The sequence below is a fragment of the Dasypus novemcinctus genome, chromosome 9 (genome assembly GCF_030445035.2).
Source record: "Dasypus novemcinctus isolate mDasNov1 chromosome 9, mDasNov1.1.hap2, whole genome shotgun sequence".
Taxonomy (NCBI): domain Eukaryota; kingdom Metazoa; phylum Chordata; class Mammalia; order Cingulata; family Dasypodidae; genus Dasypus; species Dasypus novemcinctus.
Genome location: NC_080681.1, coordinates 60,718,897 through 60,790,985, shown reverse-complemented (window position 1 = coordinate 60,790,985; position 72,089 = coordinate 60,718,897).

Here is a 72,089-nt window from a genome sequence, read left to right as displayed (position 1 = left end):
TTGGTTTTTTCCTGGTTCTTAAAGTTAGTGATCAGCTCTTTTTTTTTGCTCTTTAAGTATAAGCATATAAGGCCACAAATTTCTTTGTAATGCATTATTTATAATACACAAGCTTTGTTATATCTTATCTTCATTTTTGTTCAATTCTTATATATTTAATTTTCCATTACAGTTTCTCCTTTAATTTTTCACTTGTTTGAAAGTATTTTGTTTTTGTTTGTTTGTTTGTCTTTTTAGGGTATGCATGGGAGTAAAGAGTTTATTAAGAAATAAGAAAATGAGGAAAATACACAGTCTGAGGCATGGACTGTGGGCCTACTGCAGAGTGAGTTGCACACAAAAGTGTTTTTAAATTCTATTATAGAATTAAGTTTGAAATTAATATACTTTTTGCTGTGTCATCAGGTTATTGTATGATATTAATTATTTAATTCATGTCTGTTGTTATGCTCTTCAACTCCAGTATTTCTGTTTGGTTCCTTTTCAAAATTTCTGTCTCTTTATTGAGATTTGTATATTGCTCATTCATTGTTTTCCTGATATGCTATAGTTTTTTTCTTTTTGTTTTTATCTTTTTTTTTTTTAAGCATCTTTGTCCATTATATTCAAAGCCTGTTCTTCATTGATGGACTCTTGATTTTCATCTTGTTCTTTTAGGTAGACCCTAATTTTTCCTTCACTTGTCTTATAATCTTTAGTTGCGCACTGTTCCTTTTAATGTTTTGATGTGTTAATTCTCAAATTTAGTCTCTGAGCTGTCTGTTGCTGAAATTTGTATTCAGCTAGTGATGTGACAGTGATTTTCCTGAGTGCCAGAAACAAACAAAAACAAACAAACAAATGCAAAACAAAAACACCTTTCATAGTCGTTGCAAATTGGCTTTGCCTTGACTAGTGCTGTCTTTCAGAGTTTAGCCCTTCTAACAAGATCAGCCTGAGGTGAAAGTGAAGGTTAGGATCTTTTCTGCCGTTTCTGTGTATCTGTCTTTTCCTGAGCTTATGCTTGCTCATGCTTTTATGAATCCCCCTGCTTATTGGGACTGAAATGCTCCCTTCCCTCCCTGTGAAATATACATCCTCCCTCTCCTGGGTTGTCTATTCTATGTCTTAAAGGAGATAATTCTTTGCTGCTTTCAGCTTCGAGCTAAATATTCCTTACACTGCTTTAGCTCTTTGCAAGCTGATTCTGTCTGCATGGCATGTTTTGTGAAGGCAAACCAAACATTCATTTACTCCTTCAGTCTTTCAGGCTGGACGCTAACAGGATGGCACTAACATACAGGGAACCCATTATCCACATAAGGGTTACTCTGCTTCCTCCACGATAGGTCCAAGAACCCACAATCGGAGTTCAGATGGCTCCATCCACACCGGGGAGGGGTTGGAAAAGGGTCTTGCAATGGTAGCACAAGCTTCTCCTGCCAAGGGTCTTGCAAGGGTAGCACAAGCTTCTCCTGCCATTTTCAGAAGCTGGGTTTCCTTGATTCAGCCTTCTCTCAGTTACTGCAACCCTTTATCTATTTTCTGGACTTCTGAGGAAGATGGGTCTGCCAGTCTTTGCTAGTTGTTCAGAGTCTTTGGGAATGGCACCCTGGAGTGTCTTATGCTGTAGTATTGCTGGACCCCTGTTTGTTTTCCCTATCCATCCATTTAAAATTTTTTCAATTACTATATTTTTCTTCTCTAAAATTTCTAGTTATTTCTTAAATCTACCTAATTATTTATTATAATCTTTTAATTTTTTAATTATTGTGATTCCACCCCTTATTTCTTTAAATATTTCTTACATTTTTAAATATTATGTATCTGTTTCAGATTTAATTTATTGATAGCTGTTTTATTAGTCACTCTTTTAATGTTATCGCCATGTGTGTTTCATGATCTTTGATTTTGAGTCTATTACCTGATCTTAATCTGTGATGAATATGGGGGCTAAAATTGATTATTACCTCATTCAGAGGTTTGGTGTTTGTTTCATCCAATGACAGGGACCTTTGGTGTCCCTGTATGTTTGAAACTGTTTGTTCCCCAGAAAAACATATTCTTAAATCTAGTTCATTCCTGTGGTGTGTGAACCCTGCATGAGTAGGAAATTTTCATGAGGTCACTTCATTTGAGAAGATGTGGATCATCTCAATCAGGATGGCTCTTAATTCTGTTATTGTAATCTTTTATAAACATAATGAAATGCAGACAAGAGAAAGAGAAAGCAAAAAGGGAGGCAGCCACAAGCTAAAATCAATAGAACCCAGAAGAGAATAGAGAGACCAGGACACACCACCATGTGCCTTGCCATGTGACAAACCAAGGATCAAAGATCATTGACAGCCAGCCCCAGAATGCAAGTCTCCTGGAAGAAAGCAGCACTTTGATGATTCCTTAAACTTTCTTTCAGCCCCAAAACTTTAATAAATTCCCATTTCATGGTATTTTCTTGATCAGCCTAGGAAACTAAAACAAGTCCTTTCCTTTAAGTTCTTCACTTCTTTCCATTATCCTCATGATTCAGCCAACTGCCTCAAGTTGCAACTGTCTCAAAGCTTAGTCTCCCAATATATGGCAGTTGTCTTCATGACCACTAAATATTTTGCATACGTTTACTACTCAGTCCTGTAGTAATTTATAAATTTATACAGTATTTATGCTTATTTATAGCCTATATTTGATAGTTCCAATTTAGAACTTTAGGGCTGATTTTATTTTCATTTTTACTGCTAGTTATTGCTCATGGTGTGTTATTTCTTCTAAATTTTATGATTTAGACTATAATCCCATATTTCTTATAACTTAATCCTTGGAAATTCTTTGATGTCTATGATGGTAGTTGTTTCCTCAAAGAAGAATTGTGTTTACTTATTTTAGGCACCTGGAGACACTACAAATGTGGAACTATTTATAATTAGATTCTCAACTTGAAGTTTTTCAGATGATTCATAAAATTAACACAGCTTTTGACAGGGAAAGACAAATTTCAGATATCAAATTATCAAGAAAGATTTTTAGCCCCTATTCAATAGGGTTAAAGTTCAAGAAAAGCAGATTTCCTTGTAATACCCTCAGTGATAAGGAGATTAACTTCTAGTTTTCCTTCACAAAGATCCCCAGCTTGTCTCAGGATCCCTGGTTTGTAAAGGGGTGCTCTCTATTGGGCTTCACAGTATGGTCTGTCTTTAGGACTTTGTCTTTTATGTTTATGAAAATCAAAGCTCAGATACACTTGCTCAGCCTGTTTTCACTTTGTTACTTCTGAGTAATTCTTACTTGCTAACTCATTGATGCATTAAGTTTTAAATTTCTTTCACCCAGCATTTTTACTACTATACAGAAAGAGGGTCCATTAGTGTATTAGTCAGCCAGAGTGGTGCTGATGCAAAGTACCAGAAATGTATTGGTTTTTATAAAGGATATTTATTTGTGATAAAAGCTTACAGTTACAAGTCCCTAAAGAGTCCAGCTCAAGGCTACTTTCTCAGCAAAGTCAGTTGCCACGTGTTAAAGCAAGATAGTGGGTGAACTCTGCCTGGTCTCTCCTTCCTTCTTCTTAATGTTCTATAGGCCCAGCTTCTTCTGATCTCAGCTGTAGGGTTTCATAGGGCTGGTCTCTCAGGGCTTCCTGTATCATTCTGTCCTAGGACTCATTTCTTTTCCAGGCCTTAGCTGCTCAGCTGCTCTGTTCTCTTCAGTTGCAAACTATCTGGAAAATGGTTCATTTCTCCCTGGGGCTCCAGAATCAAAACTGACAAAGTCTGATCCTTGTTTGTGTATTCCTGTCTCTTCTTGTGTGTCTATTTCTCTCAGCACACCAAGGGAGTGGGGACTCAACCCTGAGTCACACCCTATTGACATGGTAGAATCAAAGCCCTAATCTTAACAGGTAATTTAATCCAGACATGTCAGTTGAATCTAATGCATTCAAAGGATATCACACCCAGAGGAAGAGATCACTTTACCAACATAATCTTTCTCAACTTTCTGGAGATTCATATATAATATCAAACTGCCACAATCAGGGTATCTATTTGCCAAACCTTGGAAACAGAATTCAACCTATTCATTTGGGAAACCGGAATTTTCCCCCAACAGATTACATTGGTCTATTTAATAGAATTTGCTTGTTTTAATTTAAAGGAATTAAAAAAAAACCCACTATAGCTATCCAGTTAGTTTTCAACTGACAAAAGTCCATGGAGTGCTACTAAATCAGTTTATCTGTCTGTCTGTCTGTCTATCTATCTATCTACCAACCAATAATTCATTCCTTAGACTCTGTTTTGACAACTGCCTTAGTTTGCCAAAGGCTGCCAATGCAAGAATACCAGAAATGGGTTGACTTTTATAAAGGGATTTGTTGGGGTAAAAGCTTATAGTTCCAAGACTGTGAAAGGTCGGCTGCTAGCAGATCCTGGAGTCCTGTCATGTGGCAAGGCAAAATGGCAGATCTGTCAGTCTCTTTCTACTTTCTTCTGGAGCTCAGTTGTGGGTGATTAGGCATCTTGCCCTGGGCCTCATGTCCTTGAACCACTCAGGGCTTCTCTGTCTTTCTGTATTTGTAGGTGAACCTGGAGTCCTCTCTCTCAGGTCAAAATGGTAGAACTCCCGGTTCTCTATGTCTTTTGTGTGTTTTCAGTTTATTTAAGACCAAGAAAGAGGGTGGAGACCCAACCTGAGTTACTTCTCACCGACATAGTCTGATCAAAAGCAATCCAAAGTGATCTAATCAAGGTCCCTTTACTGAGTCTAATGCAATCAAAGGACAACAATCTCAAGACAATGTACAGATATCACTGTGTGTGACAACATCTGCTTAGCAAAGCTTATTTATAAAGTAAAAAGGATTTGATATGAGTGGTGAGCTTAAAGAGTCAACTAGGTCATTAAAATATGAAGACAAACATAAAAGGCTATGCAATTTTTTTCTTTAAACTTTTTGTTACACTTAGACTTGATATTTAACATTCATACAGCAGTTTGTGACATTGTTTTTTACTGGAGTAGTGCGAAGAATGAGATCAATAAATATATACAGAGATTCAGTGTGTGTATGTATAATAAAGTTTATATAATGTCTGTACTATTTTATAATTCATTGATTTCCTACTGTGTGGAAGTCATTGTACTTAGCAATATGAGGGAGGATCCAAAGTGGTCCTGCTCCTGAGAAATTGATAAGTATTTTTTTTTAAGGAATATAAGATCTGTACTCTGCAGTATCCTTACCCATATACCCAACCACAGATGAATTGTCTTTGCTCTAACCTAAAGCTGATATCTATACCTTCTGTCTATTCAATCTCTCTCTCCCTAGCTGGTATCTATACCTTCTGTCTACTCAATCTCTCTCTACCTATTTAAGGATATTGGCATATCAATTCTCCCCTCTTACTCCTGCATCAGATTCTCCCTTCTATTGGTTTATTCTAATTAGTTTTTTGTTTTGTTTTTATCTTGGTCTCTATTTTTTTCTCTAGCTACAACCCCATTTTGCAAGTCTCCATTCACAGCAAAACTTCTTGAAAAATTCTATTGTCTGTGTACAAATCTTCTCTTCCCACTCACTCAGAAACTCATTTCATTTTTGCCCCCACCATTAGCAAAATTACTCTCTTAAGGTCAAACATAATTTCCAAGTTGTTAAAAAACAATAATCAGTTTTCAGTCTTCATCTTTTTTGAATTGTCTGAAGCAATTGACACAGTAGTTCATTCCCTTTACCTTTAAACATTTTATCCAATTTGTTTCTAGTGCAAAGCACTTCCCTTTTCCTTCAACCTTATTTGCTACTTCCATTCGCTCTACTTTGCAGGGTCCTCCTTGCAGTGATCCAAGGTTTAGTCCCTCCTTGCTTTATACTTTCACTTCCTTGAGAAGCTCATTGAGTACCATCTCTTTAAGTAACATCTATATGCTGATAACTCTCAAATTCAAAGCTCTAGTCAGGTTCTGTCCTCTCAACTCCAGACTCCCTTTTCTAAGAGTCTCTGCAGCATCTCCACTGGATGTTTATTAGTCCTCTCAAATTTTCCATGTCCAAAACTGATCTTCTTTCCTAAACTCTTTCCAACTAAGTATTCTCCAACTCAGTAAATTGCAATTCTATTCTTCAAATGGCAAGCCAGTCTTTCAGTTGATTCAAAAAAACATACCTTGACATCATTATTAACTTTGTTCTTTCTCTAACAAACCACATCTTATCTGTCAGGATATCATATTTGAAAATATATTCAGTTTTTACCATTCCTTCTTCTGCTATCCAGAGCCAAACCACCATCAGTTTTTCACCTGCATTATTACAGTAGCTTTTAACTGTTTTTTTTTTTTTGCCTCTACTTGCAATCCACTTTTAAAATGAGGCAAATGATTTTTTTTTAGTTAGATCACGTCATTTCTCTCCAATGGTTCTCCATTTCACTTAGGAAAAAAGAAAAATAAATCCTTACAGTGGAATTCAAGGCTTTTCATTATCTAGGTCCCATTATGGTATAATTTGGCCTTGAAAATTCTATGAACAGCCCAAAGTGTAGGTACTATTATTTTCCTCATTTCATAACTGAAGTTAATTAAGACTAGAGACATAAATTAATTTGTTTCTTTGTGAAGTAAGTGGGGAGATGGACTTCAAACCTGGGTCTGTCTATTTAGAATCAATATTGCAACAGCTGCATTATAATTTCCATTGTGGCAAGGGTCACAGGTATGAGGAAGATGGTTTGATGGACATTTATTCAATGAATGAATGAATGAATGAATGATTCAGTATGTAGAGGTTTGGAGGAAGGACATAATTGTTCATTGAGTAATTTTATAAGATGTTTTTAATATGCTTTCATTAAATGAGCATAAACCTTAAAAACAAAAGCAAGAGCAAAAGGCTCTGAAACATGTAAAGCATGTTTGGCAATCATTCCATAATATCTGTATCAAGACCCAACCCTGGCTTGCCATAGGACCTTCCAGAATTCATTTTCACTGGAACAAAACTATGGATTCTGATGTTTTCATGGTTTTTGCCCTCAAGACAGCAATATTTTTTCAGACCCCAAAATAAACCCCACTTATTTTTTGGGAAAAGAGGCTGAAGAAAGAAATTGCACCCACAATATTGAGGAAAAAGCACTGTAGATAATCAACTTCCAGGTCTTTGTTAGTGTTTATCCATCATCATCATTAATGGATATGAACCACAGAAGAGATGTTGCTGGAATGAAGACACCTGCCCTGCCCAGAAATGATAAAAACAGCCACAGGGCTCAAACTATCTAACAGCTGGGGTTTGTGCACACCGACTTACTGACTTTCCTTTTTAAAACATTTTTTTATTTTTACTTTGCCTAATTAACTTGGTACTTTGAGCAAACTTAACCCAGAGATACCAGTGACACAGCCATCAGTGCAGAGTTGCCAGTAAGACCAGTCTTCCTAGGGAGACTGCCAGGAAAGAAAAGAGTTCAGAATGCCTACGTTGTAGTTGGGAAACAAACAAAAACAGAAACAGAAACAAAGCAATGAATACATTCTCTTTACCTTCCACCAATGTGCCTTTTAAAAAACTTAGTTCTTATTCTTGAAAAAGGAGATTTATGACACCATCTCTATGAAGAACAAGCAATGTGTTCACCTTTGGAAAGCCCCTTACCTTGCCAGTCTGACTAATTGGTCACACCCGTCTTCTTCTTAATTCTTTCTGTAGCCACAGAGAGGAAAGACTATGTTTGTGGAGAAGCACAGTACTAGACAAGTAGCAGTGTGATTTAAATCTGCATGGTTTTGCAAACCCCAGGGAGCAGGCCTTCGCTGCTGTGAATCTGGCAGCCAGCCTTGATTTTTTTTTTTTTTTAACCAAACCATCTGGCAGCTTCAGAGCCCAGTTCTCTGGTAATAATTGTGCTACTTATTCCATCTGTACTTATAAGATAACTAGTTGTCTTTGCAAATTAAACCAGCCCCATCTGTTTCCCTACCTTATAAATGAGTACAAGGGCTTCACGCCCCTTCTGGAATTTGGACAACATGAAGCTTGGAGATTCATGGGAGGGGCAGGGGGTGTCTCTTTTTGCTGCAAGGGTGAAAAGTCCTGGGTTCTGAATGTTCAACATTTTCTATCCTAAGTGTGCAAGGGAGTGAGTGCTCTGTCCTACTTGTATCTAGGCTACTAGACTTAATGTGTAGTTCCTCTCACTGATTGGCTATGGATAGGGTCTGTGGAAGCAGACAGAACTCAAGACAGAAGGCAGAGAAAAATGCTGATCCAGTGACCATTCTGATTTCTGTAAATGCTGTTTAGAATTGATTTTAAAAAAGGAGAGAGGTTAAGAGAGAACACCAATGGGACCTCATCAAATCACTGTTCTGATTCTCTTGCTGTTTCCTTGCTGGACCCATGGAACAAAGGCCTACATTTGTTCCACAACATCCTAGGACTTATAGGAATCAATATAGTTGTCAAAGTGTCTAACAGAGAGCACTTTACACATTTGGAGAATCAAACTCAATATTTGATATAGCACATTGTTTTCCTACTACCAAAATTCAGACTGGAGACTCTTGAGGGAGATTTTCCTGTGTTCTTAGGAGGGTGTGAGTGCTAGTTGAAATCTCCCGTGTCAAAGGATAATTTCTAAAATTAAAAAAAAAGAGAGATAAAATAATGATTTCCCCACAAATACAAAATGAACAGATGTCAATCATTTTATTGAACTTATTAATTAATGAGGGAACCAATAAGATGTTACAACAGGTTCAAAGGAGAATTCAAAGAGCAGGACTATTTAGAGACAATAGGGGTACATAAATAAATTCCTCTAATAGATGCAAACTGGCTTATTCCACAGTGGGGAGGAAAATCTATGCATTTACACCAGTCAAGTTCACTTTTTAATAAATTAAAGTAAATTTAATTACAGAACATATAAAGGCAAATAATATAAATATGATAATATGATATAATTTATATATTACTAAGTGATATACAAATTAACAAAAGCCTAAACAATGTCATAAAGAACATTATTCTGAAAAGAGAATAGTAAATTTATTCTTTTTTTTTTGCCAAAAGCTATAAAATAGACTACAATACTTTTAAAAATAATATGTATATATATATTTTATTTTTTAAAAGCTGTTTAGATTACATAAATGTTACACAGAAAATATAGGGATTCCCATATGCCCCACTCCCCACACTTCCCACCTCCTCTCACATAAACAATATCCTTCATTAGTGTGGCACATTCATTACAATTGATAAGTGCATCCAGGGTCATTGCCACTGAGCATAGAATGGTTTTCTTTCTAAAATGATTTTCTTTTTTAAATTCACAGATGGAATCACATAAAAATGCTAAGGAAAACTTTATACCAACTGTCAAAATTTATTTCTGCAAAGAAAAACAAAAGAAAGATACATGAGTGTATTTAGTAAAACTCAACAAATTTAATTTTCATTGACGTATTTGTGTTTTGATAAGCCAAATATTTAAAATAAACTTTACATGTGGAAAGCAGGGATTTTTTTTTGAAGGAAAATAAGAGTGATTATACTTGGGTAAAGAAAATGTACAATTAATCCTTTGTCGTGTTTCTTTCTGGAGTTTAGTTTGTGAGTTTCTCTAAACTACCAGTTGATTTTATAGATTCCCGTTCTTGGTTGTTGATTGATATTGAATGCTGGATTTTGAGAATTTGAAGACCAATCTCCATCCTCTGCCACCTATTTTACAGACAGGTAACTAAAGCCTTGGCTGCTTCAGTAGTAACATTTCGAAAAGATAAATATCCTTTAATTGCTCAGGATCTGTAGATCTTTCATCATCCTCATGAAAAATATTTATGCACTGTGGTAGCAAGGTATTTCCCTTTCTTTACCCTGCTCAGAAGGAAAACCATAGATATTCTTTGTGGCATCTGCTTGTTTTCTTTAGGAGGCATCAGGATGTGAACCCTGGACCTCCCATGGGGTTGGCGGGTACCCAACTGGTTGAGCCATATCCACCTCCCTGTCTCATTTCTTTTTAATATTGATTACCCAGTTTAGCCTTGTTAATTGTATAACTATAAGTCCCTTGTGCTCTTTTTTTCCAATTGTGAGTTTGATTCTAGAAATGTGTAGGTAGTACCACAGTTGAACTTTTTAGGGACATTCTGATCATTCTAGAGACTTTTCAAAGCCTCATTCATTTCAACCTAAATGTTTTGAGCCTAAATACTCTCTTCTCTGCAGTGTAGTATGTGTTGTGCTCATGAAGCTAGTTTATTGGGAGGACAGTTTAGAAAATACATGGCTAGAGGTGGGCATTTCATTTCAAACTGAATAATTCAAAAGGATTTATTTCTAAATTAGTGTTAAGACTTTTGTGGCATTTACATGGATTTTAGGAAAACTTCTTCAGCTACTTTTGAATTCCTGGATCTAGTGGAAAACCTTGATTTTCCCCTAAATCATATCAATGTAGTCTAAGCTGGGTGATAAACTACTGCAAAGAGGATCATTTGGCTACTTCCAGACTATTACTACATATTGAATGGTTTCTATATAGTTCTAGAAGTGAAGTATACTCAGTTTACAGAAAGAATGGCTGCTGAACCTGAACATCTGTGTGTATGAACATGCTTAAAAACCCAGAGCAGTATTCTGGACTGAGAGACCATCCATCACATCAACATTTGCTCTGAACCCTCACAAGGCCTTCTGGGTGAGTTTCTGTAAATTTTCCATCTCCACGAAATCTCTAATAGCATAGATTTTCCTGTCTTGCCCATGCACCACTCCCTCTTCATCTCTCTCTCTCACTGTGAGAGATTGCTCATTTGTCCTAAGTATGTATTTTTCTCCAATTTTGTCCTTTACTGATGTACCACATCAGATACCATAACAAGAAGACTAGAAATTCTTTAGCATCATTTTTTATTGTAGTTGTTCAGGTAGTTTAGGAGCACTGGATATGAAGCCAAGTTTGTAGGATGCAATCTATTCTCTTCTGCTCTCTAGCTGTATGACCTTGGAAAAGTTATTTGACATTTGTGAATCTTACTTTTCTCATCTATAACATGTTTTCTAAGAGTGATAACTTCCCAAAGACTGACCGATGATAGCAGTGCCTCAATATGTGTCTGCTTTTGTTAGATACTGTGCAATGTGCTTTACATCCATTTTTCCAACCCTGAAATAGCTCTTCCAAATATGTTATTTGAATCACCATTTTATGTATGATTTTTAAAGTAAAATTTATTGAAGTATATCATTCATACATGAATATACGTAAACAAAAAAGGTATATTAAAATTTGTGAATTTACACAACAAACATGCATATCATCATACAAGGCATTGTTGTGAAAAATTTGTTACAAACTATGAAAGAGCATCATAAAAATGTTGTTACTAACTATAGCCCATATCTTATATTTGGTGTATTTTTCCCCCAACCCACCCAACCGACGCCCATGAAAGTTCCTACAGCTACTGAGCATCAGAATGGGAATCTTTCTTTTATTTAAAAAGTGTATTTATCAAGAGAAATTATTCCATAGCCCACATATTCAAGTTTCATAAATCTGGAGCATGGATAGGTCAGTGACAAAAATCCAATGTACTCAATCCAAAGAAATTCTTCACGTTCCAAAATCACTTTCACATTGAAGGATACCAGCATTCCTCTTCTCCTCAAAATCTCTCATGAAATCATAGTTTCTGTAGAAATCTGCAAATGCCTACTTTCTTGGTTCAGGCCCAGCAAACTTACTGAGAGCTGTAATCCCCAGGGACATAATAAATGCTCCAACAAACAGGAAATTGCAGATGTTTGGCCAAAAGGCCTCACATCTGATGTTTTGCCAAAGCACTGGAAGGCATGGTAGTTATTTACAGGACTGTAAAACAACAATATGCAGCACATAGAGCTTGGTCCCTGGAACTTGCTAGTCCCTCCCACTTGGTTCAAATATTGGCCGTGACCTAGCCCACTAGTAGATAACAATCTAAACGGTCAACTTTCTTTACCCCTTGGATACTGTGCAAGCTCTAGCTCTAGCCTATAAAGCCAAATGGTCCTCTCAATTGTTCCAGGCTTTTCTTACTTTCTAGTGCAGTAATTAAGATCATAAACCTTGTAACTGGATTGTCCAAGTTCAAATCCCAGCTTCCCAGCTAGCAGTTGTGTGACCTTGGGTTTTACTTAGCTTTTTTATGTCTTAGTTTCTTCTTAGGTGAACTGGATATAAATACCTATCTCAGGATTGCTGAGAAGAATAAATGAGTTATTTCATTCAATACACTTAGCACACTGCCTGGAACATGGTGAGCACTAAGTAAGTGTTGGCTGCATAAGTCTGTGTTGCTAAAGTCATAGCACGTCCTGCAGTTTCGGGGTCCACTTGAAATTTGATACATGGCTACAGTTTACTTTCCTAACCTTCAGTTGTTATGAATGAAAATTTTATTTTTTTGAAGTACCAAGTACTGTGTTAGTTATTTGGAAGAGACACAAAAAAGGAAAACTTGGCACCCTCTTTTGATGTGCATAAAGCTTAGTGCACTGTTTCTCAGACTGTGTTCCCTAGGTGTTAATAGATTGTACATATGCGTGTGTATGTGTGTGTATATAAAAATTCTTTTGATGTTGTGTAAATTTGTGTCATTCTGTGTGTCAGATCAATTTGAGAATATAAACTATAACCTCTGTTTGGAGATTCATGATGCATATTTGCAAACCCAGTTTTTTAAGGATTCCTGTAGAAAAAGAGGCTATTTAACCACTGTTTCCTAAATTATGTTTCCACCCACCCCTTCCATTTTTAGGGTCTCACTAGTCCAGTGGGATCTTGCTTCTTTTATTGAGAGACTACCTGAAGAAAGAATACTTAGGAAACTGTGTTATAAATGTATGCCCTATAGGAATTCTAACCTAGTAGCAAAGTAGATTGCCACGAGGCTACTTGCTTAACTTATCTTGGTTCATACTATTATAGAATCACCATCACCAAGTTGCATTTTAATATTGTGAGCTCTGTTTATCTTGAAGATAGAGGTAAGAAGCAACCATTTACAAGTCATTGGGCTATTTTGGTCTACTATGTTGAGAACATTGCCCTTTATATGGATTAGGGTCTTCTACATAGGATCCCCTATGAGGAATTTCTTTTTCAAATTTACTTCTGGTTAAAACTTTGTTTCCCTTGAAGAACAAATACATTTCCTCCTTTCTGATAAGAATGCTCTTACATCGGATTCCAGGATGCTCAAAGACAAATGTGAAACCTAAGAAGGGAAACTTTTTCACATGGTTATATTCTCTTCCTTGATCCTAGTTTTCTATTTCCATTTAAATATTTGATTGCAATGTCTTGTATTATAAGTCACCTCAAGTTCTTTAAGGAAAGATGCAGACATAGAATAAATATAAACACATTTAATAAAAATCATTTTAAAAGGGAAAATTTTGCTATAAAAGCAGGTAATCACAATATAATGCTAACAAGTTCAGAAGAATTCCATAGTAGTAAATACACAGGAAGGAAGCGTCAGAGAGGATCTAACATCTGAGCTGGATTCTAAAGGTTGACAAGGAAGTCATTAACCAGGCAAAGAAGAAAGGCTTCTTATTAAGAGAATAATATCTTTAAGGCAAAGAAGCAAGAGAGTGTATCTGCAGTATAGTTAGAGTTTGGCTGGTAGTTGGCAGATATTAAAAACAGAGCTTTTGAGTGATGAAGCAGGTGTTCAGTAGTGCCTTGTATTGAGCAGTTCCTTCTCATCTCCACAGTGATTAGAAACATGCCCTGAGTCAAGGTGAATCCTGGGTGCTTGAAAAGCCTCCTTCCCTAACCTTTGGTCATGTTTCTATGTCTGGTAACTTCCAGGTATCCTAGAAACAGTGGTTTATATTTTTAAGACCCAAAATAATGATCCTAGAGTGTATTGAATGGGGAATTATATATTGTAGAACAAGGAGAGTCATAAATGAGCTGTGGTCTTAGGAAGTATTTTAGACAGAAATTACATTATAATAGTGATTTCTTTGGCTTATTTTAATCTGATGTTAATTTATTTGATTCTGTTCACTGTCTACGCACAACCATCAAGGATGTTTTTACTCATCGAGAGAAGTTAATTGGCTGAACCATTTTGTGCATGTATTATCTGCTTCATCACCAAGAAAGATGGTCTTTTTTTCTGATTTCAGAGTTGAATATTTCCTCTGCAAGCTGCTGCTTCAGTGTGTTACTTTATATCACTCTTGCCACTATGATACAGAGAACTCTAACTTTTCTGCAGCATGTAGCAGTGAAAATACAACTTTAACTCTGCCAAAAGATGACAGCTACCGGATGGAGCCAGTCAGTGGTGATTTTCTCCAGTTCTATTTTCTTTTTTTTTTTTTGGTCAGGGACAATATGGTATTTAGGGTCCCCCATCCCTGCCAGCCCTTTTCCCCCACATTGGGTCTCAGTTTTTCTGCAAGGCCATTTTCTAGATGATTGTATCTGATAACTTCTATGAATTGCCATTATTACATTTTTAAAATCATAGAATGTATACGTTAGTATATGTTGGTGATAAAAAATGATGGGACTAATCCATAAGATCTTTGTTAGTACAAAATCAATTCATTGGAGAAAAATAAATAATCTACCTGATATGTGAAATCATAGGATTTAAGAATTCTTTGAGTCTTTGTCTGGAATTTTCATTTTTTAACACAAAATTTAGTGCTGAGCAGATATAAAATACATTGCATGTCTCCCTATATTCCCTAAGGATAGTGTTGATTTTACCTTTTCAAAATTTCTATTTCCTTAGGGTAAATTCTTAATGCCCTAAAGATATCCTTTCCCACCTTGCTGAACACCCTTTAGTAGTGCTGATAGCTTCCTGAGATTGAGAGATCTCTTTTATTAATCATAGTAGAACCCCTTGTCTATTTTGTAAACCTTTGAAAAATATTATTTGGCTTCTGTGTAGAAAAAAATAACGTTTGTCTTACTGAGTTTAATCTCTTGCTTGCTGCAACTTGCTTGCTGTCTGCTTTCTGTGTCCATTCGCTGTGACTTCTTCTGTGTTTTTGCTTGCCTCCCTTTTTGTTGTGTCATCTTGCTGAGTCGGCTCTCCACAGTACTTGTGGCCGGCAGCTCTTTGGGGTTTGCAGGCGAGCCTGCCTTCACAGGGAGGGCCTGGGACACAAACCCAGGGCCTCCCTCCCATATGGTAGACGGGAGCCCAGCTGATTGAGCCACAGGCCACTTCCCTGATACACCTACATTTATATGTGAATTAACATAGAAAGTTTAATCAGAGGGAAGGGAAGCAGATTCAAAACTCAGAATATTATGGAAAATATGTATATATAGATAAAGATGCAAATCCTGTTCATATTCTTAGAATAGACATTTATGGATAGACAATAATTGATGTCAGATAATCTACTATGAAGTGTGATTGGCTTTTGATTATTTTATTCCCATTCTCTGATTTTATTCCTGGATTGTTAGGCTCACATATAGTCCATGTTCACTGAAGATGGGGCCATAGTCTCCGTGTCTTTGGAATAGCTGATCTTTAACATGAACCTTTGCTATTTTGACCTCTCTTCATTGTACTAATTTAGGCCTTTTGCTGAGAGATGGTGAGTCAGAAGTCTCTGGATACATCAGTGAGGAATTATAAAGGTTAATTGAAGCTAGCCTTAAGCCTAACCATATCAACATGAGCATTAAAATGTGAATGGTCTGATAGTCCAATTAAAAGGTAGAGAATATCAGATTAGCAAGACCCAACTGTATACTACCTGCAAAACACCCACTCTAAATAAAATGGTTCAAATAGGCTAAAAGTAAACTGCTGAAGGAGTCTGAAATCTTGGAAAACTCTCTAAGGGTATGCTGATGGAATTTATGAGAACTGTGAACTGAACAGCAGAGTCATTTCTGCTTAAATTTCCTTCACCAATTAAAATAGAAGTGCTGTCAAATGTCAGTTTCTTTGTAGGCCTGATAACAGCAGAAGATAGAACATAGTTGAGGTTTAATTTAGAGTTTCCTTTTTACCATTTTAAGCTGCATGACCTTAGGCAAGTTATTAATATTTCTGGGCCTTAATTACTTTCTGTATTATGGGGATAATGGTAGGTCAGATAAGAAACTATGATGCTTGCTAAATTTGAAATAAATTTACCTCCTGACAGGTAGTATTCTCTCCTGAGAAAGTTATCATGGACATCTTGGAAAGAGCATTTTCTATCTATTGTGATCTCTGCTTTCATTTCATTACATGAGGCTTTTTTTTCCCTCTCTTTCCAAACTTCCCAGGGCCTTTGATAGAAGATGATTTTTTTTTAAATGGCCATTTAATTCCAAAAAGCCAAGTTACAGATTGTTGGGTGGGTGGTGAGAAGCAGTATATTTTTCTTTCAAGGGCTTATTTGGAATGATTGTTAACATGTATCCTTAGTGATTAAATCATTAAGTGAGAATACAATTTGTGAAATAATGTTTTCTCCAGTTCCTCAATTTTTTAAGCATGGCACAGCAAACATCAACTCATAGCTTTTATTCTGACTGATCTGAATTCCTATTATGATACACTTCATAAATAATTCAAAAGGGAAACAGTGGATAACTCATGCTATATTTTTCTTTCACAAATATTGCTTTCAAAACATTAAATTGTGTCTTCACAGTAGCTTGTGAAATGGAGACTTGCCCACTGTTTGATTAAATATGATCATTGCTGTCAGAGTAGGTGAATAAATATTATGTAATAATTAGGCCAAGATGCCTCCATTCACTGGGTATCTGGATATCAAACACTATTCTATATACTTTACATACCTTATTTTTATTAATTTAAAAATAAACCTGCAAAATAAGTGTTACTTCTTCTATTTTACAGATGAGGAAACTGAAACCAAATACTAAGTTAAATAACAAACCACAGGTCATACAGTTAAAAAATCAAAGTTAAAAAAAAGAACTCAAAGCCAGGTCTATCTAATTCTAAAATAGTGCCCTTAATCACTGTTATAGATTGAATTGTGTCCCCCAAAAAGACGTGTTGTAGTCCTAATCCCTAGTCCTGTGAATGTGAACTTATGTGTAAATAGGACCTTTGAACATCTTTTCAGTTAGGATGAAGCCAGACTGGATTAGGATAGCCTCCAGGACTTTACAGACTTCAGAGGAAGCACGGCCCTATCCATTCCATGACTCAGGCTTCCATGCTCCAAAATGGTGAGTCAATAAACTTCTGATGCTTAAGCCAACTAGTCTGTGGTACTTTGTTACAGCAGCCATGACGAACTAAGACAACCACCAAGCCCATTTCAACTGTCACTACCATGCCACACTGCATCTTGATAAATGAGTACCACTGGGAAGGCACAAGTTTAGAATTCTTGGTCCATCAACCTGACACTAATTTTTATGAATACAGAATGGGGTTTCATGCCTTAATCCAACCATTCACTCTTTTTCCCTGTGGGGGATCCTTCATGAGGGGTTTTGAGGCTAGAAATAATTTCCAGGTTTGTAAACAAATACTTTTTTCCCAATTGCTAGCCAAGTCCCAGGAACCTCAAAATGTAGGGTCTATAATCATAAAGAGTAGTCAGTTATAGGACTCCCAGCAGAATCTCCTTCCAGATCCTATGTGGTAAATTGAATCTTGTCCCCCACAAAGATATTTTGAAATCTTAACTCCCAGTCCTGTGAGTGTGGACTCATTTGTAAATAGGACCTTCAAAGATCCTATTTGGATGAAGTCGAATAAATCAAGATGGGCCTTAATCCAATATGCCTGATGTCCTCTAAGCAAAAGAAATTGACACTGAAGTAGAAATCAGAGGAGGAACACAAGGAGATGAATTACTGGAAAGCCATCACCAGAATGTTATAGTCCTTGGAGAAAGGATGGCTCTGCCAATACCTTGATTTTAGACTGCTAGTCTCCAAAGCTGTGACAAAATAAATTCTTGTTTAAAATTATTGAACGGTGTTATTTAGCAACCAACCCTGGCAAACTAAGATGCTTCCACTCTGAAAATGGATAATTAACTTGTATCTGAATATCAAATTCCCATAGAAATCATAAGCTCATCACCCAAATGACAACATGTCAAAAGTGCCAGATCTGTGCTGCATGCTTGCTGTATGGTAAGGGAAAAATGCAAGAGGAGGTAGAAAAATGGTCCATTGAATGCCAGGTAGGAAGACTTGTGGAAAAGATAGTGTATAAGCCAATTCCTAGAGTAAAGAAAGTTTAAATTTCCTTACTGGTACAAGTGGCTGCAAGTAAATAGGGAATTATAGTTTTGCTCTAGCCCATATATCACAGTATTCATGTTGTCTAATGAAGGATGGCCTCAAAAGCGTCTTTGCTCAGATAATTGCAGGTGGATGGTAGTATGTCATTCACTTAAGCCAAAAAACCCCAGCATATTAGAATATAACAAGTGTTTGATTTTCATTCCTTGCCTCCCCAAATCCTTGTTTTGTTGCCTAGGGCAAGTTATTTCATCTTTCTGAGCCTCATTTTTCTCCTTTATAAAATGGAATTACGATATAGATTCCTTAAGGTATTAAAATAATTAAAATATTTGTAAAGGGGAAGTGGACTTGGCCCAGTGGTTAGGGCGTCTGCCTACCACATGGGAGGTCTGCGGTTCAAACCCTGGGCCTCCTTGACCCGTGTGGAGCTGGCCCATGAGCAGTGCTGATGTGCGCAAGGAGTGCTCTGCCATGCAGGGATGTCCCCCCATAGGGGAGGCCCACACGTAAGGAGTGCACCCCATAAGGAGAGCTGCCCAGTGCAAAAGAAAGTGCAGCCTGCCCAAGAATGGCTCTGCACACTCAGAGAGCTGACACAACAGGATGATGCAACAAAAAAAAAAGAAACACATATTCCCGGTGCCGCTGATAAGGATAAAAGCGGTCATAGAAGAACACACAGTGAATGGACACAGAGCAGACAACTGGGGGCGGGGGAAGGGGAGAGAAATAAATTTTTAAAAAAAGTATATATTTATAAAGTGCGTAGTATGTTACTTGGCATGTGATAAATAATAATTACAACCATTATTTTTATTGATATTGTTGATTAATAAAAATAACATATACTAGGCACCTATGAATCTTTGGAGTAACAGTTTTAAACTTAGAACATCTCCATGACTGCTAATAATTTATTGAATTCATATTCAATACCGGATATACATGAGGTGTGAACTTTTTTATACATAAGGAACTTCAAAGAATTTAGGTTACTTACCCAAAGACATTAATTACCCAAGCTAATTAGTGGTAGAATGGTGAAGTTCTTGTTTTATTCTTTATAAACTTAATTGGTTATCGATTGTACTTTGATTATCTCAAACATATGGGGTCTATTTTTCTTCTATTTTAAAAGTAAATATGATCTTAATATATGATTTCTGCATAAAACCTCCAATTCTCTTTGTTGCTTTCATGATAAAAGGCAAATATTTTGGCGTGGTATTTGATCCATTGGGAACAGCCTACATCTCCAACCACTTCTCTTAACAGTTCCCATCCTAAATCCACAACCACCACACAAATCACATCTCCATTACTTGAATAGGGTCAATGCCTTGTGTCTTGCTTTTCTGGGCTGCTATGACAAATTCCATAGCTGGCTTTGGCTTAACAACAGGAATTCATTGACTCGTGGTTTTGAGGCTAGAAAAAATCCAAAATTGAGGTGTGAGCAAGGTGAAACTTTCATCCCAAAGTCTATAATATTCTGGTACTTGCTGAAGATGGTCTTTGGGGTATCTTTGCTTGCCCTGCCTTGCATCACCTGGCAGTGACCTTTCCTTTCTCTTCTGGTTCCATTGATTCCACCTTCCAGCTTCTCCCAGTGGCTTTCTCTGACTTGGGCTTCTGGTTTCCTTCTCTTTATCAGACTTGCAGTAATCCAGGGTAAAACCTCATTCAGTTGGACCACACTTTAACTAAAAATAACATCTTCAAAATGTCCTATTGACAATGGGTGCATGCCCACAGAAAGCAGATTAAGATTAAGAACATGTTTATATTGGGGTACATTTTTCAACCTACTATAGTTTACCCACTGAATCCCCGAAAGACAGGATCTTCACACATGCAAAATACATTCACTCCATCACAGCATCCCAAAAGCCTTAAGCCATTTCAGAAACAACTGTAGGTCCAGAGTGTCATAAAAATCATTTATAGGTGGGGTCTGACCTGAGACAAAATTCCTCTCTGTCTGAGGACCTGAAAACAAGTTATCTGGTTCCAAAATAAGTGATGGAAAAGGTACAGGTTAAGCATTTCCATTCCAGGATGGAAAAATTAGAAGAAAAACAGGGATCACAGGTTCCAAGCAAATTTAAACCCAGCAAGGCAAACTCTATTAGGTCTCAAGATCTGAGGACGATCTGTGGCTTGACACATTGTCCTTTGTACCTGATAAAGCAGTGCCTTTACCCTTTACAAGTGCTTGTGCAGTGGCTATGCTTATCGCTAATGCTGGGGTCTAGGCCCCACCTTCTGCAAGCACTGGAGGGTTCTGCCTAAACCTGGGGTATAGGTCTTACTTTCTCTATGCATTGAGGTGGCAGGTGAATGCTCCCTGAACGCTTCGACATAGACCTTACTCTCTCTGAGCCTTGAGGTCGTGGCCTATCTCTCCCTGAATCCCAGGGCAGAAAGACCTCCCTTTCCAAGTACAGGGCAGGCACACCCTTTCCACACACCAAGGGTGGTCTCTCTCTCTTGGCCCAAGGACATCTTTTAGTTCTAGACCTCCGCTTCCATAATTCTGCCCTTGAAGTCATTCTTCCTTCATTTTGTCCCTTCTCTACCCTACCCCTTTCAGTACAGGATGGCAGTGCTCTTGCTCATACAAATTCCACCTTAAATTTGTCAGCTTTGTGTGCAGTTCAAGGAAGTCCAAACCATCTGAAGAAAGGACTTTCCATGGATCCTTCCTGGAGAAATGCATTTCCAGTCCTGACTTCCTCTGAAACGACTAACTGGATCCATGGTCAGCCACACTGCCACATCCACACACAAAGGTTTTTTCAGTTAAACCCTCACATGGAGTCCCGATCTCTAGGGACTCACTTCCTGGAAACTCAGGGAGGGCCTCTATAGAACCACTTTTGGTCCTAGTCAAAGAAAATCCTATCTGGATAAGCTGGAAAATTTCCAGATTACCAATTGCTACATCCTTTGTTATTAACAGTTCAGTTCTCAGTTTTTCCCATTACTCTCTTGCATTTTCCTATAAACTGCAAAGAGAAACCAGGCTGCTCCTTCCACACTTAGCTTGGAAATCTCCTTGGCTAAATACCAATGTTCATTACTTATAAGTTCTACTTTCAGTCCAACACTAGGACATAATTCAGCCAAGTTCTCTGCTACTTTATAACAAGGATTATCTTTCCTCTAGTTTCCAATAGCATGGTAATTATACTTTTAATGTCCATATTTCTAATAGTCTCTTCAAAGCAATCTGTCAAGCACATTACAGTTCTTCCAGCCTCTACCCATTACCCAACTGCAAAGCTGTTTCCATATTTTTAGGTATTTATAATAGCAGCACCCACCCCACTCTCCAGTATCAAAATCTGTCTTAGTTTTCCAGGCTGACAAATGCCATAAAATGGTTTTTGTTTAACAACAGGAATTTATTGGCTCATTGTTTTGAGGCTAGTGGAAATCTAATATTCAGGCATCAGGAAAGTGATGCTTTCTCCCCTATGTCTGTGATATCTTGGTGTTGGCTGCCAGCGATCCTTGGGTTTCCTTGGCTTGTAGCCATGCCTCACATCACATGGCAATGTCCTTTCCTTTTATCTTCCAGGTTCCATTGACCTCCAGCTTCCAGCTTCTCCCATAGCTTTCCCTGACTCTGGTTTATGGTTCTTTTCTTTTTAGAAGGCCTTGAGTAATCCAGACTATGACCCAACCTCATTTGGTTGGGCCACACCTTAACTAAAAGTAACGTTAAAAGTACCTATTTACCATAACTGCACACCTATAAGAATGTGGATTAAGATTAAGAACAATGTCTCAATTGGGGTGCATAATTCACTCTAGGTGTACTTTGCCTGCTTCTGCCCCTTTGCTCATTGTTTACTTTGCCTACTATGTCCTCACAGCCCTCTATGCACTCTCTATCTCTTCTCAAACTTACTCATCAATTAAGACCAGGCCAAATATTATCTGCTTTTCTGAACTTTTCATGCAGAATTAATGATGTACTCCTCTCTACCTGGTACAGCACTTTCTATGCTAAATCATAAATATCCGTATGGTGTCTGCTTTCCTTGCTAGAATATGAGTCCTTCAAGAGGGCACTCTTGATCCATTCTCTGCAGTGTTTATACCTGTCAGTGATTGAATACAAGTAGGTGCTCAATAAATGTTGGCTGATTGAATGAATGAATACATTGATCTTATAGTTTGTCCAGTGAGTGACTGGGCTAGTAACCACAGAATTCATATGGCAATTCAAGGTGCAATTTATATCCAGTCCTATGTGTCTTCTGTGCTAGACCATTCTTGGCTAGTTGTGACAAGGCAGCATAACAACACTTTTGACAGGCAGTCAGCCTTGCAGGAACACATCTTTGCTTGGTCCATTGCTTAACCTAATGGTCACCTTTTCTTGTTCTCAGTGGGATTCCTGTAGCACTAGTAGTATAGTGAAGTAGGTTCATGTAAAGGAAAATGTGGAATCTGTGCTGAGATTTACCTGCAATTCAGCAAGAAATTAAACAGATATACATGATCAGTTGATGGACCAGGTGAATAAATACTGTCTGGGTGAAAGTAGCATTCAGCAGATTAGTAGCTGCTTGAAGAGTTATAAATGACAGAGTTCTGGTTCCCAGAATGCACTCATTTCTCTCCTAAGTCTACTTGGGTCTAATGAGGCACTTTTTTGAAGTTCTTCCAACATCCAACCTTGGATAGTTCAGTCTGTAATCACCAAATAATTAAAAATCATTTTAGGCCTTTTTTGGCTTATTGTAAATGTGTTAGTTTTATGGTCCCCAAGCTCTTTAGAATAGGGCTTTTATCTCATTATTTTCCCTTCCAGAGCACATTAATAACCTTGCATCATGGAAATATCATTGGACCCAAAATCAGACATTGCTTTACCATGCATTTGCCATGTATCAGTAAGCATTTGTTTTGTGCTTCATATGCAAAATGAGAACAAGAGCACTTTGACTTCATACATTCAATCATTCTTCATGGCTTAGCTTATTACTATTTACTCATGGAAGACCTTCTGGAAAGGCTTCAAATTATATTAGTGTCCCATTAAAATGCTTTCATAATACCATGGTTTTTTTTTTATGCCCCTTAAAATAAATTATACTAGTTAAATTAATAAAGAAGTATTTGTTAAAAGTCTTACTCAATAAACTGTAACCTCCATGAAGCAAGAGACCATATTTGCATTTTGCACATCTCTATTTCTAACACCTAACAAAAGACGTGAACCATAGAAGGCACTCATTAAATTTTTTTTTTGATAAATGAATCAATCTTAGCATTGCCTACATGGCCCTGCCTTCTTTATTAGCTTCATTTTGAGCCAGCACTTCATAATTCTCCATGTTCCAGTCACACTGGCCATCTTTTATTTCCTCAAAAGTTGTGTTTTTCCCTCTTTGAGGCTTTCTTACAAGCTTCTGGAACAGCATGTTATCTTATCTCCTCCAGAATATGCCTACTTTTTCTCCAATCCTTTCCTTAAACACATCTTCTTAAAGGAAACCTTCTTTGTACACCCTCCTACCTATCTCCACCTTTACCCTGATGGTATTAGGTCCCCCTTACAACCTCTCCTGCTTCTCTATTGCTCTTATTATAATTGCAATTGTATATTTAATGTAAATTCCTAGATGTATAATAAGCTCCATGAGATGAGAGTATATTGATTGCTGCAGAAATCCCTAGAGCCCAGCATGGTGTCTGGCCCATATGTATTAATAAATATTGGTTGTTCAAGTAATGTAGGATCTTAAAATGTAGGAAAGATTTGGTAATAAGGCTAGAGAAATGAACAAAGTTGTGGTGACAGAGCTTGGAAAAAGTTCATCAAGATCTATTTTCTCTTCTTCTTGAACAAGGCTAACGTACATGTTATACCTCCCTTTCAACTAGGTGTGGCTATGTGGATGGGTTTTAGCAAATTGTGATAGCTGTTCCTCCAGACCTGGCAAGTACAGAATTCCTACCATACTTCATACTTTTTCTCCTTCTGGCTATAGTTGACCATGGTGACTTGGAAGCCACATGTTGAAGATTTCAGAGGCTCCATTAGCCTGGGTCCAAGAATGTTGACTTGGAGAAGGGTTCCACTTGTCTTTCTGATCAGGAACACCTGCCTTAAACTGTCACATGGGTGGATAATAAATACCTCTTGTGTTTAAACCATTATACATTTTGTAGGATAATTGTTATAACTGGTAATGTTATGCTAACTGATAAAATAGCTGTTATATGATATTTCAAAGATAATTTTACAGCAAATTTACTCTAAGTGGATGAATAGATTCTAATTCAGTGGTTATGCTAAGTGTGAGTAGCAGCTGCAACATCCCCTGGGGACTTCTTGAAAATGCAAATTCTCACCCTCCACCCAGGGTTACTGTGTCAGAGACTCTGGGGGTGGAACATGGCAATCTGTATTTTAACACATCCTCTTGATTGGTACATGCTAAAGTTTGAGAACCACTGTACTTTGGGAATGAAAAAACCCAGGTTCAAATCTTGTCTCTAACTCTTCAACTTAATGCACCCTAAAATGTTTATTGAGTGCTTTCTCATTTTATTTAACCCTAGGAAGCTTTGTGACTTTAGACAAATTATTAAATTTCACTTAGTTGTAATTTTTCAGTAAAATAAGAGTGATAATATCTACTTCATAAGGTAGTTTTGAGAGTTTTAATGAGTGCTATTTATAAAGTATCTAGCAGTAGTAGATTCTCAAACCATGTTTTTTTCCTGTCCTTCCATTTCTGTGTGGCTCCGGGTAAAACTGGGCCACAGTGAGGATTCTAGGAATTGGGGGAACAGAAATGAATACAATATCATGAGTGTAGCATGTGGATGTTAAGATATCCTAGGTTGTTATGCCATGCTTAAGTAAGAGGAGCAGAGTGTAATAGATTAGAAATGTTGATCTACTCTGCTTTTAAGGTTAGGTTGACCTGTTCAGTATTTAAGAACATATTTTAACCTGAACATTTTCTTCAGCTGCCTACCTCTTTGTTCTTTTGAATTATGTATGTGAAGGACTTAGATCAGTTTTTGGTAATTATTTAGTACTCAGTCTGAGTTGCTCACTTTTAGGATCTAAATTCTGTGAGTCCAGGGATTTTTGTCTTTTTTATTTATTGCTGTATTGTCACCATGAAAAATAATGTCTGGCACATGGCCTGTACTCAATAAATATGTGTTGAATGAATAAATGAAATGCCATCTGTTATGTATATTAGAGTCCTATACATAACAGTTTATTTCCTTCTCCTCCATCCACCAGCTATACTTTTAGTTTGGAACAATGCTATGGAATCCTATGTGCCCTTTAGGCCAGTGCTTCGCAAATTTTAATATGTAATTGAATCATCATCACCAGGGCTATTGTTAAAACACAGATTTTGAGTCAGTAGGTCTGGGTTGGGGTTGGGGCCTGATATTCTGCATTTCTAACGACCTCCTAGGTGATAGGGGTACTGCTCTAGCCTGTGCCCCATTTACTCCCACCTGTTCGGACTTCTGAAATTCCCTCATTTTCATGATCTTGCAGAAGGCTTAATAGCTCTTTTGAAATGCAGAGTTCTCCAGGAAAGACAGTGCTTTCCAGTGGTGTTGATCTAATGTATTTTATTTTATTTTTTTAATTAAAATTTTTTTAAAATTTTAAGTTTTAATAAAACTTTTAAAATTAAAGTTAATAGATCACATAGAATGTTACATTAAAAAACATAAAAAGGTTCCCATATAACCCACACCCCACTCCTCTACCCTCATCATTTTTGTAAATTGTATTTTTTTGAAGATACAAACATCACAAAAAATGTTACATTATAAAAAACATAAGAGGTTCCTATATACCCCCATCCCCCTACTCCACTCCTCCCACACCAGCAACCTCCCCCATCATTGTGGCACACTCATCGCACTTGGCGAACACATTTTGGAGCACTGCTGCACCACAGGGATAATAGTTTACTCTATAGTTCACATTCTCCCCTGGTACATTCAGTGGTTTATGGCAGGATATATAATGTCCAGCATCTGACCCTGCAATACAATTTAGGACAACTCTAAAATCCCCAAAATGCCCCCTCATCACATCTCTTCTTCCCACTCCCTGCCCTCAGAACTACTGTGGCCACTTTCTCCCAGTCAATGATACAATTTCTTCTATTAGTAGTCACAAAAATTTTAAAGTAGAATATCAGTAAGTCCATTCTAATCCATATTTTATCCCTCCATTCTGTGGACCCTGGGATGGTGATGTCCACTCCATCTCTAGATCAAGAGGGGGCTTAGACTCCACATGGATGATGGATGCAATTCTCCTGCTTGCAGTTGTAGGCACTCTCAGTTCCCTGGTGTGGTGATTGACCATCTTCACCTCCCTGTTAGCTGACCTGCATGAGTCTAACAAACCAGAGAATAGGAGTTGCAACTCTGTTGAGGCTCAGGGCCCAGCTGGCACACGGACAGTCCAGAGATTCAAGTCTCCTGGGTATACACCAATGTTAGCACCAACTAAAGGTTCATTAAAAGTGACAGAAGAGACCTGTGTAGAAAGGTCACATCTGAGTCCAACTCCATCACACTCAGGGACACAAAGAAGGGCCCACTGACATGGTATTGAGCTCTAGAACTATCTGCCATGACCATATCCCTGTGGATCTCCATAGTCCTTAGCTATTGGCTATTTCTGGGGTCCTTCTGAGGAGTGCGTAAGCATGACCCCTCTGATGACCTCCTGACTCTTTTTTGAAGACTTAACCATATAAACTCATTTGACTTTGCTATTTCCCACTTTTTTTATTCAAGGTCAAAAAGTAGTTTTTAACACATGATCTTACATGTGGGCTGAGATTTTCTGGTGGTCTGAGTTGACCCTTTTATTCAAGGTCTTTTTCTATTTACATCACCAGCTGGTGCTTGCTAGTAATCCCTCGGCACCAGGGAGGCTCATCCCCAGGAGTCATGTCCCACACTGGGGGGAATATAATGCATTTACATGCTGAGTTTGGCCTAGAGAGTGGCCACATTTGAGCAACATGGAGATTCTCAGGAGGTAACTCTTAGGCACCCTGCATCTCTAGGCCTAGTTCATATTTCAGGCACACAGACTGATAAGCACAGTCATTAGTATCAAAGGCTCATCATTGGACCATCCTTCTTCACTGGTCTTTGCCCTTTCACTTGGGGGATTATTGTTCTTCCATTGGGGAATGTGATAGAGCTCCCCTGGCTAGGAACTCAGCACTCCCTCAGTTGTCATTTGTAACTGTTATCTAAACATTTTTATGTCCCCTATATATGCCCTAGAGAACTTCCTCCCAACCATGTGCCCCCCTTCAATAACACCCTACACCAGTGTTTCTCCCCTTCCATAGTTGAATCTCTCTGTGGTCCAAAATTTCTTCATCAATGAAGTCTAATATATTGCCAAATTCAATTAATAGGAAAATGAAATATAGTGATGGGTTTAAAGATTAGAAGTATACATACTAATTTAGAAATACTAAGATAAAGTAAAAATAAATTTGTGTATTAATAAAAATGAACAATACTATAAAGGTTTTTTTAAATTAAAGATTTATTTATTTATTTATTTCTCTCTCCTTCCCCCCCGCCCACCCCGGTTGTCTGTTCTCTGTGTCTATTTGCTGCGTCTTCTTTGTCCACTTCTGTCATTGTCAGCGGCATGGGAATCTGTGTTTCTTTTTGTTGCATCATTTTGTTGTGTCAGTTCTCCGTGTGTGCGGCCCCATTCCTGGGCAGGCTGCACTTTCTTTCACACTGGGCAGCTCTCCTTTTGGGGCACACTTCTTTCGTGTGGGGCACCCCCATGCGGGGGACACCCCTGCATTGTGGCATGGCACTCCTTGCGCGCATCAGCACTGCGCATGGGCCAGCTCCACACGTGTCAAGGAGGCCCGGGGTTTGAACCGTGGACCTCCCATGTGGTAGACGGATGCCCTAAACATTGGGCCAAGTCCACCACCAAAGGTTTGTTTTTAATGTTTTGCTTTTCATCACTGTAGTAGGTGTAGCCCTGCATATACAGTGGCAAGACACTTTCTTTCATTTCTTCCTCAGTGTCTACATCCATTCCTTTTTAAAAAAATTTTTTTCTAATTTTAAATTTTGTCTTCAAAGAAGTTTTAGATCACAGTAATTCACATATACAATATAGGGGACTCTCATATATCCAATATCAAACTCTTATCCCATTCCCAAGCAATGATCTTTTTACATGTCCATGTTACATTTGCTGCAGCTGATGTACAGATTCTGAAACTTAGCTTTCAAACATGGTTCCATTTTGGTTTGCATTATGATTTATATTTTAGACTGTACAAATTTCCAAATTTTTAGTTTCCTGATGTTTTATATTATGGTTTACATTTTAGCTTATATAGCATACATTTTTGGTGTATGTTAACATGTCTTATATCCATCATTACATGGTCTTATGGAGCACTTCCATTGCCCCCTAGTTGCTCTGCTTCCATCTATTCTTTACTTCTCTTCCCCTCCCCTTGGAGCCCACTGTGACAATCAATCTTCTTGACTTGAGGGACCAGATTTACAAATACTTGCAACAATGCTGAGGGCTTGAAATACTAGACTGCCCTAACCCAATGGCAGCCACCAATTCTTTCTAGGGACACAATTCTCTCCATTTGAGAACATCAGGTCTCCCCAGGATGTGGGCACACCTTCACACTCATTGTATGGTCTCCGCCCAATGATTTAACACACTATGACAAACTGAGCATTCACACACGCCCTAGCAGCATGCCCCTGTGCCAGATGTCCCCCCTTACACACCTTAAGCATGTAATCCTTCCTTATTGTATTTTCTAAAGAGTTTTCTCAACCTTATAGTTTCAACCATATACCTGAGATTCTCCCATATTCAACTGTTTCCCCCAGCTCCCTCCCAATTCCTTGGGCCATCTGACCCATCCTCCCAACCCTAGCCCCCCTCAAGCCCTCAAAGCTCCACCCAATGGTATCCCTATGCCCCCATCTTATCTCTTCCCTGTACAAATACTTACCTCCAGCTTATCACAGACTTCAACCTTCCTCTCTCCCCACCCCCAAATTCCTTTAAGCCTATCTTCCAGTCTCTAGTTCTCTGTCTCTAGTTCTCTGAGACAGCTTGGTTTACTTGTTTTATATCAGAGAAGTCAAGTAGTATTTGTTCTTCAATGCCTGGCTTGCTTCACTCAACATAACCTCAAGATTCATCCATGTTATCATGTGTGTTTGTACTGTATTTCTTCTCATAGCCAAGTAGTATTCCATTGTATGTATATACCATTTTATTTATCCATTCATCTGTTGATGGGCATTTGGGTTGATTCCAACTTTTGGCAATAGTGAATAACACTGCTATGAACGTCGGTGGACATATATCTGTTGTATCCTTATTTTCGGTTCCTCTGGGTATATATCCAGCAGTGGAATTGCTGGGTCACATGGCAAATCTATAGCTAGTTTTTTGAGAAACCACCAAACTGTCCTCCAGAATGGCTGGATCCTTCTGCATTCCCACCAGCAGTGGACAAGTGTTCCCATTCCTCCACAGCCTCTCCAGCACTTGTAGTCTTCTGTTTTTTTTCATAGCTGCCAGTCTTATGGGAGTAAGATGGTATCTCATTGTAGTTTTAATTTGCAATTCTCTAATAGTTAGTGATTCTGAGCATTTTTTCATGTGTTTTTTAGTCATTTGCATTTCTTCTTTGGAGAAGTGTCTGTTCGGGTCTTTGCCCATTTTTCAAATGGGTTGTTTGTCTTTTTATTTTCAAAATATAGGAGTTCTTTACATATGCAGGTTATAAGTCTCCTATCAGATATATGGTAGCCAAATATTTTCTCCCATTGGGTAGGCTGTCTTTTCACTTTCTTGACAAATTCCTTTGAGGCACAAAAGGCTTTAATTTTGAGAAAGTCCTGTTTATTTGTTCTTTTGCTGCCCATGCTTTGGGTGTGCAGTTCATGAAGTCATTTCCTATTACAAGGTCCTGCAGATGCTTCCCTACATTATTTTCTTAGGTCTTTATGGTCTTGGCTCTTATATTTAGGTCTTTCAGTCATCTAGAGTTGATTTTTGTGTAAGATGTGAGACAGCAATCCTCTTTCCTTCTCTAGCATATATCCAATTCTCTAGGCACCATTTGTTGAAGAGGCCATTCTCTCCCAGTTGAGTGGGTTTGATGGCCTTGTTGAATATCAGATGACTACATATATGAGGATCTTTATTAGAACTCTCAATTCAGTTCCATTGGTCAGCGTGTCTATTCTTGTGCCAATACCATGCCGTTTTCACTACTGTAGCTTTTTAATATGTTCTGAAGTCAGGTAGTGTGATTCCTCCAATTTCATTTTTCTTTTTCTGTATGTCTTTGGCTATTCGGGGTCTCTTTCTGTTCCAAATAAATTTCATAGTTAGTTTTTCTAGTTCATTAAAAAACGTTGTGTTGATTTTTAGTGGAGAATCTGTAGATCAGTTCTGGTAGAATAGACATCTTAATAATATTTAGTCTTCCTATCCATGAGCAGAGAATATTCTTCCATTTATTTAGGACTTCTTTGATTTCCTTGAACAGTGGTGTGTAGTTTTCTGTGTATAAGTCTTTTACATCTTTAGTTAAATTTATTCCCAGGTATTTGATTTTTTATTTACTATTGTAAATGGTATTTGTTTCTTGATTTCCTCCTCAGATTGCTTATCATCAGTGTACAGAAATGCTACTGATATTTTGTGGATTGATCTTATAACCTGTGACTTTACTGAACTCATTTTTAAGTTCCAGAAGCTTTGCTGTAGATTTCTTAGGGCTTTCTATGTATAGGATCATGTCCTCTGCAAATAGTGAAATTTTGACTTCTTCCTTTCCTATTTGATCCCTTTTATATCTGGTTCTTGCCTCAGTGCTCAAGCAAATACTTTAACACAATGTTAAATAGAAGGGGTGATAGTGGCCATCCTTGCCTTGTTCCTGATCTTAGAGGGAAAGATTTTGTAAATGATATTAACTGTGGCTTTTTCATATATGCCCTTTATCATGTTTAGAAAGTTTCCTTCTATTCCTATCTTTTGCAGTGTTTTTTAAAATCAAGAAATGATGCTATATTTTATTGAATGCTTTTTCTGCATCTATAGATATGATCATGTGTTTTTTTTTTCTTTCAATCTGTTTATGTGGTGTATTACATTAATTGATTTTCTTATGTTGATCCATCCTTGCATACCAGGAATGAAACCCACTTGGTCATGGTGTATAAATCATTTAATATGTTGTTGAATGTAATTAGCAAGTATTTTGTTGAGGATTTTCAAATCTAGATTCATTAGAGAGATTGGTCTGTAATTTTCCTTTCTTGTAGTGTCTTTGTTTGCCTTTGGTATTAGGGTAATGTTGGCATCATAGAATGAGTTAGGCAATGTTCCTTCTATTTTGATTTTTTGGAAACATTTAAGTGAGATTGGTATTAGTTCTTTCTGGAATGTTTGGTAGAATTCACCTGTGAAACCATCTGGCCCAGGGCTCTTCTTAGTTGGGAGGTTTTTAATGACTGATTCTTTCTCTTGTGATTGGTTTATTGAGATCATTGATTTCTTCTTTCATCAATGTAGGCTGCTTATGTGTTTCTAGGAATTTGTCCATTTCCTCTAAATTGTCTTTTTTGTTGGAATATAGTTTTTCAAAGTATCCTTTTATAATAGTCTTTATTTCTGTGGGGTCAGTGGTGATGTCCCCTTTCTCAGTTCTTATTTTGTGTTTTTGCATCATCTCTCTTTTTTTTTTTGTTAGTCTAGCTAAGGGTTTGTCAATTTTATTGATCTTCTCAAAGAACCAGCTCTTTGTTTGTTAATTTTTTCAAGTGCTTTCTTATTTTCTATTTCATTTAGTTCTGCTCTGATCTTTGTTCTTTCTTTCTTTCTTTCTTCTTCCTTTGGGGTTAGTTTTTTTTTTTTTTTTTTACTAATTCCTCCAATTGTGCAGTTAGTTCTTCAATTTTAGCTCTTCTTTTTTTTTCAGGTACGAATTTATGGCTATGAATTTCCCTCTCAGTACAGTTTTTGCTGCATCCCATAAGTTTTGATATCCCATAAGTTTGTGTTATCATTTCCATTAGTTTCAAGGTAGGTATTGATTTCTGTTGCGGTTTCTTCCTTAATCCAATCTTTTTTTAAGATTGTGTTGTTTAACTTCCATATCTTGGTGCCAAATCTGGGTCTCTGGCCCTTCCAGATTTCCAGCTTCATTCCACTGTGGTCAGATAAATTGTTTTGTATGATTTCAATCCTTCTGAATTGATTGAGACTTTTTCTGTGGCCTAGCATGTCATCTATCTTGGAGAATGATCCATGTGCACTTGAGAAGAATGTATATATTTTGCTGTATTTTGGTGTAATGTTCTGTATATGTCTGTGATGTCCAGATCCTCTAACATATTGTTCAAAGTCTTTGTTTCTTTATTGTTTCTCTTTTGAGATGTTCCTTCCAGTGGTGACAGTGGTGTGTTAAAGTGCCCCACCATAATTGCCGAGGCATCGATTCCTTCCCTTAGTTTTTGCAGTATTTACCTCATATATGTGGAGGCGCCCTTGTTAGGGGCATAAATATTTATGATTGTTCTTTCTTCTTGAAAGAATATCCCTTTTACTAATATGTAGTGTCCATCTTTGTCTCTCACAATAGTTTTGCATTTGAAGTCTATTTTGTCCAATATTAATATATCTACTCCTGCCCTTTTTTGGTTATTGCTTGCCTGTAAGATTGTTTACCAGCCATTCACTTTCAGTCTCCTTGAATCCCTGGGTCTAAGATGTGTTTCTTGTAGACAGCATATGGATGGGTCATATTTCCTTACCCAATCTTCCAATCTGTGTCTCTTAAAAGGTGAGTTTAATCTATGGACATTTAGTGTTATTACTTTCAAGGAATTACTTATATCAGCCATATTTTCTTTGGATTTGTTTTTGTCATATGTCATTTGTTTTTTTAATCTCTTTTGGTTGTTTTGGTTGGTCTTACACTCCCCTCCAACCCCCTGTCTCTCCTGTTTTTTTCTTTCTTCCTTCAGAACTCCCTTTAGTATTTCTTGAAGGGCAGGTTTCTTGTTGGCATACTCTCTCAATTTCTGTTTATCTGTGGGTATTTTGAACTCTCCATCACTTTTGAATGCTAGCTTTGCTGGATAGAATGTTCTTGGTTGGAAATTCTTTTCTTTTAGTTCCTTGACTATGCCATACAACTGCCTTCTTGCCTCCATGGTTTCAGATGAGAAATCAGCACTTAATCTTATGGAGCCTCCTTTGTAAGTGATGGTTCTCTCTTCTCTTGCTGCTTTTAGTATTTTCTCTTTGTCTCATGTTTTCCTGATTATTGGTATGGTTTGTAGTTTTTTGTTGCTGTCTGGTCATTGTTGTATCTTGATGGGTTTATCAGTTGATTAGTTTTTCGTGTTGGGGTTCCTTTAGTTGTTGTTTTGTGTGCATGTTAAGTCTTCCCTTAGTCACTTTGTTCTTCTTATTCTATTTCCTTGTTGGCTAAGTTTCCTTGAAGGAAAATATTAGGGCCAGAGATAGCAAAATGGGTGAGAAAAGGAAAAGACAGTAGTATAATTGATAGCGGCTGTTAGCAGAAGAACCCTGTGAGATCTAGGAGAATGGATATTGAACTCATATAAGCTGTATGGGTTTATAACAGTAAAAAAGTGGAGTACCTATAATGGGATAGTAAACTGGGAGGAGGAATATAGTATGAATTAAAAGGTCAATGTGGTCCAGAGAGAGGTAAAGAGAAAAGAAAGGACAATAATACAAAGAATGAATAAAAGATAGAAAACAGAATAGAGGTATTCGAGATAAAAAGTCAGAAATATTGGGGGTTAAATGAAAAGAGGTAGAATGCAAGAGAAACAAAAAATGATGGAGGATAGAAAGTGTAAAGGAAAGGAGATAGAGTTGGTAGCCAAAATCAGTACTCACAGGAAGGAGGAAATTGAGAACAAGGAAGCATGGCTAATAATAATTGTTGCCTGCAGCACCTAATATAAAAAAAAAAAAGAAGGGGAAAAAAGGGAAAAAGGAAAAGAGGGGGAAAAGAAGCAAGCAAGAGAAAGAGAAAGGAAAAAATGAAATAAAAGGGCCATGGGGGGAGAGGGGAGGATAAAGAGGAAGGAGAAACAAGAAAACAAGCCAACAAGAAAGACCAGACAAGTCCTCAAGGAAGGAATCCTCTTGCAATTGAATAAACTGCTTAAGAGTCCGACTTTCCCCCTTTCTCCCTTCCTTACTTCCCTCTCTTCCAGGGCAGGAGGAAGGCTGTGTGAGGGCTTCCGGAGAAGATTCAAATGGGTCCCTTGTGAACCAACTCTCCTCAGAAAATAATGTCTCTTAATTTCTTGAGAGAGAGCACCCACCCCTTGCCAGGAACTCTAAATAACTTTTGTAAGCCTGGAAAGCACAGCCTACTGTCCCTCTCCTTTAGGTGTGCTACAGAGGAGCTAGTTAATATTCTAGACTCCACGTTTTCCCCGACTAAGTTTCCTATCTCAGCGTATTTAGGTAAATCAGACTCTCTCAGCAGATTCACCTCTCCTCTCTTCCTAGGCTCTCCCCAAGTCAGCTGATATTCTCCTCCAAACTCAGTAAAAGGGGTCGACCAGAAAACTGAACCTGCACTCATTGGGCCCCTCTTCTCCTCCCACCTTAAACCCTCTCACTCCGGAAGTTAGCCCTGAGGGCTATGTGGCTGGTAGTTCTTAGGGAAAGCTGTAGCCCTTTGTCCTAGGGGAAGGGATTTATCTTCCCACAGCTTCTGAGTTCAGTGTTAGAAACCCACAGTTTTACCTTGAGGAAGCACTAATTTTGTCACAGTCTCTCCAGATCAACATCCAGACACCTCCTGCTTTGTAGTTTCCCGAAACAGCTCCGGCAAGATCTATGTCACCACTCAGCCAGTCCTGGGGTCCACGTGGGTCTTTCTTGGAGAGCCGTGTGGATGCTTGTTAGTTAGCTGGCAGGACCTTGGTGGACCCTGGGTCCAGCTCGCACACTCACTCCTGGGACTACAGGGGATTGCAGGGTGCGGAATCACTGCTTCTAGTGGCCTGGCTCACTGTAAATGGTAAAGTCCCCTCGGTCACCCTGAGGACAGTCCCTAACCTCCTGCCAGTGGCTCCCACTCTCATGCTCCCTCATGGTCTCCTAATGTATTTTAGATTAATGAGTTTCTAATTATTTTTAAGGCAGTTTTGTATTCAAGGCTGAGGGAGGGTTAACATTTTATTATAGAAAACTTGAAACATAGGCAAAAGTAAAGAGAATATAATAATAAACTCCCTCATACCCATCATACCAATCCAAGAATTACTAATTTACAGCCAATCTTGTTCATCTATTACCCCTCCTAACCTATTTTAAGACAATCTATGTATCATTTCATTTAAACATAATTTGGTAAATATCTCTAGAATATAGGGAATCTTACAAATAAAGCTAAATCCCATTCCCACAGCATTTAAATTTATAATAATTTCTAATACCATCAAATAATAATTCCACATTCAAATTTTCCTGATTGCTTTTATTTTTCAATGTTTTGGTAACTGATTTATTAAAATCAGGATCCAAACAAAGCCTGTATATTAAAGTTGGTTTTTATGTCTCTCCAAGTTCTTTTCTTTTATTTTTTTCCTCCAGGTTCTTTTAATCCATACATTCTGCACCCCCCTTTTTCTTCGTTCCTTATAAATTTATTTGGTGAAGAATCCAGGTCACTAGACAAATAAACTTTCTCACATTCTAGATGCTGATGATTGGATCATCATGATGTCCAATGAAATATTCATTTTTCTCCATATTTCCTATAAATATATAGTTAGATCTAGAGGCTTGATTTTTTGGCAAGAGTGCCTCATAGATGCTGTTGGAGGGCGTTTTTTCCCCTTTGAGAGATTGCTGAAGACTTCTGGATACTTGAGAGTCAGGAGGAATTCACCAAGTTTCCACAGCTAGGGAGTTTTTGACCACAGAGTTTTGGAAACCCTTTTTGTCCTTGGTGGATAAAGATGGAATCTTATCATAAATACATGACCTAGAACTATACTAGGAAATATAAGGTCATGTCTATTGGCTTCTTAAGAAAGTGACATGAGTTATGACACAAGAACTGCCAAGAATTGAAAAAAAAAATGGAAGCAAGTTCATAAACATTGTTAAAATCTTGGAATTAATCCAATGAAATTAACCCTATTGATTTTGACCCAGATAATATGATAAAAAGTATTAACCTTTACATTTTGCTTACTGATTGTTAGAGGTTATATAACTTGTCCCAGGAAACATACTTACTAAAGGCCAAAGTGGGAGTTGTACCCTAGAAGTCAGATTCTGGAGTCTATGGGCACAACCACTATGCTCTACTACCTTCTGTGGAATTACATCAATTATCTGCAAAAAATTATTTTGTCTCCCCTTTGAAAATATCCCAATTTATACATGGTATCCAAGTTTCTTCATATGGGAACCTTGCTTACCTTGACAGCCTTTCCTATCCTGCCTCTTCCTAGAAACACAGATAATGCCTGCTCCTATCATGTTAGAATTCTTTGAATGCACCATGGTTTCTCACTAATTGGCCTTTGCACTTGCATGTTCCTCTCCCTGAAATGGTCTCTCCTCCAAAGTTCTTCCTCCGCTATCCTTCATCATGCCAATGCTTACTCATCCTCCTGGTTCCAGGTTCTACTTTGTTCTTTCAGTGGTCTTCCCTGACCCCATCTCTTAGTTGGCTGCTCCTATTAACTCATAAAATCTAATGTTTCTGCTATAAAGTGACTTAGTATGTCATACTACAATTCCTTTCCTTATTATGAGACCTAAAGGTCTGCAAGAGTAGAGGTCACTTCTCTTTCATTCATTACTCTATTCCAGGCACTGGCTGGATTAGGTGCTTGACTGATATTAGTTGTTTGAAAAACATGATTTGAATGAAGGACTACCAAGCCATCATCCTTACAGAGTAGTAGGTTTGTGCAGAAAAAAATTCTGCCCCAATGGACACTCAAACCGTAACTCTCAAATCATACCCAGTTTCTTCAACTGTACCTCACAAAATAATGTATCTATGTCCATTGTCATGCTCTTTCTTGACACGCTTAATCATTTTGGTGAGCTGATCGTTTTTGCCTCAAACTGCATCCAAAAGACAGGGGAGTCAGAGGTGGCAGATAGGATCTGTAGTCCATGAATGTGAACACCTCCCTTAGCTGACGATTTTTAAAATAAGGCATGTTTGAAAATGGAGTTGCATTTTATAAAGCCCATCAAGAGATGTGGGGGCTGCAGTCTGTTGTGGATCATTCATCAGCCTGCCCACACAGCAATTTTAAGTTATGTTTATGCAGTGTTCTCTTTCATGGACAAACTGATAGTTCACTAGGGGGCCAGCAGGCTGACTAATATATGTAGTATTATTGGTGACTGCTTAGAAACTCCATTTCCCAGAATCATGTAAATTATATTATTTTGACTCCCACTGACGAGGTGTGACTTTTGTTAACTTTTCTTGCCAAACTCCCTTCTTCTCTCTTTGTCAAGTTTTCAAAGCACTTACTTCTCAGTAGGACTCAGAAAATTACTGTGGATGTTATTACAGTATATGTATTTTTGTGTATAATGCACTCCATAAATAGCATGTATATTACAGGGAGAAACCTTACCTCCCTTTTCCTTTTCTTTCTGAAATTATATATGAAGTATTTAAATATAAGAGGCTATTTTGTCATTGTTGCTGTTATAATTTAACTACCAAGAACTTCCCAACAGAAAGACCGCTATCTAAACTACAGGGATATAACTGGATAAAGATGGTCCTTGATGGTTTGCTGGACACCCATTACTATGAAATGATATGATTCGATTTCCAAAATCAAGACCCTCCTCAAAGAATGAATATAAAGGTTGGTAGGTTTTTCTTAGTCAATGAATCCATTAAATAACTACAAGTTGATAATTCCAAAAAAGTCCTTATCTTCTGTGGAAGAAGTAAGTAGAACAGAAAGTACTCTCACAATTTCATTCCTACATTTTTATTGTTCCCATCCAAATGCTGTTGCCTTATCATCCACAAAGAGGCATCATTATACCTATTTTTGCAGTCAGGAAAAGTGAGACCTAAAGAAATTTGATACCAAATTAGTTTTCTTGCTTGGTTGAGCATTGGTATTTGATTTGGATACAAATTTCAACATTCTTCTTAAAATGTCAGCTTCTCAAGGACAGAAACAATATTTTATTCATATTTGTATTCCCTTTAGAACATAGCAGTGCTTCATGTATACAACAAGCATTCAGTATATGTTGAGCTTAATTAAGTATTCATTTCCCAGAGTTGCAAAAGTTTCATCCTTATTAGAAAGCATTAAAACATAAATACATTTTAAGACTGTATATGACCCAGACCTTTTGATGTTAAAATATTTGGCATCAACATCTCAATAAAAAAAAACTTGGCATAACATCTCAAGTTAATTACTTGGGGGTACAAAGATGATGATGATATGATATCTGAATGCAGATACAGCATATTCAAGTATGGAGATAGATATGCAAACAAATAATAATGCAGTTGCTTTTCTGGGTGTATATAAGAATTATCAGAGGATGAGGATTGGTCACAATTGAGGGTGCAGATTCATAATTTCAAGGCAGATATCCCAAAAGTCAACTGATCCAGCTAGCTTGGAGTAGGTGTATCACCCTGCAGGCTGCCATTTGACAGGAGAGAAGAGAGTACCTGCACTTGAAATAAGACAGTCTCTCTGCCAGAAACCTCACCTTTATCAGCAGTAATCGGGGGAGCCCCAGAATTCTTTTTTTTTAAAGATTTATTTTATTTCTCTCTCCCCACCCCCATCCCAGTTGTCTGTTCTCTGTGTCCATTTTACTGCGTTTTCTTCCTTTTTTTGTCTTTATTTTTTTAATACAATTTAAAAAAATATGAGGTCCCCATATACCCCCCACCCCCCTCATCCCACTCCTTCCCCCATAATAACAACCTCCTCCATCATCATGAGACATTCATTGCACTTGGTGAATACATCTCTGAACACCACTGTACCTCATGGTCAATGGTCCACATCATAGCCCACACTCTCCCACAATCCACCCAGTGGGCCATGGGAAGACATACAATGTCTGGTAACTGTCCCTGCAGCATCATCCAGGACAACTCCAACCCCTGAAAATGCCCCCACATCACATCTCTTCCTCCCATTCCCTACCCCCAGCAGCTACCATGGCCACTTTCTCCACACCAATGCCACATTTTCTTTGATTACTAATCAAATAGTTCATGAATAGAATATCAGTAAGTCCACTCTAATCCATATTCTATTCCTCCATCCTGTGGACCTTAGAATGGTTGTGCCCACTCCACATCTGTATCTTTTTGTCCCCTTCTGTTGTTGTTAGTGGCATGGGAATCTGTGTTTCTTTTTGTTGTGTCTTCTTGTGTTAGCTCTCCGTGTGTGCAGCACCATTCTTGGGCAGCCTGCACTTCCTTTTGTGCTGGGTGGCTCTCCTTACAGGGCGTACTCCTTGTGCATGGGGCTCCCCTATGCTGGCGATACCCCAGTGTGGCACAGCACTCCTTGCGCATATCAGCACTGTGTGTGGGCCAGCTCCACACGAGTCAGGGAGGCCTGAGGTTTGAACAGTGGACCTCCCATGTCGTAGGTGGATGCCCTATCCACTGGGCCAAGTCCACTTCCCCCCCAGAACTCTTCTTGCTCCTGAAAAGGTCTTAACCACCCCAACCCTTTACACCCTATGTACTTACATCTTCTCTTCATTTCTGTCTTGGGATCTTCAGGACTAATCTCATCATGGCCCTTATGCCAACACAAGCCAATCTTTCCAAGAGAACCAGGTACATATCTCACTCCAAGAAAACTAATTCTCAATAAGTTTTCTGACCCATCTCCTAATTGTTCCATTTCCTAAAGCTCCTTGACTCCTGAAACCCTCCCTTTTACTTGCTGGAACTCAATATTGATCATTAAATCTCTTAATATCAACCTGCATTGTGAGCCTCCCCTTTAACTTCTTGCTCTAACAGAAACTTGGCCCTTCTCAGACATTTGCCTTATTTTCTTCAATCAGTGACCATTTTATCTCCCAAATTATACTTCTATACACCCTGTAGGCAGAGTAAATAATGTTCTTGCTTCTTATTGCTACTTTCATACCATTTTCTCTCTCTTCCATGAAAGCACCCAGTTTGAGTTTTGTGTCATCAGGCTACCACCCACCACCCAATCTCGCTACAGTCATCTACCACTCCTTAGCTCACTCCCCCACATTTCTTAAAGATTTCAGCTCCTGGCACATTGTCATTCTCACCAACATTAATCTTGTCTTAATTCTTTAATGCTGTCAACATACATAGTCATGATCCTTCCAACACTTTGATTTTCCAGTTACTCCAATGATTTTGACCTCACAGGCTCTCATGGTCATACCCTCTGCATTGTCATCAGCAATGACTATAACCTCTTTATAATTATGTATTCTGCTGTCTGAGAACCACCACCTCCTATTTTGTAGATACCTGACTTTCATAACTCACAACTACAAACAATCCTTCATACTTATTGTGATTTTTCAATAGATTGACCCTACAGTCTTGGTCCTTGCCACTCTCATGACTTCTCTACTAGGTCCTAAGTCCTCACTCTGTAATTGACTGTCTGGAAAACCTTAAATAAATCTCTTTATTTTTCTACCCATCAATTTTCTTCATCTGTAACTTGAAGAAATTCCTAAATATAATAATGATAATAACATTAAGATCAACTTCTATTGAATGCTTACATGTGCCAGGTACTGTTCTAAACACTTTGTACTTATTAACTCACTCAATCCTCACAGCAAACTTTTAAGGTAGATGCTATTATTATTCTTCTTTTGTAGATGAGACAACTGATGCATGATATGGATATATAGCTTGTATAATGTAAGATATCCTCTAAGTTATGAGCTAATATCACTGAATTATTTTTCTTCTTTGAGAAAAGTCTCCCTTGAAAGCATCTTTTAAAATAACCTGTTTTCCTGCTGCTATTGTACCCTTCAGTAACTGAGGAAGAAGGCAAAACTTGTTTTCTATTGTAGACTTTTCCTTTAGATGATATTATGAGACATAAAGATATGCCTTGTGTTCTTTCCAAGGCTATCTTTCTTTCCTTTGTCTTCTCTACTTTTCCCCCATTTGGTATTCATCATTTCAACACCAGCCCAATAAATATTTATGCCAGTGAAAAATTCAACTCATAAAAAAGCTAAGTTATTAAGAATATGAGGATACATAGGAAAACGCAACTAAGAATTTATAGACTAGAGTTAACAGGAATATTGTAATACTTTTGCAGCAATGGCAAAGAAGATACTATATTAACACTAAGGGTCAACAATAGGGGATGTAGCACTTTGCTATATGAATTCCAAAAAGAGATATTGATTATGTTTGTAGACCAGTCTATTCCTCTGAGTATGATACCCTTTGATTGTATTTAGAATCAGCTGAGATATCTTTGATTAAAATATGTTAAGATTAGGGCTTTGATTCTACCACATCATTAGGGTGTGCAGGGTTGAGTCCTACCTCCTTGGTGGGCTATATAAATGGACATTTAATCAAGGAGAACAAAGAAGAGATACGCACAGGACGAGAGAGCTCCATAGACATGGAAGAGGAGAGAACTTGTCAGCTTTGATCCTGTGGCCCTGGGAAGAGAGATGAGCCATTTGCCTGACAGTTTACAGCTGACCTTGTGAAGAGACCAGAGCAGATGAGCCCAGAAAGAAACAAGCCCTCTAGCCCATAGCTGAGATTGGAAGAAGTTGGGTCCATGGAGCCTTAAGAGGAAAGAGAAAGGCTGAACTCTTGCAGAGATCAGCAGCCATCTTGCTTCAACATGTAGCAACAGACATTTGGTGAGAAAGCACTTCTTACGGTACCTTGAGTTGGACTCTTCAGGACCTTGTAACTATAAGCTTCTACCCTAAATAAATAACCTTTATAAAAGCCAACAGATTTCTATACTTTGCATCAGCACCCCTTTTGGAGTAATGCAATTGCTCTAAAATTGATTGAGGTGATCATAGCACAACTCTGTGATGAAAATTAGAGCCACTGAGTGTATATTTTGAATGGTTTGTATAAGGAATGGGACTTTAAAACACAGTGAACCCTCTGATGGACTATGCTTAACAGTACAAATATGAGAATGTTCTCTCATGAACTATGACAAATATGTAGTACTGATACATGGTGTTAATAATAGGGTGGTTTGTGGGGAAAATACACCAAATATAAGATCTGTACTTAGGTAGCAGTAATATTTAGATGAAGTTCTTTCATGATTTATAACAAATGTTGCAGACCAATGCAAAGTGTTGGTGATGGGCCAATGTTTAGGAATCCTGTATAACACATGATTGTCTTGTAAACCCATAACCTCTCTAATAAAATAATAATTTTCAATTGGAAGTCTTCTGAAATCATGTTATCTCATGGAGGAGAGGCTAAGCATGTGTAATTTACTATTTAAAAGTATTTCATGTATCTTAATTTGTCAGAACTGTTAAGACAAATACCACACAACAATTTTAAACAACAGGAATTCATTGTCTCACAGTTGTGCAAGCTAGGTGTCAGCAAGGCCATGCCTTCTCCAAAGTTTGTAGTGTTCTGGTGATGGCAACCCAACCTCCTTTGCTCAGAAGGACTTGAGCAATATGGATTAAGGCCCACCATGATTCAATTTGGCCTCATTTGGCCCACCATGATTCAATTTGGCCTTGACGATCACACCAGCTTATTCTAATTTGTCCTTCTGGAAGGAATGAGCCAGTTCTCTCAGTTCTTTGTGTAATTTCCACTACCATTATCCCAATCTAGGCCTTCCTCATTTCTTTTTTTTTTTAAGGTTTATTTATTTATTTATTTCTCTCCTTCCCCCCGCCCCCCGCCCCTGTTGTCTGTTCTCTGTATCTATTTGCTGCCTCTTCTTCTTTGTCCACTTCTGTTGTTGTCAGTTGCATGGGAATCTATGTTTCTTTTTGTTGCGTCATCTTGTTGTGTCAGCTCTCCGTGTGTGCAGTGCCATTCTTGGGCATGCGGCACTTTTATTCATGCTGGGCAGCTCTCCTTACGGGGTGCACTCCTTGCGTGTGGGGCTCCCCTACGTGGCGGACACCTCTGTGTGGCACAGCACTCCTTGCACACATCAGGACTGCACATGGGCCAGCTCTACACGGATCAAGGAGGCCCGGGGTTTGAACCGCGGACCTCCCATGTGGTAGACGGATGCCCTAACCACTGGGCCAAGTCTGCTTCCCTTCCTCATTTCTTATTGAGATGACTATAAGTGCCTTCAGTTCTTCTCTCTCTAGTACATTTGCCACACATAAATAGAATAAATCTTTCTATTAGGTTGTACCAAAGGAAATTGCTGCTATTTGATTATGTTTGACTTTCCAAAAAAGGCAATTTCCATTGCTTCAACCTAATATAACACAGGTATGAATCTGTAATCATTTGGTTTAAAATCCTTTTATAGCTCTCTATTGTTTTCATGAAATGTCCAGACTCCTGAGCATGACATACAGGGACATGCTCTCTTAACATCAGACCCTGAACTTGATTGCTTAACTGGGGTCTAAAAACATAAATGCCTGCTGGGATCAGTGGGTAGTGTAAATATTTGACTTGACGTAGCAATACTGAGGAATGGTGCATGTGGGGGTAGACTGTGAGGCAGCAGGCCCTTGCTGAAGTAACTACTCCAGCAGATTGTTTCCATGGTTCCAGAGTTCTGATCTTTGAAAAGAAGTTGGAAATCTGAAGTTAGACTTTTCAATATGAATAGCAAACATATATAGCACTTATTATGTGCTAGGCATTATTCTAAGCCCTTTTGAATGTGTTCGACTAATTCAAATTTTTAGCAATCACTGTACAATATAAAACAGAACAGATTTATAAGCAAAAACAGAAAAAAACAACTTACAGTTTCTGGCTTCTAAACACGTCTGCCAAAACATCTGACTACTCTGTCTCAGAACAAACCAGTTGCTTAAAAAGCTTCTGAGTTTTTGCTCATGTGATGTCCTCTATATAGGATTCCTTTTTCTTTCTTTTCCAGCCAACTTTATCCATCTCAGTTCCAATTGACAAATTTGTATTTATTCTTTAAAACTCAATTCACATGTTGCTCCCTTTATTAAGCTTCCCAGATCTCTTTCCTAGCCTTAGGACATTGTTTCCTTTTTTCTATGGCACTTTCCCCCCATTTTCCCCCTAGTACATAGCTGGAGGCTTAGATAGAGAAGGTATTCAAAAATGTTTGCTGAAAGAGTGAATAACTATTTTATAGAACTATAAGTCTTTCGTTTATTTCATCAAGGCTTTTTAGTCATCTATTATACTGGGCACTATTTTAAAAGAATTCAAAATGCTTTTGTTAAAACTGAAATAATACATCATAAACTTTTCAGATTTGTACTTTTCTCAAAGCATCAACTATAATATGATTTCCTCATTCATTCAGATCTTTTGCAACTTAGAACCAATTCCTTGGAATTTCAGCCTTTATCAGTGCCTAATGACTATTGATTTTTATTCCATCTCAAAAATGGGTAGTTAGGCGCAAGGTGCAATTTCTCAAAACTAATCTTTTCCAAAAACCCAGTTAGCCTTGTTTGGCAGTTACTAACAGCTGCATGGAAAAGCAGGGCAAAAGAATGGCAATGAATTTGCTTATGACAATCTAGTGATGGAATTGATTTAAGAATATTCTCCCTCCCTTATTTAAACATAGACACCCATGTGTGTACACACATGAAAGATAATGAACAAGGATAGAAAAATGAGGGGAAGAGAAAACAATGGCAGTGACATCACATACACCAAGAATGAGGTTATTACAAAAAATTAACATATTTTCTAAACAATCTTTAATGCTGGATAAACCAGAATATTGAAAGCACATTTCCAAGTTTCCAGATTGCTGCACCTCAAATATGGGATTAAAGTCATTGTAGCTGTGGATTAGTTTTCTATAGTTATGTAACAAATTACCACAGATTTCACAGCTTAAGACAGCATGCATTTATTATCTCACAGTTTCTGTGGTTCAGGAGTCTAGGCACAGTTTAGTTGGGTACTTTGCTCAGAATCTCAATTAAGGTGCTATCTGGACAGCATTCTCATCTAGAGGCTACCTCCCACCTCCAAATTCAGTCAGGTGTTGGCAGAATTCAGTTCCTTGCAGCTGTGTGACTGAGAATCCCAGCAATTTTTAAACTACGGTCTTAGAGGCAACCCACCATTCCTTGCCAAATGAATTTCTCTAACATGGCTCCTTTGTAAGGATTCTCCTGTGGAAGGAGACTTTCTGTGATTAACTTAGCCCCAAATAGGATAAGAGCACTTTTAACTAAAAATCAGTGGATTTGGGACTTTAATTACATCCTCAGAATTCCTTCACCTTTACTATATTTTGTTCACTAGAAGCAAGTCACAGGTTCCATCCAAACTCAAGAAGTGGGGGGATTTTATAGCACATGAATACCAGAGTGAGAATCATAGAGGCCACTCTAAAATGTAGCTTCCACCACAAAGTGCAATCCCAAATTTTCTAATCTAGGGGGTGAAAGAGGGTGAAAGAGATGTTTACTTCCAAGTATATTGAGGATTGCACTCCCCTGTTCCTTTAAAATCAATGAAATGAGAGTAAAGGTGTCCAGGATCACTTTCAGTCTCAACTATCCAATTCTAGTGCTTAATTCTGCAAACCCCCTTTCACCTGCCACAGCAAGCCCCAAAGCCTCTTGTTGCAGTGGCAGCATCTTAAAATGGTGAACCCCCATTAGCCTGGGTCTCTGAATAATTGTCATGAGCAGAGACCCACCTTCCAACCCACACTGAACCATGTACCATGAGCAAGAAATAAATCTGTTGTTATTTTAAGCCACTGACATTTTGGGGTTATTTATTATAACACCACAATCTAGAAGGATTGAATTGAAGGATGAGACAGAGTAAAGTTTTACCTTGTTAATGAATTTGGAGAGCTAAAATAACTAAACAGTAAAAAACAATGTGGCAGTTTGATATAATCGATGAATTCCAAAAAGAAATATTATGTTTGTAAAATGGTCTGTTCCTCTGGATTTGTACACTTTGATTGTATTAAATTCAGAGGTTTCACTTTTTACTTGATTAAGATGAGGACCTTGATTTGGCTATGTCAAATCACCTTGGTGGGCAGAAACACACAGAAACAGATAGGCAGGAAGAGAGTGCTGTGTAGGCACTGTCCGGGAAGAGAGATGAACCTGATAGTCTACAGCTGACCTTGTGAAGAGACTAGAGCAGCTCAGTCTGGAAAGAACCAGCCCCAGGGAGAGACGAGACCTATGCCTACCTGCAGCTGAGATCAGAAGAATCTGGGGCACAGATCCTTAAGAGGAAAGAGAAAGACTGAACCCTCATAGACGTTACCTGCCATCTTGTATCAACACATGGCAACAGACTTTGGGTGAGAAAGTATCTCTTATGGTAGCTTGAGTTGAACTCTTAAGGGCCTTGTGACTGTAAGCTTCTACCTCGAATAGATACCCTTTATAAAAGTCAGCAGAGTTCCGTTACTTTGCATCAGTACTTCTTTGGCTGACTAATACAACCAAGTTACTTGTATAAGTTTGTGCAAAATTGTGAAGCGAGTTGACTGCTTCCTTTATACCCTATGAATTGTTATCGTAAGATTATATGATATCAATTGAGACTGAAAAAATAGTACCCTGAGTTCAGATGAAAATAAGACATGCCTCCCCCAAAGCTTCCTCATGTCCCCCAAAACTTCCTGTGATCAACAGCTTCTGTAAACAAACGAATCCGCTGAGTTACCAGCTCCTATGATAGTGCTGCATTTAACTCTCAATTGTAGTAGAAGGGAGCTATATAAGACAGTCTAAGAAAATTTGCCAGAGTTTTGAAATGAATACTCCTCAAGGTAAATTAAAATTCTGCACCATCTTGCCTCAAGCCTTGCTTTTTGTTTTATTTTTATTTTTATTTTTACTCCCAAATCCTCTTGAATCTTTCTTTTCTCAATTTTCTATAGTGGTTCTGTCTAAATAGAACGTTGGAAGAATAATTGGCTTGTGTTTTTCCTGGTTTGAGATAAAGAAAAATAAAGTTGAGGAGGTCCTACAAAGGTGTGTCTTTTGTGTAACTGTGAAAAGGAGTTACAGTGAAACATACCTGAAGCAATGAGAAAGATAAAGGCAAACTGGAAGAAGCTCTTATCATAAGATTAATTTCTGATTCCTAAATAACCTCTATGAATGAAAGCAGACAACTCTATTCTGTGAAGTCATTTTTCCATTCTATGTAGTGCTGTCTTCAAATAAATGTTTTCAGGTGGCATAACTTTAGCTCAGATAAAGGAGAGGGTGTCTACCCTACCTAAGGGGAGGGAAATCATGTAATTTATCCAATTTTGGCAAGTGACATAACAATTTGTCAAATTCTGTGGCCTACTCCCTTAGTGAGAAGCAGTTCACTTTCTCTTTCGAGTCCATCATGCCCACTGAAGCATCCCTTAGAAATGTCAAAGCCTCCTGGGAGAGATCAATCTCTTTTGGTTAGAAGACTATGAGAAAGAAGAGGCATGGGGGAAAAAGGGCAAAAATAATAGGTTAGCTAGTGTACCACTTAAGAAAAGCAGACATTTTCACCTTTGTCAATATTTAGCTTTTCATTTTATATATATGTGTGTGTGTGTGTATACTCAATTAGTAGAGAAAATCAGGCCAATAAGTATGTATTCTGGTTAATATGTAAACTGACGTAGAGCTAGGAAAAGTAAAAATTTTGATTTTGAATGTTAACATTTTGCTATCATTCTTGAATTTTAAAGAAGTCTTAAATTACTTTAATTACAAACATTTATGACCTACTGTGAAATGAGTTTGATTATGTCTAGACAAGCAGAGAGAATTACTAATGTGTCACTGTTACCCCACAAAAGTATCTCTTTTTCCCACTTTGAAAATAAAGAAACTCTGAAAGTACATTGTCCATATCCTGATTATTGACAAAAAGCATTTGTTATGCTCTATCTGAACATGTTTATATTTTAAAATGTTGGATAAACAAATAAGAGGGTTGAGTAAAACCAGAGAGAAGGCAAAAAATGGCAATGAAATTACTTCTGTATATGATGAATGCACATATTTGATGATTTTCATGTGTATGTCTGGGTGGGCTACTTTCTTTTTGATTTAGGCAATAGAAAAGTGAAATAAAATGGAAACTTCCCATTTACTTCTTTAAAAAGCTCAACTAGAAACTGAAAGCTACCTTTTAAATGGCTTGCTTAACTGTAGGACAATTGATTAACTTTAACTTCAATGATTTTATAGCATTCTTTTAGATTATCTGTTTTTTATAATTGAAACTATAAATGATTGTTTTTAGGAAGTGATTGAGGTATAATCCTTGATATTCTTTCCAGTCTTTTAGGATGAATGTCATATGTATGAGAGGGAATAATGGAGTTTTGATCATATTAAAACTAAGCTTTGTAGGAATGTCCAAACATGACTGCCAATTGATCCTCCTCTCTGAATCCTTCAGCTCTTTCCCACTCCCACTTGCAACACATCTCTGTAAGTACTTTTGATTTTAATACTTAATATCTTCTCAAATTCATTTATATCTTTCTACCTCCATGTCATCTTCTATCATCTCACCCCTGGACCACTGCAATAGCCCCACTAAATAGCCCCCTGCCTTTGTTCTCAACATGCTCTAATCCATTCCTTATATTTTGATAGAGTACTCTTTGTAAAACATTAATCAAATTGTGTCACTTTCCTCCTTAAAATACTTCACAGGTGTCTAACCATCCGTAGGGTAAAGAGCAAAATTTATAACATGACTTACAAATCCTTGAGGATCTGGTTCCTGCCCAGTCCCCACCCTACCCCACCACTTTTATGTCTCATCTTATAACTCTGCATGCTGTGCATCCTGCAGCCTCCTTGGCTGACTTTCTCTTCCATGGATATATGATGTTCTCCCCTGTCTTGGGGCCCTTGAACCTTCTGTTACGTGTGTCTGAAGTCTTCCTCACTTTTTTCTGCTTTGCCTGTTTAACTCCTATCCATCCTTCATGTCTGATCTCAAATGTCAGTTCCATAGGGAAACCTTTTCATAGCCCCCAGACTAAATCAATGCTTTTAATTGTATTCTTGCATGAAGTACTATAAAGAAAAAGTACATACAAGTTATAAATAGCATAAAGTTATGGATAAACTTTGTAGCCACCTCCTTAAGGTTTTGCCTCCTCTTTATATTTTAGGTCAAGCTTTTATTTTATTTTTTAAAAAATTATTTATTTATTTTTATTTATTTCTCTTCCCTTTCCCCCACCCTGTTGTCTGCTCTCTGTGTCCATTTACTGTGTTTTCTTTCGTGTCCACTTGCATTCTTGTTAGCAGCGTGGGGAATCTGTGTCTCTTTTTGTAGTGTCATCTTGTTGCATCAGCTCTCCTTGTGTGCAGAGGCACTCCTGGGCAGACTGCACTTTTTCGCATGGGGCGGCTCTAGTTGCAGGGCGCACTCCTTGCACGTGGGGCTTCCCTACATGGTATGGCACTCCTTGCGCATATCAGCACTGTGCTTGGGAGGTTAGCCACACAGGTCAGGAGGTCCTGGGTTTGAACCCTGAACCTCCCATATGGTATATGGATGCTCTACTCTACCCTATGGTATATGGTATATGGATGCTCTACCCTACATGGTATGGCACTCCTTGCGCATATCAGCACTGTGCTTGGGAGGTTAGCCACACAGGTCAGAAGGTCCTGGGTTTGAACCCTGAACCTCCCATATGGTATATGGATGCTCTCTCAGTTGAGCCAAATCTGATTCCCAAGCTTTTATTTTAAACCTCTTCTCATTGGCTTTCAAGATAACTGTCCCTGCAAAGAGCTTTAAAAAAATCTATTCAGAAACTCAAATGACTTCTTTTTTCAAGTTGATGTACATTTTTCCTGAAGCAACAAGGACAATTTTGAAGAAATTGAAGAAAAAACACTATGTTCTTTTTCAAAATATTTTCTTTCTACATATAGTTCATGTCTGTGTCTCCTAAAGAATTGTAAGCTCTCTAAGGTCAAGAATTAGGTATTCAGACACCGTTGTATAATCTTGGTCCAAATAGAGAACTCTATTTATAAATATTATTGAATAAATGGATATGAAAACAAGGATCATATTATAGGAAAATAAGCTCATACTTATGGTTGAATCAAAACCTTCCAAGTAGAAATCCCTTTAACTCTGCTACAGCAAGGTAGTAGGGCGCCTGAGTCTAAGGGGACCTGAGGTAAAAAGGCCATGGCATTCTTTTATCTCCAGGTACATGGAAAAGGGCAATAGATAAGAACATATATGACAGCCAGAAAAAATTTATAATCCATAGCAGAAGAGAGAGGAAAAGAGAACACCAGAGACATGGCTGAACTTTTCAGGTGAGATCATGGGTCACTTTTTTACAATGGTTGTGTGGATTAAAGAAGAAAAGAAAAGGATTGCAATCATTTACTTCATATTTTAATGCACATTGACCTATCATTTGTAAATCCCACCCATTTGGTCACTTGGAATCTGATTAATATCCTTTCTCCTTAGGTAATAAAGAGGGGAGAGAGTTATTTCTGCTTTCTTTTTGCTACATTCTTTCATTAGATTTTTATAGGAAGGGTTAAAGTTTAACTGGCCCAAAGAGCAACTAATCCATTTCCTGTGTGTGACAGCAAGAAAATATTGGGGCATTGCTAGCTGATGGGAGCATATAGTTTTGGGAGTGAAAATCCAAACATAAAGCAAGGTTCCATCTTATGTTTTCTACCTACTCTTTATTATTGGTTTTTGTAGTAAGAGGCATTTTCCAGTGGAAAGTTTCCATTTTAGAGCATAGGGCCCTCTTTGCTTTATTTTGATTACATTTCAAATTTCAGAAAGAAAAACATTACAGAGAAAAATAAAAATAGCCTGTCTTGATCCTCACAGTGCAGCACAGTTTAGGAAGAGGTTTGGAGAAATAGATGAACACACATTTATGGGAATTCTTAGGACTACCCTGAAATGTAAGAGGCCTAACATTATGTTTAGATCATGATTTTAGAGCTACAAACAATCTTTGAAATAATGTTGTCCATCATGCATAGTAATCACTTCATTTAGTGATTCGTTCAAGGTCAAACTGCAATTCAGTGGCACATCTCCGCAGGACTCTTATCTTTGAATCCCAACTAAGCTGGTTCAAACCCTTTCAATTAAAGTGAAGACAAACAAAGGGATAGAAAAATGGAAGAATGCTAGAGCCAAGTATGACAGTTTGGGTTTATTTATAATTCTAAAAAGAGATATTGATTGTGTTTGTAAACTAGTCTGTTTCTCTGGGCTTGATACCCTTTGACTGATTTAAATTCAAAGGCTTTATGTTTTCTTGATTAAATTAAGATTAGGGCTTTGATTCAGCCATGTAATTAGGGCATGCAAGGTTGGATGCCTGCCTCCTTAGTGGGCAATATAAACGGACTCTCAATCAACACAGAAGAAATACACAAAGAAGATACACAGAGGAAGATAGAGAGCTCCAAAGATATGGCAGAGGCCCCAGAAAGAGGGATGAGTCATTTGCCTGATAGTTCACAGCTGACCCTGTGAAGAGACTACAGCAGCTGAGCCCAGAAAGAAATGAGCCCCTGGAAGTGAAGGCTGAACCCTCACAAACGTCGCCTACCATCTTGCATCAGCACATAGCAACAAACTTTGGGTGAGAAAGTACCTCTTATGGTACCTTGAGTTGGACTCTTTAGGGCCTTGTAACTGTAAGCTTCTACAACAAATAAATACCCTTTATAAAAGCCAACAGAGTTCTGGTACTTTGCATCAGCACCCCTTTGGCTGATTAATATACCAAATTATCTCATAGAGGTCTAACAAAAGTTCATTAAATCCTGCAAGCTGCCCAAATCAGTTCTGACTCCTGTCCTTCCAGAGGACGCCTTCATTCCACCCTAGAATCTATGAATTTTTTATCCAGCATTCTTCCAACAAATTTCTTTTTTGTTAAGTTAACCAGAGCCGATTTCTACATCTTACAATCATTGAACAGAAACAGATACATTGATCCTTATATCCTTGTACTGAAAGATTTCTCAAAGTCCTTAATATGCTAGAGTGAATCTTGAAAAAAAGATGTAACATGTGGTGATTCCTATATTATTTCCCCAAGAACTTTTTCTAATGGACCATCATTTGGGAATTTTTTTTTCCAGAACATACTCTGAAAAACACTGCATAATTCACTGCTGTCCCCTGAGGCTAATACTCTACCTATTTGGAGGAGTCTTAAAAGTTTTTCATATTGACTAAATAAGGATGATATTGTTGCTGCTTTTGTATGGTATATGGATAGCACAGGTTCTGTGCTTGCTGTAATGTTGCAACATTTAGGATACTGACAGCAGTTTTGCATGGTGCTTTCCAGTTGAAATCTTTGGGTCAGGGTTCCAGGATTCCTATGAATTAGTTTTTATTTTATTATGTATTCAGGAATATTCTAGACAAAGTACCATGCTTCACTTTCTATAAAGTAAAACAAAACAAATGATATTTATCTGATATTTCCTTGTTTGCTGGCAGGTTGAATTAGGAATACCTGCAATTATGCCAAAGAGAAGAATTTAAAAATACTGATATTGAATGTTTTTTATACAAGTGACTCCAAAGTACTTTTCATGTATTTTAATCTAGTATTTAGTTATTTGCATAACTATTCTATTAAATCCATTTGAGTAAGGTATGGGAATGACAAAATCCTATGTACTGCTTCATGCCTGCCTTTTCCAAAAGAAAGCTAAAAATCAAGCCAGAACAATTCAAACTGAACTGTGTACATGTTTAAGGAAATCAGACCTTTTCACAAGTCTTCTGCTTCCCACTAATCCAAGGAATGGAGATATGGATTGCTTTACAATCAATATCAGTGATGGATGCATTTAGTCTGGCAATATTATGGGACATCTCTTTGACATATTATGTCTCTATTGCATGGCTGATTAGGAAATACATAAATTGTCCATTGCCTTTGGCCCAATACTCTACTTCTCATTTGTAACAGTTATTTCAGCCTGAAGTATTTGGGGAAACATGTGATGTTTGAGTTGGAGCCAGTGATGCAGTCTACTAATTTATCTCCAGAAAATCTCTCACATCCAGCCTTTCTATAGAACAAAAATAGTATTGAATATTAAAAGACTTAACTAAAAGAGGACATGAGCCCTCTTGTTGATCTTCACAAAGAAAGTTTTTTACAAACTGAGGAAGGCTATCAGAGAGAGTAAAATAGGATGCTTTTCTTGATCATCAATGCTCAGTACAAGGCCACCACAAGTGGGGGCTTGATGAACTCAAAACCTAATAAAGCAGGAAGCAAAGATAAGTGAGCAGCTTGTCTGCATCATAAAAGAGATATTGGTAATGAAATCTATGAGCCTTTATGGGATGGAGTGGGGTGGAGGTTGTTGACCAAGGTGAGCTATAAACACCTGAGTACTTGGCAACCCCCGGAAAGGAGGGCAGAGTAGCAGTAAATTAATTGGACATCTCCTAGGTAAGATTGCAAAATCTCCTATTAGCTGTTGCTTTTCTGATTAGGTATTTCTAGGCTAGAGACAAACAATCAGAAATAATTCTGGATAGAAAAGAGTACTTTTAATTTCAATCAGAATTTTTTACTTAGTGGCATTTAATTGGAGCTTGATTCTGTCTTTGTTACAAAGCTATAGTTCTTTTGAGGTGAGATACTATTACATGATGTTTGCTCATTAATCTATTCATTTAATAAGTACTTATTGAGTGCATACTATATGCAGTATTTTCCTATCTTCTGGTTGGCAAGACACATTTCCTGCCATAAAGTATCTCATATATTAGTTGTGAAGACAGACAAGAAAACAGATGGTTTTAGTACAGTGTGATACACATTTGACAAACTTAAGGGACTTGAGTGAAAGAGAGGGGCATGTAAACTAACCTTTGAGAATATTAAGTGATGATAGCTAAGCTGAGAACTGAAATATATAGGAGTTTGCCAGGTGAAGAAAGAAAGATAAAGGAGAGAAACTTCCTTCTCACAGCCCTGGTAGTGGTAGGCTTTCTGAACATTAGCCAACATTTTTGAACACTTAAGAAGTGCTCAGTAATTTACATACACCTCATTTTCTTCTTATAACAATCTTATGAAGAGAGTACCATTTAAAGGGTGAAGTAGAGACTCAGCTCATGGAGGTTAAGCTATTTGTTCAAGGTCACAGTGAATAAGAGGAGGAATCTAGATTCAAACTTAGGTTGGTCTGACTATAGAACCTGAGTTTTCCCTATGGCATATACTAGCTCTTATATATCCCTAACTGGCCATCTTTGGTTGGACAAAGGATGGAATTGTAATCTAAGGTCATTAAGTGGTCCACTGGCTAGGATCCTATGAGAGTATTTATCTTGTGATTTCCACCAAAGAAATGCATAGAGAAGTTAACAGTTGTCACTGGAATTGAAAATTGTGATATAGAGATAGGAACTGGAGTTGGCCAGAAAGGGATGTACATAAAATGCATAAATGGAATAATATGTTCAAAGGAGAATGAAGAATGGGGGTTTTGCAAAGAAAGGAGCAGGAAGGAGTCTTCTGAGTGATGGTGAGAAAAGATTTGGTAATCCACACTTTAGTCTCAGTCTCAATAAGCCTATTATACTTTGTTTCTTGTAGTTCAGTACCAATGAGAGTGACAACAGCATCCCAATCTGTGATTATGTCAGTTTCTGTTTCTGGAAGCCAAACAAGTTCCAACTGAAACACATCTTACATGCCAGACACTGTGCATATTCATATTTAGTCTCTAGCCTTCACAAACCCCTTCAAGTTCAGTAGGATTATGGTAAGTTTTCCAACCATCCTGAGTTAACAAGGACCCATAGGGAGAAGTTAAGAAACTTACTCAAGATTAAGCAGTTGGAAAATACCAGAGCTAGAATTTGAAACAACATCCTTTTGCTTCAAGGTCTATTCCCTACTCAGCCCAAAATCATACTCTTAATATTTTAAGGGACCAAGGCTCTTGTTATGCCTTTCCCAGTAAATTACTGTGTGATCTTGGGCATTTGTTTAAAATTCTCTGGGTCTAAGTTTTATCTTCTGTAAAATGATGGGATTTGTTCAGAGCAAAGTAAAGTAATAAATATGCATTTATACATATTTTTCAATGTATTTTTAGAATATGTTAGTTTGGTACTTCCCTCCATTTTCTCTGCTGGATCTTGCTGCATTAGCAATCTAGGGCATGGATACCACTTGGAATATGATATGCGACCCATGTGACTTTATGCTTATGTTTTAACCTTTCTGAGCATTCATTATCTCATTTATAAAGGAAGGATAGTAATACATAAATTGCAAGATTGTTGAAAGGATTAAATTTAAAACTGTAGGTGAGAGTATTGGTCACCATTCCTGACAAGGTGTATTTTCTTCCTTCCTCTCTCTTCTTCATTCCCTTCTTTCTCTTACTCCTTCTTTCCAAGTGTGCATCTTATAGTGTTCTGGGCTTTATAAAGCCTGTGCACCTTATAAAGTTTAAAAAAGTTTCAGGAATCATTTTTTGTGGGAGATGAGATTCACATTCCAAAGAGTTTAATGGTGAGAGCCGTAAGGAGGAGCAAGAGGGCAGGAGTGTTCCTTTCCAATGTCATCATTTCTCCAGAGCACTGGCAGGGACTGGAAAAGATGAGCTAATCTGTCATTATCACCTCTAATCTCTATTATCATTGCTTCTGGAACTGACACAAGGGCCAGATGTGGTTCAGAGACAGTACTCATTTGGTTTGGAAGAAGGCCTCACAGCTTTTAAAACCCCCTTAATAAAAATGCCTGATTAACCTTAGGGAGGTTCCCAGGGGACTCTATCAGACCTGTTCTGTATTACTTTTGCCCTGAAAGAATGTTTTGGAAAGTTGATATGAAATGGGAGGCAGCAGGAATGGGAAGGCATATGTAAAGTGTCATGATAGTATAAAAGGATCAGTGCCAGATCAGAACCAGGCAATGAAAAAACATTAGAGGAAAATGACAATGACTGACACTTTTAGCAACAAGTGATTGAAATCTTCTTCCATTGTCCATTTAGAATAACTCTTACAAATCAGACCTTTAGGGCTCTTAGAGCAGGGCTGCTGCTTTGGACAGCCCCAAGGGGCTCCATTCGCATTGTAACCTACGTGAAAGTCACTCCTGGGATTGTGCTGTGCAGTGCAAAGCCAGACATAGAGCCTTCAGATCTAAGCCCTCCTTGATAGGGAAAAGAACTGCAAGATGTGTAGAGGTGGAGTCACTGCCCAAGGTCATGTGGGCAGCAGCAGAGCTGAAACCAGAAATCAAGTTTCTCTATTTTCAGTTTAGCAATCTTTCAATTAAACTGTGAAGCTGCAGGGCTCAAAGGACTGTAGAATTAGCACAAGAGACCTCATGTGTGTTTGTGTCTCTGTGTGTGCATGTGTGGGTTATGTTTATCCCAAGATATATTAAAAGTAGAATTATTATCATGTACTGGCTCTTACAATTTCTTGCATTTAAAAAGGGTTTCTTATGTAAGATTAGGTTGGAAACCCTACTTTGCCTATAAATCAAACTGCTAATGTATATGTTGTTTGTTTCGTTTTTTTGGTTTAAAAAAGAGCATAAAGGTTACCTTTGCAACAGGGGATCTTAAGAATTATCTGCCAAGCAGAGCCTTTATTATGACTGGTTTTCCAATAAGAGTCTTTTATTGCATTTCAAAAATAAATCACAGTGAGAAATAGCATATTCCTTGAAAAGCTTTGGATTTACTCATCATCTAGCCACTAACTGCATTATCTTGGACAAGTTACTTATCCTCTCTCTTTTATTTAGTAGGCAATTATTGAGTGCTCATGGTTTCTGGCATTTTCCTGGTATGGAGAAAGAGACATAAGTACCAGTCCTTACCTTAAGAAAGTCTAATGAGAGAGAAGTGAGAAAACAGACAATTGCCATACAGCACAAGAAATGCTATGATCACTTTGTTCACTGTCCACAGTGGGAATCCACAGGAGTGAAATTTATCCTGGGTTTTAGAAAGGGAGGGTGTTAGGATTCCCTTCCCGGAGGAGGCAACACTGAAAATGAACTGTTGACCAAAATTAGTCACCAACAAGTGAAAAAGGAAGTGGAAAGCTTCCCAGAATTGCTATGTAAAAAGGCAGAGGAGATGAAACTCTATGTATTGTCTGGTTCTCAGTTTTCTTACCCCAATTCCTTGGAATCTGGAATGGCTAAGGAGAAGCAAATTAGAAATCTATGAGGTATTTTTCATATTTTAAGAAGCTTAAAAATCATAAATTCACCCATCTCAGTGCTGCTGAGGCTGACTAAAATGTCAAGTTTCTTAGCCTTTGATTTTAATTATACCAACTAAGTTGTTTTCTTTGGGTATCTCATGCTAATCAGAAACTCTGTTTGAGAATTATATGACATTGATTTGTAATAGTGGGAACAATAAATATTGTTGCATATTAAATACAATTTGGTAGACAAAGTCTTTTAACCATAGGATTAATGTCGGAAGATGTAATTAAATACAAAGGGTCCTAGAGCACTGTTACATGCTTCTGCAAAGCAAACACATCATCAGTGCACCTGGCTTATAGATATTGCACAACAGCCATAGGTTGAATTAATAAATAAACTTATCTCTAGATTGTAGAGAATATTGCTTGGAGGGACACTTGATTCTTGTCTGTGAACTTTCAAAATAAGTTCCTCTTACTTCTTGCTCCTTGTTTGAGATACGTAAAGCAAGAAGGGGATTCCGAACAAGCATATCAAAATGTCTGGTTGACAACCCCAGGAAATCATCATCCTGTTGGTGGGCCTTACTTTGGAATAGTATGATAACCTATTTTCCCAATGTATGAGAGTTAGACATATTTATAATTTTTCTGCATGTGGTTCTTCTTCCCCTTTTATTTGAACCTAGAATGTGTACTATAACCATTAAACTTATGTCCCAGATACTTAAATCTTCTGGCTGTTCATATGCTGGTTGAACCCTGAATTTCAGCAGAGCTACAGTCACACCTACACTTCAGTTCATTGGCCTCACCCAGGACAACTAAGAAAAGGATGATAATAAACAACCCCATCCCTCAGAACAGAGAGTATCTATAACTGCAAGCAAGACAGTCCCATCCGTTTGTCCTATGGGATCTAAGCCTCCTCTCATATGGAAGCAGAGTAGTCATCACCAATCCCAAATCCTCAAGATCGAGGAATGAACAAACATAAGATGGGAATGTAACTGTGAACTAAAGTAGACTTATTATCCTAATAAATAAAATAAATATTATCCTAATAAATAAAATAACTTGTAACATATGAATGTTACCTTAAGAAACTCAGTCTAATGAGAGAGAAGTGAGAAAACAGACAATTGCCGTACAGCACAAGAAGTACTATGATCACTTTGTTCACTGTGCACAATGGGAATCCACAGGAGTGAAATCTATCCCGGGTTTTAGGAAGGGAGGGGTGTTAAACAGTGTGTGCCAGAGATTCTGAGGGGAGGGAGAGTGAAAATAAGTGTAATATTTTGGGGACATTGGAATTGTTCTGCATGATATCACAATGACGGATATAAGCCATTACACATTTTGTCAAAACCTATAAAGTTGTGTGGCAAAGTATAAACCATTATGTAAATTATAGACCATGCTTAGTAACAATGCTTCAATATGTATTCATCAATTGTAACAAATATACCACACCAAAGAAAGGTATTGTTAATGGGGGCAAGTGTGGACATGGAGAAAGGGGTGGAGTGTATGGAAATCCCCTATATTTTTGATGAAACATTTACCTCATCTAGATCTTCTTTAAAAATAAAGGTAAAAATGTCTGAGTTGTCATCTCTCTCCTAAAAACAATTATATTTACTCAAATTACCATACTAGGATAAGGCTTCTGCCTGTTTTTCACTATCATTAAATTTCACTTATTTCTCTAAATTGTGGAGGATATGGAAAGTTTTAAGACACAACTCTACCTTAAAGGCCTAACTTAGGTGCAAGACAAATACAGAAGAAACATTTCAAGAAGAGATACTAGAAAGTCGTGGAGCACCTCTATCCCCAGTAAATCTCAGCTCCCTTCAAAGAGAGGAAGTCTTCAGTTTTGGCCACAATTTCTCCAAACTCATCCTTTTCTGTCCATGTTACAGGCTCTTTAGGACTACTTAGTTTTCTTGTCTATGAAATGGAAATAGTCATACTTACTTTGTAGGATTTCAGTGAGGGATAAAATGAGGTCACATCTAGCATATAGAACATATATTAAATGTGGTTATAAGAGAGGCAGCAAGGAATAGTAAGGCTGGCTTGATGAAATCAGAACAACCTACAAGTATATTTTCTTTCTGCTTATTAACAGTTTTATGATCTTCAGCAATTAACCTCTTAGAATTGCAGTTCCCAATGTATTAAGTGAGAATATAAAACTTATTTTTTCAGAGTTTATATGAAGATAAAATTAACAGGTGTGTGACGTAGACCTACATAGGACATGGAACACAAAAGCACATAGCCACTGGTCCTAACATGGACACTTACTAGTTAAAAAGTAACAGGTCTAAAGTAAACTTTGATCTCAAGGCTGTATACTTTCTTTCCTACAATAACATCTTGGAACACCCTGCTTATACACCTCATGTAACTTTTGCAGAAACTCTTCTCATACCCTGTGGAATGTCTTTGTCCTAAGACCCCTTATATTCACTCTTCTTTCCTCACTTCTTTGTGGGGCACTAACTTCATACTTCAATCAGCTGCTATTGAAGTCTCTCCTGTTTGTAAGTCCCAATAAAGCTCATGTCTAACCATTTTTCTAGTGTGTTCTTTGTTCTTACAGCTGCCCCAGCCTGTGCCCTTTAAAACTGGGTTGAAACAGTGCAGAAGCATTTTCTCTTCCATATCAAATAGTGAGAAACATGGTACTAAGGACTATCACTGATTTATTCATCCTTGGATCTCCAGGGTCAAGAACATGATTTGGAACCTAGGAAGTTTTTAATGAATATGGGTTGAATGGAATTGAATTTTTAAAATACCTATTCAGTAAGGGGTACCTTGGTGCATGAAATATATGATCATTCAATTTGAGGTTTCTCAAATAAAAGTAGACATGGATCTGGAGCCTGGGGACCTGGGAAAATCAAGCTCCAGAACTCAACTGTGAAGGTCTTCATTGTATTTTTTGTATAATTCAGGGATTATTCCATGTATAATTGTTTAAGATCACATTAGGAGACAACTTTACCCTAGTGCTCAGATATTACAAGGCTCAGCTGTGCTCCAAATACCTGCTGCTCTCTCTTTGCTCCAACCAGTAAAGTCTTTTCATTCTTCCAGTTCAGACTAGTAGGTGGACACTTGGGTGCCTTAATTCATCTTTTGGAATAGACTATGAAATAATCCTGCAACCAGTTTATGTATTCTCTGCCTTTTGGTCATGTGGCTACTTCTGGTCTACAGAATGGGAAACCTGTGTAGTATAGTTCTAACTAGAAGAGGGATGTTGAGGTTCACGAGTCTTATTTTGAATATTTCACCCTTTGACTTCCATCTACTCACATTATTCATTTCTTAAAGTTTTGTTTTTGATGACCTAATCTTGTTATAGTAAGGAATGTAAAACAGTTATTAGCTTCTCTTTTGGGGGACTATCTGAGGAATATGATTATGTTTTTTACCTATCTCTCCTTGAAAAACAGAGATGCATATGCAAGCTAATGTTCTTGTTTAAAATATAATATACAAAAGATAAAAGATGATTATGAACTGGTCAGGATAATCTGGCCAGAGAAATGTTTTGATTCCAGTGCTGCCAAATTTGTCTATGTGAGAAAAACTAGTTGAGCCAATTAAAAAATAAGCCTCCAGCCAAGCTCAGCATAAAAAATACATTACTTCCCCCCAGAATGGGACATGACACCCAGGGATGAACCTCCCTGGCACCGAGAGATTATTACCAAGCACCAACAAGCAATGCAACTGGAAAGACCTTGACCAAAAGGGGGAAATGGTAAAGACAAATGAATTTATATGGTTAAGAGATTTCAAAGTGATTTGGGAGGTCATTCCATAGGTTATGCTTATACACATCTCAGCAAGATCTCATTGAATGCTAACATAGATAATACCCCAAATAATGGGGCTCCTAAGGACTCTGGAAACATCCAGACACTATTGTCAGGGCAGATAGCTCAGGAGTTAGGTGCCTTGCCTTTGGGCCCTACTTTGGAATTTATGCTCCTGAGTGTGACAGTTGGACTCAGTTGTGGTTTCCCTACCCATGGCTCTTCTGTCTTTCTGTTTGAACCTATAATTAGTACTAGAGTTAGTAGGTCCACATCCCAAGAGACTTAAATCTTTGGCCAGTACATGTGACAGCTGGGCACTGAATCTCAATGGAGTTGCAACACCTATTCTCCAGGTCATTGGTCTCACCCAAGACAACTAACAAGGAGGTGATGATGGACAACCACCATACCAAGGAACCAAGAAAGTCTACAACTGTAAGCAAGACGGTCCCATCCATCAGCCCTATGAGATTGAAGCCCCCTCTCAATTAGAAGTGGAGTGGACATCACCATCCCAGAATCCTCAGGATTGGGGAATGAACTATAAACTGAAGTAGACTTACTAGTATTCTGTTATAGACTCATTGTGATACTAGCAATGGAAAAAACTTTATCATTGTTGTGGAGGGACTGGCCACTGGAGATTCTTAGGGCAGCAAGGGGGGAAAAAAGATGTAATAGGGGGGCAATTTTGGGACTTGGGAATTGCCCTGAATGACATTATTATGACAGATGCAAAGCATTATATATCTTGTCATAACTTACAAAATTGTGTGGGAAAGAGCATAAACTACCATGTAAACTGTAATCCATGCATAGTGGCAATGCTCTAAAGTGTGTCCATCAATTGTGATGAATGTACCACACTAATGAGGGATGTTGTTAATGTGGGAAAGTGTGGGAGATGTGGGAGGAGGGGCATGTAGGAATCCCCTATATTTTTAATGTAACATTAATGCAATCTAAATATCTTTTTTAAAAAAATTCTCTAATCCCTTGGGAAAGAAACCAGCAAGAGAAGTTTGCTTTGTTCCAATAGTCCAGAGCTGAGGGAAGGGGATATTCAGAAACAGTCAAGCTTCAACCAGTTGTGGTTGCTGGAAAGCACACATTGAGAGGAACCAAACTGAAGAAGAAGAAAAGCAACTGCTAATGGGATCCAAGCAATAGTCAAGCGTTGGTTCTAGAGAGGTCATTGTCATCTACCTGTTGCAGGCTGAAACCTGAGGAATTGTTTTAGTTTCTGGGCTCTTAAATCAAACACAATAAAAATAAGTTGGCTTAAACAACAAGAATTTTATTTGAGTTTAGGAAATGTCCAAAATCTAAGCATCGTTTAGCTTTTTTTCCTTTTTCCCCACATAACCCAATAAATAAGTGTTTATTGGGACCTCCTTTTAAAAGGTTGTTTAATTTGGTTGGACCATGTAGGAGATTTGAAAAAAGGGAGAATTAACATAGACTATGCAAATTAAGATGGCTAAATGTTATTCTGAACTGTATTTACTCCTGTAAATTTATCTCTAGATATGTTAGCATATTATGTGATTCTACAATCATGCATAAATTTCATTGCATTCATTTTGCCCATAGAAAGAACTCAAAATCACATCAAGCCACTGTATTCAGTGGTTGTGATGTCATGGAGACTCATTAAGGGTGCTCATGCTCATCATACACAATCTCTAAGTGAATCTAATTCCTCTCCTAGATCTATCATTCTCCTCTCTAAATATTATTCACCATTTCACAATCTATGAACAAAGTGGTAGCCATAGCCACCAGTAATAAACTCAATACAAAATGGTGGAAAAAGAAAAGATTAAGCTAGCAATGACGATAATCATTATTTTTGTGTTTAAAAAGAAAAAGGAAAGGAGAACAGTATTTTCTGTGGCCAAACATTTTATGCTTCTGTGTTCATACAACACCTCTGCTGGATAGCTTTTACTCCAGGAAATGTGATCTTACTCCTGTGGGGTCTGAGCCCTTGACAGTCCTGCCAAAATGGAATTGGATATGGTGATGTCAAGAACTTCCCAGGAAGCCTTCAGTTTCTAGGGATATATCCATTCCCCTTGCAGATACAGAATATAGTAGAAGTCAATTACCCCTTTATACTTGATTGTAATTTGGCCAACTCTGGGACTATTTCCCAAAGGTTCAAGCAGTAGCCTGAGAGGGTAGAAATGTCCACATGGCAGTCTTAGCCTCAATTTAGTCTAAGCATTACTGTGAACCAGGGTGGATGCATCATTCTCTTATATACTAAAATCTATGGACCAACAGAGTTCATAGTTACTGGGATGAAATTACAAAATTTGAAAGTGATTGATTCTCAGACTTCCATAATTTGGCTATGGAGGAAACAGCACCACTTATGGATCACTGGTTCATGTCATGTGCCCTCAAAGTTACCTTCAACTCACAGGTTGATATCTTCTAACTGTAATTGTAGCAAAATTTTAAATAGGGCTTTCCATCATTCAGTAATGTGAGTTATTTTTTCAGACTACCTATTAGTTCTAGTGACCCCCAGGGCATTAGCGTATTGCCTCCCTACTTTTATTGTAAAATGAATTTCTTTGATTAGAGGCAATGCTGTGTCTTCAAAGCATTTAATGAATTTATAGATGAAAGTGTTGACAGAAGCATGATGGACAGGGAAAGCAAGTCCAAGATAAGAATCTATTCTAGAGACAGGGTGGGATGGGGGTATGCTGTGCCTCCTATATTAGCAGAAGTTTAATATAGCTGATGTACCTACCACAAGATATCTGCTGATCCCCTCAATTTTGGGTGCCAAATTGGAGTGGTGGCTATGGATCATTCTTCACAATTGGGAAATTGTACTTTTAAGTGTTGTGGTATTCAGGTTAGACAAGTGGAGGTGACCATGTAAATCTGTTCCTTCCAATATCAATTTTTTACTCTTACTTAGGTTCTGGTTTTGTCTATTGTTTTCCATTGGCTTTTTTTGAGGGAGTGGAGAGTAAGGATTGTATTCACCAAATTAAATAAGTATTTCACCTTTCTAGAGAATGAGTTGCGTTTTTTGAGTAAATAGCATTTTTCTGGTTTTTAGTTCTGAATTTCTGAGACCAGTCATATTCCTTGAGTTGTCAAAAAAATTGGCTTTCAGAGAGTAATTTTCGTAAAGGTAGGCAGTGATGGAAATCAGATTATAGGACTCAACATTAGAATGAAGAAATAAAGACGTGGATGGGTATGAGTATATTTGGGGAAGTTTAGTAGAGGAAGGGAGGAAATAGCAGAGGAAAGCAGAATCAGGTGAAGCCCTTAAAAATGAGAAGGCAGGGACCAAAGCTGGAAAAGAAAGGATGGATTGGGAATCATGTCTTTTGGGCTCCCTTTCGTGGTTGCCTATATGACCTTGGGTAATTTACTGTCACTCTGACTCAGTTGCTCATTTGAAAATGAGGCAGTTGAGTTACAGGATGATTCAAGGCCTTTTAATTTCTCTCTGTAACACAGCAGAATATAAATTAATACCTCAAAATATATAGAAAATACCATATAAGAGTAATTGCCACTGGTTTGGTCCCATACAAGTTATTTGTGTAGTTTGGAGGGATGGCGGAGTTATTGCTCTAGTGTAAGATCACATGTCCTCGATGACCCCTGCATTCTGGCTCATTAGATTAAAGTGTATAAATAGCTATGAAAAATATCTCCTTGGCTCAGAAGGTATATAATTGGTGGCCTTCTGCAAAACCTTAGCTAACATCCCACACACAAAAAGGGTCCTATATTGCCAGCCTTGCAAAAGCAGCAATGTGCGGCCAAGCAAAATACATTTGTTCTGCGTCATGCATCACCAACAAAATTGCCACTTGAGCCCTGATTCCAGAATCTTTATTGCTGGTTCTAATTTATAAAGCAAACTGCAGAACACAGCTTGATTTTTTTCTGATGCCAAGATGAGCTGGCATTTGGTAAAATCTTATTCTGACTTGTAAACTGATTATATGTGAGGTTAAAGCTATCAGAGATATCTAAATGTGACATGCCAATGTCTTGCAAGAATTCCTAGATTTGTTGTTCTAGTATAGAACTTTTTGAAATAGGGTTTATGTTAGGAAGGGTTTGGGGGATTAAGTCTGCAGAATACTTTTTAATATATTAACAGAATCCTTTGACTTCTATGAATAAGTATGTAAATAATGTTGAAACATCTGAGTATATATTTAATAGCCTCATTGCTCACAGTATAAGGTGCCTATGGTCTAGGAGCTATTTGTTGTGTGAAAAACAAAGAACTAATGATATAAAACTGACTGGTATTACACTGTGCCCTGATGTTTTTTTGAGAGAAAGCAGAAACCTCAGATTTGTGATAACAAGGAGGTGGTTGACATAACTGGTAATCTTGCAGATGTTCAGGGAAGCTGTGGTAGACTCCCCCAGGGATATAAATTTCCTAATTCCCAGAACATATAAATATGCATGTTATATAGCAAAAGGGACTTTGCAGATGTGATTAAGGATTTTAAAATTTATCCTGGATTGTCTGGATGGGCCCAATATAATAACAAGGACCTTTAAAAGTGTAGGCAGGAGGGCCAGAGTCAAAATATTTGACGACAGAAGACAGGGGAGGGAGAGGGAGATAGATAGGTAGATAGAGAGAGAGAGAGAGATTGGTGGAGATGCTACATGCTGACTCTGAACATGGAAGAAGTGGCCATTGAGTCAAGAAATGCAGTTGGCCTCTAGAAGCTGGAAAAGACAAGGATGGATTTTCTCCTAGAGTTTCCAGAAAGAATTCAGCCCTAATGACAACTTGATTTTAGGACTCCTGACTTCCAGAACTATAACAAAGTAAATATGTGTTGCTTTAAGCCACTAAGTTTGTGATAAAGTGTTATAGGAGCAACAGCAAGTTAATACATCTGAGAAGATGACTGTATGAGATGCCCTGAAAAGAGAAAAATTTTGTGAGGGTGGGCACTATAGAGTTAAACAATTATTGAGTGTCGAATGAAGGAATAATGGTGATGAAAGGATTAATAAAAAGCTAGAGAAATCCCTGAGCCTATTTTCTCTAGTGTAGCATAGGTGAAGTATTGGATGCTTTGTTTGTTTTACATTTTCCTTTTAATTCCTGAGAGAGCAGTTGTTTGCTTTAGGAATCACTCAAGTGTAAACTACAATTAGAAGAATTCAAAAGAATGGTTTCCTCAGGGTATATGTGATGTTTCAGTGGAAAGTATTCCTTGCATGGCTCAGGCATGGAGACTGTAATGATAGCTGTCACGCCTGTGGCTTCCACATGTCAACCTGGACCCATTTCAGAAGAAGCATCAGTTTTAGGGGATGGCTAGAGAAGTCTTCTCTGAGCTAGTGCTAAATGCAAACTGGAACGATGGATAGGGGTGAATCAGGTCCAGTGTGAGAGTCTGGGTAAAAAGGGCATTATAGCAAAGGAATCAAAATATGCAATACTAAAAGTAAACAAGTGCATGTATGAGGCCCTGCAAGTAAGTACTCCTACTTAATGTGGTTTGAGATGTTGGGTATTATGATAGAGGTAGAGGTAAGTGGCCAAAGAGAAACCTGGAGAGTGGAACAGGTGATCGTGTGTGAAGAGCAGCTGGTCTCTGAAGGCCGTTATGCTTTAGAAGGTTCAATCCTACTAGACTAAGTTTCATGGATGTAAGGGCCATGTTGGTCTCATTTATCATTGGGTTCTTAGGGCATTAGTAATATCACTGTGCTTCCATAGTACTTTTTTATTGGAAAGTAGTAGAATTCAGTAAAGAAGGGATGGATGAGAGAATGGTAGGGAGAGCTAGAGAAAGGGAGAGAGGGAGGGAGGGAAAAAAAAAAGGAACAATGATAGATTCCATCAAGTGAAGCCCTGAAAGAGTAATACGTCTATTATATCAACAGGAAGCACTTTCTGCTTGTTTTCCTTTTCCTTGTATTTTAAGTATCTAGTTTTATTAATTTGCTTTGTGCAAAGTTTAGTGGATGTAGACAGACTCCCAAGTTACACTCCTAGCAAATTCTGTGGCCTGTGAAGGAGATATTGACTTTATTTCTCAAAGTTTCTCAGTGTTCTGGTACAGAGGGCAATGTCTCTGAAAAGTGTGGATTTACCTTACTCTTCCTTACCTTGTCTCTTAGTTTCCCAAGTACTAAAACAAATGCCATGCAATGGGTTGGATTAACAGTTGGAATTTTTTAGTTCGCAGTTTTGAGTATAGGAGAAGTTCAAAATTGGGCTGTCAGAAAGGAAATGCTTTCTCCCTGAAGACTGTGGCATTCTGGGGCTGTCTGCCACTAACCCTTGGTCCTTGGCTTTCTTATTATATGGCAATGCACATGACAATATCTTCTCCTTTCTCTTCTGGGTTCTGTTGACTATCAACTTTTCCTCCTCCTTGGTGGCTTTCTCTCGGTTGACCTCTCTATAAGGCCTCCAGTAATAGAACTAAGACCCATTCTCATACAGTTGGGCACACCTTAACAAAAAAATACCATCTTCACCAAAAGATCCTATTTATAATGAGTCCATACTCACAGAAATGGATTAAGATTAAGAACATGTTTTTCTGGGGTACAAAAATAAATCTGTCATGCCTTGTGAAGTTTTAAGATTTCAATGAAGTTACTGTCATGAACTGTGGTGGGCACAAGTCGACTAAATACTGGACAGAGCCAGGAGATGACTCTGATTGATATATATTAGAGTCACTTATGGTCCCATCTGATTTCTCTTCCAGAGAGAAGACAAAGGAAGTCTGACTCCTAACACAGGAAGCTACAGAATTTATGATTGTCACCAGGACTGGAGCAGTTGTGAGGCTAATGAATTTCCCTGCTTTGTGTCTTTTTTGGAGGACTTTGGTTGATACTGACATGTAACTTGGCTTGCTTTAAATGAATTTCTGAGATACTTGTCTTATCATAGTACCTGAGTGAAAGAATGAATGAATTTCATAGGATACTAGAAAGTTGAAATTAGATATTATAATCACCATAGTGCTTTGATCCAAAACTTAACAATACTGTTTATCCAGACTGCCCTGGTTCTGTAAAATGCCAGACGTATGAAAATCAGGAAGCTTGCATAATTCTTTAATCAGAAAGATTAAATAATAAATTTATTATTCTTTATACAGAATTAGTTAATGCATCACTATGTAGTGAGGATGAAAAATGTATTATCTTCATAAATTCCTTTTAGGAAAAGGCTGTTTATGAGAAAATTCTGATAAGCTGTTTCTGGTAAACATGAGACACATTGCATGGGCATAAAGGCAACAGAGAGCTTTACCTTCTACATATGAAAATGGGAAGCATATGTTCCTGAGAGAGGGCAGAAGCAGAAAGAGAAGTGAGTGATAGGTCATCAGAAAGAGGGGGAAGGAACAACCAATGAAATGGCAAGAAATAGATACTTTCCCTGGGATTTAGTGGCCAAGAAAAAATATCCTAATGGAAAGGTCAAAGGAAAATTTAAAACCAGGGACATCTAATACTCAGCCTGAAATTGTTTGCTTTAGTAAAATATAAACCCTTTATTTGTGTCCTCAGATATTCAACAAAGGCTACTGTACACATAAGTGCCTTGTATGCATGGGATTTTTATAAAAACTGAGGAAGGTTTCTTGTCTAGATTAATATAGTTCAAATTAAAATATTATGTATGATGATAAAGTATGTAAACTAAATTAATTAAATGGATAGTAATGGACGTTACTATCCCTGTTACTCAACAATTTTCAGAAACATTGGATAGGGTTTTTGATTTTTAAGTGGCATGGAATGGGGAGAGGGTTAAATCAATCTCATTCTCAAGGGTCATGTAGAATCTAGATTATATTTAGGTTTAACTATATTGCAGCTAATTTATTAGAAAAACTGTCTAGGATGGAAGAAAGGGTATTGCATATCATCATCTCCTTGACAATCAACTTCCTTGTTTGAATTCATGCCTAAGGTAGGAAGAGTACTATTATATGTCACAAGAAGGTCAGATTCCCCCGGAATCAGATTCTGAGACTAAGAATTGCTTGTAGAAGGCTTATTGGGAGGGCTCTCAGCAACAATACAAGTACGGAAAGATAATTTGGACTGTGATGCTGGTGCAACAACAGCCTTAACTGATCCTATGGGAGTTTGTGAAGTAGGAATGCCATTTAGAGATGTCCTGAATAGCCCAGGTCTTTGTATCCTCATATAAGTCAGTAATTGGGTCTGGGCTGCTTCTAGGAAGGGGGTATAGACTTGTGCAAAGCAAAGACAATTCCTGGGGAGGGAATCATTTGTAAGCCATCAGCAGGAAGCCCCCTGCAGCTGTAAAGATAAATATTTACATCTTAAAGAGGAAGTTGTGGGATTTGAGTTCAACCAACTTATGGATACTGTCTATGTACCAGTAACTGCTACTGATAAAGCTGCAGTGCTGCCTGCTCTAACAATACTTACAGCCCAAAAGGAGGAGATAGATATGATTTTAAAAACACAGATAAATAAATAAATAAAATCAATAAAAATGGTATATGTGCTAGTAGGAAGAGGTGTGGAAAGCATAGAAGGAAATGAAGGGTAGACAGTATATACCCAGGAGAAGAGAAAACATATGTCCCCACAAAATATTGTGTGGGAATGTTTAGAGCAGCATTAATCACAATGCATAAAAAACTGGAAGCAAACTAAATGTCCATCAACTGGTGAATGGATAAAAAATGTGGTATTGTCATACCATGGAATACTATTTGACAATAAAAAAGAACCAAGTACTGAAGATGCTACAATTTCTATGAACCTCTAAAATATTATGCTCATTGAAAAGAATCCAGACACAAAAGAATATATATTATGTGATTCCATTGATATGAAATGTCTGGAAAAGACAAGTTTTACACAGACAAAATAGATTAGTGGTTGTCTAGGGTTGGGAGTGGAAATAAGGCATAACTGTAAAAGGACACAGTTTCTTTTTGAATGATGAAAATGTTCTATGTGATTGTGATTATGATTGCATAACTCTGTAAATATACTAAAAGTCATTGAGTTGTACACTTAAAGCAGATGATTTCATGTTATGTAAATTATTCCTCATTAAAGTTGCTAAGAAAAAATAATATTTAAAAAAGCATGAGAGATATTTTGCTAGATTGGTGGGTGGGAAGAGATAGTTGGAGAAATGTTGAATTTTTTTCACAATAGTTCTTTCAACATACCGGGAAAGGGTATTTCAGGCAAAGGGGAGAATATGTACAAGAGTATAAAAGAGATGAAACATTTGTGGGAAGACGATGGAGGAGGAAGCTCCAGGAATCAGTGCCTCCACCAAAACAGCTATTGAAATGGCAGGAACTGTCTGAATTAACTACTTTGAAACTCCAGAGACTATGGGAACACTGTTCAGCATCCAGGGAGGAGTGGGAGGAACAGTCTAGTATATTGTAATAAAGACCAGTGAGTTTCACCCTCCCTGCAGTAACTACCATCCCTCTTCCCATAGCTTCATGGCAGGCAGCTGTGGGACTGTGGCTCATGCTCCTGGCACAACTTGCTTGTGCCAGAGTGGGATGTAAAGAACTAGTCCTCCAGAGACTGAAGATGTATGGTCTGATCCAAGGTCTCTATCTGTGATCAACTACTTCACATCTCTAGGGGCCTGCTCTGAGGGCAGCCATTGTTCCAACATCCCTGAGGCAAAGGTAGCAGAAGAATCTTAAAGACAGTTTACCTTCCTCAAAACTACGGAAAACAGTTAAAGGGTTGCATTAACCTGGCAAATGCTGAATTAAGAAAATGCAGCTTCAAATGCCATAGAAGGAGCTCCTGATGCCCTTACTTACCCTTCCTTTATCCCCTCCATAACACAGGGTAGGAGCCAACTTGCACTCCCTTTTGTGAGTCCTTGACCCTGTCACAGAGGGAGTATAATGATCTCTGTATGCATGCTGGGCTGCCTGTATGTCTGTCAGTCTTTTCAGTGGAAGTCTGATAATCTCAATCAGGGAACATGTCACAAGCTTGCCATCCCAGAGTCTGTCCTGATGTCAGAGAAACCTCTTGAAGACAGCTAAAACAGGGTGAGAAGTAATTAAGTTAAAGTTTCCTGGTGCAAAGGATTACCTATATTAAGTTACTCAAAATAGCACCCTAGAGAGGTAAGAAGTCTGTTCCAAAGGGAATAAAATGGACAGTTCACTCAAATTCCTGTGAACTGTAAAAGGGATATTCCTCAAGCATCTAGAAAAGAAGAAGCTTCCTGGCTTCAGCTCCACATAGGCTTAGATAAGACAGAAAGGACCCAGTACTTCCCATTTGTCACAGGCTGGTCTGCTTGATATTCCCATTTGCCTCAGGCTGGTCTGCTTGATAGGGGGACTAAGCTCTGAAGGAAACCACCCACCAAAACAGAGCCAATGTGCAAAGAGAGTGAAAAGTGCTTTTTGCCTTGATTTGTTTGTTTTGAT